This window comes from Microplitis mediator, chromosome 1, assembly GCF_029852145.1.
Source record: "Microplitis mediator isolate UGA2020A chromosome 1, iyMicMedi2.1, whole genome shotgun sequence".
NCBI classification, from domain to species: Eukaryota; Metazoa; Arthropoda; class Insecta; order Hymenoptera; family Braconidae; genus Microplitis; species Microplitis mediator.
The window spans coordinates 13,502,065-13,554,964 of NC_079969.1; the positions used below are offsets into that span (position 1 = coordinate 13,502,065).

Genomic DNA, 52,900 nt, shown 5'->3' on the forward strand with positions numbered 1-52,900 from the left:
GCGAAGTCTTAATAGCTGTTTAGTGACATGGTGAAAAAAAACATTCGGCATCACAACCTTGGCTACTCAATGGGTAACAACAGGGAATTGTAATTACCCCATATTCAGTAAGAGCTTGAAAAATAGTTACGTTTATTTTCATTACGTCACAATGGCCGGGATAGTAGACATCTTTATTGGGTTTTGACAAATAATTTTTCACCAGTCGATAAACGGCCATTTAGGGTTTGCATTTTAGGCATGGTAAAACGTGAATAGCGCGCATGAGTTGAATAATAATTATTTCAGTGCACCACGTGGCGGGAGGGATATATTGATTTTTATCCCCACTATATCGACCTACTCTCCCTTCGGTCGATATTTTTATATAATATATTCGCGCACATGTGCTACTAACTGAAATGAAAATATTGATTAAATACATAAAATTCAAAATAACTATCAAAGCATGAATACAATAAACAATAATTTCAATAGTTCATAAATAAATCATAATTAAATTAACATTCGTTAAAATTTGTTATCATTACTATAGCTCGGTTATTGTTAATTTTTATGGCTGCATCGCCTAAGACTACTTCAGGAAAAGGCTGGACCTAAGGTAAATAACCCTCCTCCAGCAAACTATCCTTGACTGGAATCGAATGATAGACGCTTGTCCTTGTTGGTACCAAAAACCATTGGCCCTTAATGCTGCTTGCAAAAGGTACGGTGTGAGTGGGTATATCGGACAACGCAAGCGTATGCTTAGTATAAGATAATGCCGCTTCTTCTATTTTTAGAATATCGTTGCCGATGATACCAATGCCAGCAACAGGAAAGTCGCCCTGCACTACATGCAATTCGAATTCCTTAGGCAAGGACTCCGATTCGAAAATTCTTAACCTAACTACTCCTAATGTTTGAATAATCTTATTGCTTATTCCAACTAATTCTAGTATCCTATCAGTATCTACTGGTGAATGTGGTTTTAGTAATTTTTACGGGAAAGCCGTGAGAAAAATTAATAAAATTTTTCGTTGCCCGTTTGAATTACTGCAAAGTCCCTGTTCAAGCGCCAGTTGACACAAATCGCCTTTCTCTTTTTCCATTCTAACCAGCAGCTGCCAGAATCCGCGGGTTGAACCCTGGCTTAGACTGGCCTCTACGAAACTATTATTTTTTCTGAGACAGAGCAATGGGCTAGGATTCTTGCAAAGCAAGAACCCGCACTTATTCCAACACGGCAACGTATGAGAAAATTTATCAACTCACCCCACGGCTTATAAAATTATAGATTATTCTTATCAATAGTCGAATTACTATATGTACCCTCGCAGATTTGAATCACGGTGGAAACACGGTGGGTTTGTTCCATTCTACCACTGTGATTACGCGGTGTATCCACCGTGATTCCACGGTGGCTTGACCACTGTGTATACACAGTGTTCCGACTGTGATTACGCGGTGGATACACCGTGGAACCGCGGTGGTGAAATAGCACAGAGCCACCGTAGAATCACGGTGGATGCACCGCGTAATCACAGTGGAAACACCGTGTATACACAGTGGTCAAGCCACCGTGGAATCACGGTGGATACACCGCGTAATCGGAGTGGATACACTGTGTATACCCGGTGGTTAAATGGAACAAACCCACCGTGTAACCACGGTGGATCCACGGTGTTTACACTACCACGGTGTTTCCACCGTGATTCAAATCTGCGAGGGATAACTTAATTAATATTTATTTTATCAGACTATTCAATAATCTTACCAGTAAAAAAGGAAATAAACAGGATGAACAGTGATAGATGGAATAAAAGGAATCAATCAGAGAATAATGCAAGTTTATTGCCAATTATAATAATAAAAATTACTTACAAGAAAATGCAAGCGCTGGATATAATTTAGAGAGATGCATGGCACAGTATAATTTTATATTGCGAGTATATCGCCAGTAACGTGCAGTAATATTTAGTTGCACTAACATTATTTATAGTAATCAGTAAACTTGGACTGTAAAGTATATCGCAAGAGAATTGCTAGTAATACAATTATAACGCAAGTTAATTTCCCGATTTACAAAGTAATTGTCCGTATTAACAAAGTCGCAAATAAATTGCTATTATATGACAGTAGAACTAAATTATACGTCTTCTTGTTAATTGATCCAGGATTGAAGTGATTGGCCGATAATTTTGGGCGTAGGGCTAATCTCGGGACTCTGTCCACCCTTGCAGACATGCATCGACGTGATAATTCGTCATGTAACCACGGCACTATGACTTGTGTAGTTTCAGACGGCAACGAGATGGGGGAAATTGGGAACCACAAGGCTGAGGATGAAGATGACAATTCACATTGTCTCAATATATATATTAGGGTGGTCCTTATTTTGGACATTTTCGAATTTTTATGCTCCCAGAGGCTAAACTTGTCGCACTCAAATTTACTTGCCGTATGCAGATTATTGTAAAACCCACAAAAATGTCGCGGTAACAGTTAAATCAGCAAAAAGCTAATTGGAGAACAAAACAGCGAGCACTAAAATAGTACTCATATCGCATGAATAATAACAAATAGTATGTTTAATTCGTGCGGTGTTGCCGATTACCCAATCGAGCAAATGAGAGCACTCACTTCCTTCGTGCGCTCAACTTTGCTCTCGTGGGCAATCGACAACTTACCGCACTAGTTGTACAATATACTATTTTAAATTTATTACGATCACCTCACAAACTGTTTCAATTACGACAGAAAAAAATTCTCTTAAAGTTTGAGCTCTCAATTCCAACAGGACTACGTGCCACAAATTCTGTTTTTGTGATTTTTTAAGTTTATGATATTTATTTATAAAAGAGATCTACACTATTAATAATTTATTATAGTTAAAAAATTGTAAATAAATAATTATTTCGATACTATAATACACAAAACTATCAACATTTTGTTTATTATTTATTGCTTAATAAAAATAATAAACTTAAAGCTGTCCAACTTATGCAAGCAAATATTGAAAGAAATTTAATTTATTGATAACATCTTTTAAATGTTGAACTAAGGCGTAATATGATAAGTGGCATAGATATACCGATCTCAGATATCAATTGAATGCATTACATATTTTTGAAAAAGACACTAAGTCAAATAAAATTTTAACAAAAAAAATTTTGCGGTAACTCTTCCCGTTAGAATTAAGAGCTTAAACTTTAAGAGAATTTTTTCTGTTGTAATTGAAAATGTTTTGAGAGGTGATCGTAATAAATTCGAAAAATCCTTTTGATACACTTTACTGCACATTAACGCACTCTTGTCTTATTTAGCAAAGTGCACTTTAATTTCTTTTAAATATATACTTGTTTATAAGAAAAACTCGTCCAAATCTCCTGATTACTGTATTAGTGGAACGAAGATATGCCGTTCACCCACTTGGGTGCAAAAATGAAAAAAAGTAAGAACTCCTGATAAGGATGCAGTGGTGTGATATATTATTTTTAAAAAAATTTAGATGGAAATAATAAAATTATTGTTTTTTATTTTTCATCATACTGTACCACCAAAATTATAGCAGCTGAAAATCTGTAAAAATTCTGAGAAGCAGCTGCTAATAGAAGGATAAAATCAACAGAGTTTCAAATTTTACGAACAATTACTTTAGCCGGAATAAAAAATTAATTTTTCAATGCCAAAAACCCCGTGTTATTTAAATGGGAAACTTACATCGCTGTGCGGCACGGGTTAAAATTGAGAGAGAGACCTCAAACTTTGATGATATTTTTTTAACTTCCCGCTAAAAAATCGACGATTTTCGAAAAATTGGGAAGTTATTGTTTTCACCCCGATTTGCGAAAATCGAAATTTCATCAGATGTCGACGTTTTAAGGTCCCAGGAAGCTATTCTGACTATTTTCAGAATGATGTCCGAGTGTCTGTCTGTATGTATGTGTGTGTGTGTGTGTGTGTGTGTGTGTGTGTGTCCATCAACTTTTCTGAAAATTTCAGATCATTTGATCAAGTAGACTTGGAAATATTGGCGAATTACGAAAAAAAAAATTTTTTTTTTAGTTTTGTATTGATTTCTTAGAAACGACTTATACGATCAACTTCAAAATCTGATAAGCTCTAGAACTTGATAAAACGCGTCGATTGCCGCCTTAGCCATCTCAATCGTAGTATTAATTCGAGAGTTATCGCGGGCGAAAGAAATGGTAAAAAACGGTTTTTTGCGAATATTTTCGAAACAACTGAACCAAACAATTTAAAAATTTTATCAGCTCTAGAACTCATTGGAATACGCCGATTGCCGCCTCAACGATCAAAATCAGTCAATTCGTTCCTGAGATATCGTGGGAGAAAGAAATGCTAAAATCAGTTTTTTTCGAAAACAATGGCACACAAAAGTATTTTCGAGCTCGAATAGCTCGAAAATGTACCCACAACAATGTTTTCGAGCTTGGGAAGCTCGAAAACAGCGGGAAGTTTTGGGGCTGGCCCGCAGGGTCAACCGATAGACAGATTTTTTTATTTATTTGGAACCACATAAGCCTCTGGGAGCGTAAAAATTCGAAAATGTCCAAAATAAGGACCACCCTAATATATATATATATATATATATATATATATATATATATATATATATATATATATATATATATATATATATATATCGGTGACCTTGAGAAATATAAAGTTTGTTTAAATACTGAAATAAGCTGGAGAGAATAGTTCGCGATTAACTGCAAATCTGCATTGAACCGACATCTAGCGATGTTTAATTGCGAGTTCGTTTTGCCGCGTCTGCACGAGCGAATTTGATCTCCGGCTACCGCCTTAACTCGGTACGCATTCCAATCGCCTCTCGGTGTGTTCAGTGCGAAACGAGCAGTCAAAGGAGAACAACCACAAAGAACCAAATTTCTAAAAATGTACACCCCGGAAGAGCACTACGACGGATTTTCGACGTGGTTGCAGTTGGTCATCCACCGTGGTGGTTCGAGGGTAAGTGTGACTTTGCTTATTAGTAATTTATATGTATATATTGTAACATGAGGAAAATTCGACATCGACCCGTGGTTTAAAAATTATTTGAAATAATAAATAATTACCCGGTGAGCAACTTTTGGTGACATCTATGACGAAAAATTCCGACTTTGACCGAGCAAACGATCCAACGCATGGATTGTCACGAGAGATCCGGGATAGACGCCGAACTGAACGGCCACGTTTTTTTGTATTTGAACAATTCGACTCCGACCAATTTCGATCCCGACAATTGAACAACGCGATTTACGACTAAAACGACCAATCCGAGTTTTGATCAACGACTAGTTAAATTAATTGATCACGACAATTAATTTCGACCGACAATAACCGACTCCGTGAACAAGTGAACAAGCCGAAGCCTCGGCCCGAAACCTGAACAACGTGTTCTAGTGAATTTAGTAGTGAACAAGTGAACCGCGTTCGTGTAATAATTATTAATTAATAATTAATTACGCGTAAAAATTATATGATCGTGCAATTTAACGTGTTACCGAAATAAAATATTATTTTATATTTTATTTTATTTCAATCGAGCAATTCTGAGAATCACGGATTATCTGTGTCTCATTCGCAACAGCAGTCTTGTCACCTCGACGTGTAAGAATACTCTGACGTCATTCGTCAAGTATTTCGTTAATACTTTCGCTGTATGTGTGTCTCCAGACAATAAACGTATTTTATTTTATTTCGATAACCGAATGTGTTTTCCCGAGCAATGAACTAATTGTGTTTTCGACCAACTACGATTTTTTTTGATAATTTTGTTTATATCGAGTCAAGCCGACAACGGCATTTATATTTTTTTGTAACCGATAACTTTCTTTGTGATACCGATCAAATTATTATTTTGTTTATTTAATATACGATTGATTATTTTGTTTAATTCCGATCAATTATTTATCGTAATCTTAAGTGCCTGACCTTTCCCCGATCCGCCACCCTGAGTCGACATTTTTGATAATTGTTTATTTGGTGATTATAAAGTCACCTGGCGCCCAACTTAATTATTTTTGAACAAGGTAGCCAAAAACAGTAAGTGTATTCGGACTTCACTCCGGTAGATCCCCGGTGGTGAAAAACCCGTTACAATATATATATATATATATATATATATATATATATATATATATATATATATATATATATATATATATATATATATATATATATATATATATATATATATTGTAACGGGTTTTTCACCACCGGGGATCTACCGGAGTGAAGTCCGAATACACTTACGATTTTTGGCAACCTTGTTCAAAATTATTAGTTGGGCGCCTGGTGATTTTATAATCACCGAAAAAAACAATTATCAAAATATAACTCGGCTCAGTGTGGCGGATCGAGGAAAGGTCAGGCACCTAAGATTACGATAAATAATTAATCAGAATTAACACAAAATAATTAGTCGTATATTAAACAGAAAGTAATTGATCGGTATCACAAAAATCATCGGTTACAACAAAATATAAATGCCGTTGTCGGCTTGACTCGATATAAACGAAATTAAAATTGCTCGTAGAATAATATTTGATCAAAACACGACGTCAGTTCGGTTGTCGAAATAAAATAAACTTATTTTATTTTTCACACAAAATACTTGACGAATGACGTCAGAGTATTGTTAACGTAAGACTCGACTGTGGTACGAATGAGACACGGATAATCCGTAATTCTCAGGAGGAGGAAAAAAAAAAATTTTCCAAAAAACGAGACCAAACAAGAATTTTTTCCAATTTTTTTTTTTATGTTTTATTCGGGGGGTTATTTTTTTTTTCGTTTTTCGGAAAAAAAATTTTTTTTTTTCTTTACCTTACATTTACTGAATAACTAACGCAAAAATGAAAGAAAATCCGAAAAAAATTGATTTTTTCATTTTGGTAATGATTACACAAATTAAGGAACAAAACTTGTTCCTTTAATTGTTTTGTAAAACTTTGAGCAATCGGACCGGACAAACGGTTCAATGCATCAATCTGAAAATTTCCAGGGTTTTTGGGGGTACATTAAGCTGTAAAATTGCCTGGCAACATTATTTTTTTTATCAATATTTGCAGAGTAGCGATGAGTCGACTAAAAAACCAGAAAATGGCCATTTTTTAAAGGTTTTTCAAATGGATATCAAGGATGAAAAAAAATTTTTTTTTTTTTAAATAAAAAATGGAGCTTGTAGGGGATTTATTCAAGTTTATTAAACTGCCCTTTGAATTACTGTGTGACCATTTCTTGCTGAGATATCAATAATCAAAGACAAAAGGATCCTTTTTCATTTGAAGGCTGATATCTCAGCAGCAAATTGTCGTACAGAGAAACAAAAAAAGCAAATTGTAGCTGAATAAATTTCCTAAACAAGCCATAAATTCGTTTTTTTTAATAAATTTTTCCCGGCCCCGTAGACCTAAAAAACGAAACCAAAAAATTTAGAAAAATTTTGTCTCGATCTTTTTCTTCTGATTCCGCAAAAACCGTGGCTCAAAAAAATATTTTGCTGAAAGATCTTCAAACTAGAGATTTCAAGCTTCAATCTGCTTTTTTTATTTTTCCGATACGATCATTTTTCACGAAAATACAGCCTTCCAAAAATCACTAAAAAATTTATAAAATTTTCTTGTTCCTTTAATTTTTTGGATAAGTGTATATATAACGAAATAATAATAATTTCAATAATCCTTTGTTGGTAGACGACCTTGACCCTGGGGGTGATGGTAGGGAGTTTGGTCGGGTACATAAACCCGACCAACGCCCTCGAAGTCATCGATTGTGTGTGGTCGCTGGCTGCAGGACATCTTCCACCGGAGCTCGTAGAAGCCCGATGGTTTTACGAGGGCGCCCTGCAGACCTCTGGGCCCTTTGAGGTGGTATTGGCCCCAAATCACGGGCAGATCGAGATTCTCTCGGTCTGCCTTATGGAGACGGCAGAAGGCCTCTTGTGGTAAGTTTTTTTTTCCCTTTTTTTTTTTTGATTACAGAAAACCCTCGAGTTTTTTTTTTTCTAATCTTTTCCCCCCTTTTTTTTCAGATATTGGATGCGAGCCTTGATGGAGGTGGAGTGATTCGTCCCTGGACCCCCTACAAGTTTTATTAATATAAATTTTTTTCTTTTGAAAAGAAACTTAGTTAAATATAAATTTTTTTTTTTTTTAAAGAAAAATAATAATTTTAATAAACAATTTGGCTAAAAAAAATTTGGTTTCAGACTAATATATTTTTTTTTTCTTTTTCACCCCCCTTTTTTTTTTATTAATCTATTTAACTAAGTAAGTTATATATAAGTTAGTTTAATTACTCTAGGTTTTCAGTTTTTCTTAATTAGAGGTAAGTGAATTTTAGTTTAATTTCCCCCTTTAGATTTAGACGTAATTTAAAATTTTTTTTTTTTTTTGGCCGCATGGGATGGAGAGAGCGCGCGATAGGTTTAATCGGGACGTGAGAGGGAGAGAGAGAGACCGTTGCGCGACCGTGAACGACAGCTGTCGCTAATCAGTCTCTTCTTTGCCCGCGTTCGCAACTCTCGCGACGGTGTGACATCAATGAGATGCTAAATATCAACCGCTGAATTGATCTTAGATTTACCGGCAAGTGTCTCCATCTTACAGTCACTGAAAGGACTGTTCTCTAAACCAGCTTATTTCGTGTATAAATCAATGGTATGACTTATCATAAATAAATGGAATAATTGATGGCTTTTGATGATAATGTTGAAGAATTCACCTTGAAAATTTAAGAATGAAGGTCACTTATATGAGTAGCATGCATGTGGAATGATTTTTAGAGATTATTCTCAATATACCCATTGATGTTTCAGTGGGATATTTATGGGAGTTTTTGAGAATTCTTTTCGTTATTTTTCGTATATCGCTTTGTTTTATTCAAGGTCTGTTTTTAATTTGCTGATTTAGCAAGGCCACGGTTATTATTATGTTTTTTTTTCTTTATATAGTGAGAAAAGATGATTTTTAAACATAGTGTTTTACATCGAGTTATTCTTAAAGCTAGTGGACGTTCGTTACAGCTGAGGAGTAAGTCGGTATTAGAACCCATTTTCAATTTAAAAATAAGGAATTTGATAACTCCTTGTTTGAAAAATTTTTATTTATACACTGCAATTCATAATTTCAGGATTTATCATTGAAAATGTGTTTTACTCGCCAACCTGTTGAGATTGCTGATCCAGAAATGGGTCTTTTACCGGTTTTACTGAATGAAATTTTGATTGAGGTGCTAGCTCGTTGGTATCTAGATTCGGATCCAATCTCTTTGTCGTTTCTCATCAGTATGAGGTTGATTGGATCCATTCGATAGCACCACCCTTGCCCCCGATAGAAGCGGGTGGTCGCGCTCTTACCTTACTAGAGGTATTTTTATATACTCATATATATAATATAAAGAGGAATTCTTTAAAAATGTTATTTTTGATCATTTTAGTATGTCGTGACCAATTTACATTGGTATTTTACGGACGATGCTCTCATCGGTAACAGCTATTTAATGGGAGTTTTGAGACATATGCGTCACATTCGAGGATGCAGAAATAATTTGCGTTTGTTAAATTCTACTTTGAAAGATTCTACTATCGCCTGGCTTTTCAAAAGGCGTTAATGTTTTGGATTTTGACCGAATAAATTGCGAATGAATTAAAAAATGTATAGCGTTTTATTTCTATAGTCTTTAAGAATCATTCTCATTATTTTATTCTTAAGTTCAGTTTGTGTGACTTCAACAACCGTTCTCACAGCTAGCGCGTCTTGTTACCGCTGACGGTGCGTTTGTGCGTTAAGTCAGGCATTCAGTCATCTGATTTGAAACTGGTACAATGTGCAAGTCTTTCGGTCAGAAGTATAACCTTGGGGATCCCATTTATTATTTTATAAGATCCTATTCCGAATTTATTTATATTCGGAGGATTTTGCAATTTGGGCCCCCAACATTCATACTTGTGAGTGTTATAATACCTGTGGTGTGCGTAATAATTTGCTACACGTAAGTGTTGAAGTGAAAAGTCTAGTTGGTCGTGATTTTAGTGTTATTTAAAATGTCGGTTTGTTTGTCTAGTATTATTTGAGTCGGGGTTCTCTGCCGGACTGCCCATCCCGTCTAAAGCGCGAGCTTTTTTTGGCATGGAGTAAGCATCTTTGGAGGAAAAAGGACGAGGACTTGGATGATTGGATGGAGAATTGGAAATCTATTTCCTGGCTATTTAGGGAGGATGGAGAAGATGAGCCGGAAGAAGAGGAATTCGAGATGGAGGAAGAAAATGGGGCAATTCGGTTATCTACAGCGTTCGCTGGGTAACCAAAGTGATGTTACTACTTGCAAGTCAAGTTAGCTGTCTGTTTCTCTTTTTTTATTAAAGAGAAAATGAGCCTAAAGATCGTGTGTTCCTTCTTTTATCCCGAATATTCGCCCATTCTTATTAAACAAAAGTATACAACTTGGATAAAGTTACTATGCAAGTGTATAAGTAGCGAAAACTGGTTTCCCTTCCATTTTTAACTTTTGGGGTTTTATCTTTGTTACTACGGCGCAATTTTTCAATTCGCCAGGTAAGTATTTTCAATTTATTACGGAACATATGACTAGTCTGAGGTGAGTAACATTCTGGAGTTGGTTTTTGAAAGAAAAATTTCCATCTATTTACTGCTTCCATTTTCTTTGTTATAGGTGATGAAAAGGAGTTTTTTTTTTTAAGGAGTTTCCATGGGGTTTAAATGTTTTTTTAAAATGAGAATTTGGCAGAGAAATGACGTCCTGTAAGAAAATTTTGTCAAGGCCGTGATAATATTTGTCATCGGCTGTCATCTGCGTTCGGATTCGCGCATGCGTTGAGAAAGGTAAACGTTTAAATAATTTTCTATAGTTTGAAAAGTAATTTCGCGGTTTTTAACAGGGATTTACCAATTATCCTGCTTCCTCGAATGTTTAGGTGATTTTAAATTTCTTCAATGGTTTAAATGTAAAAATCTATTATTAAATTTTCCTTCTTTTTCCAAAATTTATCATATAACTTAAGTCTAGTAATATCTTTATTAGTTAATTTTTCTGTTTATCTTTTAAAAATAAAGTGGTGGTAAAATAGGAATCCTCTTCGAAGATACTATGGATATGGTTAAATGAATACCAAAATTTGTAAATGTTTTCCAAAATGGCCCCTTAAATTACTTCGGGGTCAGTTTCTAAATAATTAGAAGAGGATTGCTATTTTATCACGCGAATTTAGTGCGATTATACATTATTCTTATCTCGTTTAGGTTGATTATATTGGCGCGTTGTAATCGGAGAGACGGAGACCTCTTGAAGTACGAGTTATAGTTGTTTTGCTGTTTGCAGAGGAGGAGACACGACTTGATGTCGACGGATGCTCTTGGAGTTCAATGACCTCTGGTTGGTCCTTAGATTGGACTGCCTTTGGTTTGAGATCAGAGGTACGTTTGGTTTCTATTATTGTCTTATGTAGTACCTCGCCTGGCTGCTTATTTTTCTTATAGGTGAAGCAGCGCCTCTTGCCTGACCAGATACAACATTTGAGGAAAACTGGAACGACGAGAATGACACACAAGATGACGAGGATGGACATATTTCCCGCCGTCATCGTTCGTTGTATCTCGTCCTCCTGATGATGCAGCGCTATTTCAGACATCCGGTTTTCTGTTTCTTCCAATCCTCCTCCCCAGGGTTGGAATTTATCGATTGTGTTTAACGGGTCGATGCTTTTTTTGAAAAGAAACCCTGAGACTTTGGACTCAGCTGTTAAATTTGTTGACAGTGTTTCTAAGGTTAAATTTAACTTCGGCAGCGTGATATTCAGCTGGGTGATTTCTTTATCTCTACTTTTGATTAAGTATTTTCCGTTTTTCGTTTCGCATCTGCCCCGAATATGGATCATCCCTGTTCCATTGATGTAGTAATCTTTTTCGACTGGGTCCAAACATTTGAGACTTAATTTTTCCTCTTTGCAGGTCGAATAAGCCCAAGAGTTTGGTTGATTAAGCTTTATCCACGTAGTTTTGCAGTCGGGGATAATGCGGATGTTGCAAGTTCTCGAAATGTCTTCTGTCGATTTCAAGAGCAGCTTCATTTCGCAGTCGACTTCTTCAGGATCTTCTGTAGATTGGAATGGGATATCGGGACGACACGATAGATCTTCTCCGATGGTTCTGCATTTATTTATATATTCAGAGTCTGCCAGGAAAAATCTTCGCAGGCCTGGATCTGTAACCAAGAACTTTTTGGATGGTAAAATGGTCAAAGTTTGAATTTTTCCGTTCACGTTTTCTGGTTTTGGCAACAGTCTCATTTCATACGATAGTAGCGGAATCTTGTGGAACAGAGGCAAGGTTACTATAATGAGTAAATAACCTTTTGCCCTCGCTACCTTTACTGTCGATACTGCTGACAAGGTTGAGATGTCCATCCTGTCAATCGGCTGAGGTGGATTTAAATCAGGATGTTTCCGCATGATGTCGACCGTTGCTTTGTAGAGTTGTTTTGGCGATATCACTTGAGGAGAGAGTCTGCCGGCTTTCGCGTCTTCGATGATGGTTGCGTTTATGAATGCGTGAGTGACGTCCGCAAGCTTGTTCGGATTGGACTGCATCTGAGCCTCACTCTGAAGGATGGTATTAATCTCACTCTTGACGATGTGAGTGGCGTTCTGTACCAGGTGCACCATTTCGGCATTATCTTGATACAACTTGTTAATTTCCTTATTAATGTGTTCTTTGTCTTCATAATCCATGGTCCCAAACAATTCTCGAGAAATTGTGCCTATGGAACCGAACCATGGGGCTCTCTGGTTACGGTCAAGTGGCGGCGTTTTGAAATTTGTTTCGTCGAGGAGTTGGTCTAAGCGATGTCTGGCCTGGTATATTCCGACCTGTACCTCATTTATCATGTCGATTTTCAGATAGTGCATGCAGGACCCGACGTCGATGATCTTGGCACAACCAAGCATGGTTGAATGTATATGTTCCAACTCAAAGGGGTACAGGTCTACCAACCCCTTGACGTTAATGGAAGAAATGATGCACTAATTTTCTTCAACCAAGTGGATCTTCTTAAATGTGTCATGCAATAACCCTGGGTTGTCCGCCAATGGTTGGATGGTCATGACGTCCTTGGATCGGCTGCTTTCTATGATGATGATCAAGAATATCAACAATGGCTTCATGGTGATAAATTATTTCCTTGGATCTGAAACAGAGAACTTTATAATGGTTTAGCCTTTTGATCGAAAGCAGGTTTAGCCTTATTAGGGTTGACCAATTTTCGGTTCCCTTTGTCATTCAGGTAAATAAGACTGCCAAATTCGTTAATTTCGACAATTTCATAAGGCCCGGTGTAATAAACATCGAATTTATTCTTCCTTGGCTCTTTTAAAACATAAATGAAATCACCAACTTTAAAAGTTCTGGCATGTATGTGCCGATCATAACGAATTTTGGAATCCTGTTTCGCCTTATTAAGACAATCAGCCGCGATTTCTCTAACTTCTGACAGTCTTCTCATAAGGTCAGCGAGATAATCAGAATAAGTTTCGATCCTGGAATAATCAGGGAATTGGGTTGGCAACCGAGCTCTTCGACCACACATCAACTCAAATGGAGTGAATTTGGTAGAAGTATGCACATTGGTATTGTAACTCAACGAAGCAAGACCGACACATCGATCCCAGTTCGGATACTTATCTGAAATTACTCGCAAAAAGTCTATTCATGGTTGATGGCTCCGTCCTAAGGACCCATTCGACCGGAGGTAGTAACCCGAAGTCGTTAGTCTTTGTATTTTTAAAGCTTTTGCAAGCTGTTGAATTATTTTCGAAGTGAATGACGTACCTTTGTCTGAGAGGATAACTCTCATACACCCGTAATAACACATGTATCGATCGACAAGTGCTTCAGCCACTGTTGTCGATCGGATATCGGGTATTGCGATCGCGGTTACGGCTTTCGAAAAATTATCCTGAATCGTCAGGATATGGACATTTACACTTCTGGTCATAGAAACTAGTCTAACGGTATCGATGGAAATTTTCTCGAAGGGCTCGAAGGGAGTGTCAGTTATTATCATTGGTTGTTTAGTTTTTATTCGCGTGAGTTTGTTCTTCTGGCAAATTTCGCATTTCTGGATAAATCTGCAGATCTTTTCCTTCATCCCGGGCCAGTAGAATCTCTCGCGGATTCGCCAATAAGTTTTCACGACACCTTCGTGGCCTGCTATAGGGCTACAGTGGTTTTCTTCGATGATTTTATCGCGTAATTCTTCGGCAGGAACTTCTATATTTCCTTCGCAAAGAGTTACCTCGATTGGACAATCGCCAAACTCTTGTATGAGACAAGGCTTTATGTACAAATCATCGAAGTCATCCCCCTGTTTCGCTATGCGGAACGTATAAATCTCATGTTTGAACATGGATGCTCGTAGATTTCGTAGTCCTTCAATTAAATTTGTTAAGTCAATTTTTTCGAAATGATTCTTCTTAACGAAGACAGTGAAGATGAAGCATTGACCCAATTTAGTGACAAGTACGTCACCCAATTTTGGTCTAGCCGCCTTCAGATCTTCTCGATTGATGAAAGTGAGATCTCTCAACAGCCTTGAAACTGGTTTCATTATTTCACAATCCAGAGACAGGGAATGCACCATGTGATCTCTCAAATACGTGATTCCATCTCGAGTGTCTTTGAATTTAATTCGATTTTCAGGCAGTTTCGGAGGTCTGTCAGATTCAGAGCCAGATGAAGACGAAACTTTAGGTGGTGAGTAGTTTTGACCGCTCAAGTTGTCGGCCATATCCGAAGAGGGAGGATCAAAGATGCACCATGGAGCTTGACTCGGAAATCTGGCTGGCAAATCATCATTCATCGCCGGCTCATCCCCCAGTTGTTCGTCAACAACTTCCGGTTGAGTTACGTGACGAGGATCATATTCGTTTACCTGCGCATTTCCGTCGTCTTGCTCTCGGTGTACCTCTACTTGAATCACCGTAGCTTCGTCCAATTGGCTTGCATTAGATTGGTCTGACTGAGAGGATCTCTCTATCCTCATTGTGCGATTGTTCGAAGAATTTTCGTTTAGTGATCTGGGTTGCTGGCTCTTGTTCAGCAACGTTTTTTCATTGTTATTAATTTCTAGGGAAGCTTCCCTTGATCGCTTGGGAGTTTCTGAGCATGCTATACTGAATGATGCAGCTGGATCATCTTCAGTATTCAACGTTTGACGAGTAGAAGGTCTTGCTATGATGGTGGAATTTCTATTATCTACTTCTGCCCCGCCATTCCAATAGAAGGTTTTTGAGTGGTCACCATATTCCAGCCCTTTGTGCTCTTTCTGTGCAGCTCTCAACACAGTGTGTTTCCACATGGGAGTAGATGGACTTGAACCACCACTTAAATATTTTTCGCGAAGTTTGGTAGCTCGCGACAACGGTGGAGTTGCTGGTGTTACGTTCCCGTAATATTTTATTGATTAAATTAAATTAATTATTTGTGATAAATTAATTTTATGCAATGTAACGGAAATCGGTTACGATAAGAGAGTCGCCGTGGCTCGCGGGTAGTCAAAACAGATGACGATGCATGAGACCCGGGCCACGACGATTCTCTCACAGGGAACCTGAGATGCAGCGTCAACACTTTGTCAACTCTGTTGGCTTTATTATATTTTTATAATGACTAAATAGCTAGTCCTTCGAGAGAGCTCACAGAGCTCGATCCTCTGCTCTCTATATAGTTAATAAACGTAATTAATTCGAAATTAATTCAACCTTATTTTGGGGTGCCAATTGGCACCCCAATATTTTCACCTACACTATGACCTATCCATTCACTATCCAAAATAAATAATTACAATAAAATAATCGACGACCAAGGCCCACCGGGGATCTGTCGATACTCCAATGAGGCCAAACCTGAATTAAATTTAATAATTAAAAATTATTTTTATTTTTAATTAGTTTGGGGTAATTCTCAAAACGTAACAGTGGTGCTGTGACTAGGATCAGTGACCATTGTTTATAGACGATACAAATAATTATTAAATAATTAAAAATTAATATTGGGAATTATTCAAAACGTAACACTGGATTTGTCTCCACTTGGACTTCTGGTTCAGAGCAGCTGGCTTCGCTCGAATCTTCGTCTTCTACTGTACTTTCGTTTTCACGACGAAATTCGTCTTCTTCTTCTTCGTCAATTTCTGCAGACTCATCACTATCGTTATTCTCGTCATGTTCGTGCGGTAGGTAGCTTTTTTCAAGGTACTCTCTGACCTCTGGCCACTCGAGGGCTGGCTACCGGCAGAAGGTTGTAATAATCGTCTGGGCGAACGGTTTGATCTGCTTCAGTGTCAGGAGCCTTAACTGTTCGTTGTTCCAACGCTCTGTTAAAGCGTTCGAATGATTTCCTCAGATCTTCCCGCATTTGTTGTCGGTCTATCGCCTCGGGTGAATTTTCATCCCCCTGATCGCTGGAACTTTTATCTTGTTCGTTCATTCGGTATTCTTCGTTCATGAGTCAGACTGCTTCTTCCTCCTCCTCATCTGTTTCTTCGTAATTTGTTTCAGGCTCTGGTTCTGGACCTATTAATGCTTGAGGTCCTGACGATGATCCTGTTTGATTTTCTTCGAATACGTCGTCTTCGATAGACTCTGAAACGTCAGGTTCAGCGGTGCTTATTTCACAATAATTCACCTTTTTCCGATTTGGGTTCAGTTCTGTAGCTCGTCTCATACGAAGACGAGATGCAATTGTATCACGAAGTTGTGGAGCGCTGTTGACACGGGGTTTATTTTTACCTCCCGGTTTTCGACCTCGTTTTACTGCTGCTACTGCTTCGTCATCTGGACAAGAATTTTTCTTGAGCGGTAACATTATTGCTTCTTTGGTGGTTATCTCATTCGGGTTTGTCTCTTCCGGAGATCTTCCTTCAGGATTATACGATAATCCTTCAGCGTATTCCTCGGAGATTTTATGTCGAACAACAGCAGAGAATTTATATTCACTTAATTTAGATCTCAATTTAATTTGGCGTTCGGTAACGGTTTGGCTATCCTTCAACCAGGACATACAAGGACTACTTGTATACAAGGTGAAGGACTTACCGTAAAGGTAAGGCCAAAATTATTGCACTGCGTACAAAACTGCCAAACATTCTTTTTCATTGTGTGTATATCTGGTTTCAGTTTCTTGCAAAACTCTAGATGTACATGACACAATTTTCTCGGCATTCGCCTCTGGGTTCTCGGGAGTTTGGTCTTCGTTATCGAGTTCTTGGCTCAAAATACCCGAGATGCCAACATCGGACGAACTAGTTGCTAGTATAAATGGTCGATTAAAGTCTGGGTAAGCGAGGAATGAGTTTTCGCACAACGCATTCTTTATGTCATCGAAGGCCTTTTGAAAATCAGCTGACCAGACGAACGGTTTAGTTTTTCTGGTAAGGTCAGTGATTGGTTTCGCTCTTTCGGCGAAATTTTCGACGAAACGCCTATAACAGTTCGCCAATCCCATAAATTTGCGCGCCTCCGTACGATTACGGGGGTGAGACGCATTTTTGAGGGATGAAATTTTCTTTGGGTCGGGTTTCACGCCATCTTTAGTGATAATGTGACCCAAATATTCCACCTCGGGGCAGAGAAATTTACATTTCTCGGGCTGAAGAGTTAGCCCAGCCTCTCGAAGGCGGTTGAAAAGTCTTTGCACTCGCACTTCGTGCTCTTCAAGCGAAGATGCGTAACTTACAAAATCATCCAGGTAAATAAACAATTCGGTGCCTTTTAAACCACTCAAAGTGGAGTCCATCATGCGTTGGAAAATTGCCGGAGCGCACTCGAGCCCAAAAGGCATACAGCAATACTCTCAATGGCCGTCAGGGGTGGAAAACGCAGTTTTCTCAGCATTCCTGGGATCCATTGGTACTTGATGGAAACCACTTGCAAGATCAAACACGCTGAAGTATTTTGCTCCACCGAGTTGGTCTAGAATGTCAATTATGTGTGGTAGGGGATATGCATCCCCGATGGTTATCTTATTCAAATTTCGAAAGTCGATAACCATTCTCCACTTTTTGTTACCTTGTGCGTCAGATTTCTTAGGAACGATCCACAAGGGCGAATTATACGGAGATTTTGATTTACGTATAATTCCTTGTTTAAGTAAATTATCGACTTGTTTCTTAATTTCCTCGCGATGTTCTTGAGGGAAACGGTATTGTTTGATCCGGACTGGCGTATCACTCGTGGTTTCGATTTTACAAGTGAACTTTTTGGAGCGACCCAAACGATCGCCAGGAAGGTGGAAGATGTCGTGATTTTTCTGTATGAGTTTAAATATTTGTTTCCTCTTGAAACAGTGGGTTGCCGTTCAAAACTGTACAAGATGTTGGAACAGCCTTTTCGTGGGTTACCCTAGTTACTCAGACCCATGAGACTCTTATTTTATGTTCTTTTTTTGATAAATACCCGAACTGGCCTTACAAATCTAAACTAACACTAGTACTTAGCCTAGACTGTAGTTCGGAGCGATGGTGATGTCCCTGATGACCTCGGACTGGCTGGGCCTGATGAGTATGTGATTATAACGCCTTAACAATAAAGGTGGGCAGGATAACAGGTGAATTCACTCGAACACTGGTATCAATTATTAATTAAGATTTTATTAAAGGAAAAACTTAATTAATGCCACTTCACACACAATGATCGGTATTATTAATTAATAACCGTAATTAATAACGGGAGCTTTCGCAATTCAACTAAATGTGAATTGGTTCAATCTGAGATAAAGTTAAACTAAGTGTTAACTTTATTGCTGATTAACTAACTGTAATACAGCACTGCTGGATTGACTGGTAAATACTGAGGAGAATATTACAAGGATTCTAAACGTTCAAACCGATAAAGCCGTCTTCAATTGAATTGCGCTCCGTTATATAGACGTGCCGACGCACCGTCCCACGTGAGATTACCTGAGATCACATGATGGCGGAGGCGCACGAAGCAACTTCGTATCACTCTCCATCCGAGTGAGATGAGTGGTTTGTATTTTAACAAAGATTAAGTGGATACGTTCTCGCTGAGAAAGAGACTTTGTTTCAGATGAAGACTCGGCAGTATCAGAGTATTCGTCAGATGGATCTAAGTGATCGAATTCAAATTCTTCAAGCATTTGGGGTTCTATCTCGATTTTCGCTGGGTCAGATGTTGTGTTGATCACCATACACATCGCCTGGCCATCATCCACAGAAACAACGGCTTCACCCATTAAGAGTCCCTCTTTAAGAGGAATCTTACGGAGGTAGCCTTGTTTGATTTTTGGATTCAAGACAGGCACAGAGACAGACATTCGCATACGGGGTGGAATGACATACGAACGGGATGGCTTTACCCCTAGGCTGAAGTGTTGAGGTCGGGAAGGTCGCGAGAATAAATTCAGAGATTGGTGATGATATGAGATTTCTGCTTGCTCTTTTCTCAAGAAGTTGTTTCCCAATATGCCAACGCCGTTGAAGGGTAAATTACCTTCACAAACATGAAATCGAATTTTAGATCCCAAAACTTTCAGTTCGACAGTGCTGACCGTTTCCATGGGATGCCCATTCAAACCTCGGAGTAGCATGGTGTCACCACGATCTACTCTAATTTCGGGTTCAAGGGCAGAAAAATTTATCAGACATACACCCCCCCCCTCCCCTGTATCCACGAGGAAACATTGTAGTTCTTCATGAAGAGAATTACATGAATCGAATATTTTTGGACCTGTCTCCAGGGACAAGATGTACCCTCCGTCAAGGACGTCTTCCATTGTGAAAGGGATAGGATGGGTAGGTCGATTTTTGAGGACCAGCGTCATTCTTTGATGAAAAATTCGTTTCCAAGGATACCCGGGTAACCGTTAGGTGATCTAGGTACAACCTGGAAACAAACATCTACTTCAAAGACCTTGAGCGTCACAGTTCCGATGATTGGCATACTGCTGGTCGCTGTGCCGCCCATTTTACCTCCGTTTTCGGGGTAAAAGATGGTATCATCCCCCAGAGCGTCGATACAAAGGAGGTTCAGGTCAGAATCTGTATCTAATAAAACTTCACAACCACCCTGGAAGAGGTCTGGAGATTTCATCCAGACTCTCGGACCTTTACCGATTACTAGTGCGAGGGCTTCGGGCGTTGAAGGATTTTGAATTCCTTCGCAGTCTGAGGCCTCTGCTGGACACTCATGGATCGGTGAGGCTCGCGGAGCATACTCGCAGTCGCCTCGGCCTGTCGAGCGTCCATCAAGTTTAAATGATCGTCGTTGTTTTTCTTTGGGGCAGATTTAGTCGAGTCGCGGTGAGGGCAGAACGGACAGTCGCAACATGGAGCTTCTAATTTCAGATGTTCCATTATTTTCAGTGTCTATGTCAGCAGGGTCAAACGTCACAGTCTTTTGTCTGGCTGGAAACTGCTCTTCTGTACGTGAACGTGAAGGGCTTTTCTTGTACGTTCGTGGAGTCGAATCATCGTCACGGTTCTGACTACGTCCCCCTTTACTTGAGGTGTAAGCGTAAGTTAAGTAATCTGCGGACTCTGCACTGGCGTCAGAGTCTACACTGTCTTCGTCGTCGGTGTCATATTTACTCCGTCTGTGGTTATTTTTAGAGTAAGTAAATGTTCGTCCTCTAGTCTCCCTGCGGTCGTCGTAATCGTCATAATCTCGACGAGGTCTCTGATAATCGTCTCTCGAGTAGCGTCTGTTATAGTCTCGGTCATAGTCTCGACGGTCTTTATGAGGATGACGCGAAAATTCGTTAGAATCGCGTTTCCGAGCAGGTCGCAAACATTCGCGAGTTCGCTCTTCTTTAATCGCTTTGTAAAGCTCTTCCAGCGTTCTGGGATCTTTTAGACGCGCAAGACATTTTGGAAGGTCAGGCAAAGCGGAATAAAGAAGGTCGAACGCAACCTTTTCTTGCTGCGACATGATGGCATCTCGATTTTCTGCTGGTAGTGCAGCTTCCAGGCCTTTGATCATTCTGCGTAACCTGAAATAAAAGTCTTCGATGGTTTCCCCGTCCTTCGGGGACGCTGCGGCTAGACGTTTGTGCCAGATAAGAGCAGGATCGCTATGACGAAACCTCTCGCCCAGAGCGTCAAGAAGTTCTTTAACGCTGTGAATCGGAGTATATTCAATGATACTCTTAGCACGACCCGAAATTCTCTTTGCGATTTTTGCAACGAACATGTTATGGTAGTCTGGGAGGATGCATGGTAACCAGCTTTGTACGATTGCGTCAAATTCTCTAAAATCTTGCTCGCAAGTTGGGCCTTCACCGTTAAATTTAGGTAGCTCTCGATAGAGATCCTTGGCTATATCGTACTGGGTTGGTGGGGTGTTTGCATCGTGCAAAGTAGCATCCAGCCGGATGATGGGTCTCTCGTTATCGGGCATTTCTGCTTGTAAGCCGTGAGCTGGGGGAGGCGTTAGATTACTTCGCCTCCGGTGTTGTCTATTACGAGTAATGGTGGTGACCACACCCTAAGGTGATGGTGAAGCGACAATTTTTATGAGTCGCTGAACTCGGAATGTAAATTGCTGACTTAGTCAGAAAGAGAGAGAAAGAGTTACTTTCTGCAGCTCAAAGCTGAGACGATAAAGTCGATGTTTGACTTTTCGCTGACTCTGCGGTTTGATCGCGAAGTCGCGGACTGTGAACTCAGGTGTTTCGCAACTCGATTGAGGGGCAGAAAACGCTGAGTTCGCAATACGTGGAGTTGCTAACCGTTAAGGTGTGGCAAGTCCACGAAGACAGGGTGTGGCACTTTCGAAAATGCCACGAAAATATAATTTTGAAATTTTTAGAATTTTGGAAATAGAAAAATTACCACAAACCTACCTTTAATCTTAAAATTGGTAGAAAAATGATACCTGTGGCTCAAAAAGAAGGATTTTTAATTTCGGAAATCCCACCGCTGCCACCAGTGTTCTTTATGTTATGTCCGCCGCTTAATTTTTAATTATTTATCCGGGATTTCTCCCTTTGGTAGCGATAGTAATTTTGGACAAGCGGGTTGGAGGGTGCGGACAACAATAAAGAATATGAGGAAGAAATTAACTTCCTATAATTTATTATTTATAGTGGATCTTTTCGAGAATTAAGAACCCAAACGTCTTCGAAGAGACTGGTGCTCTTGTTTAAGCCAAAAGTATTTTAAGTATGATAGAATAATAGTTCTTTCACCGACCTTTCGATGTCAATTCTTCTAGTGCGGCAGCTATTATCCCTCCAGAACTAAACAGCTCACTCGACCTTCCTGTAGGGTTGGTAGAATGGGTGCGGCTGGGTTGGTAGTATGATATCTTATGTACTACTTTCGAATGAAAACCGCAAGGTTGGAGTGATGAACTTGATCTTTTATTAAGTATTTCAAATTACAACGTTTTTACTGAACGTCACTTGTTCACTCTAGTTTTTCACAACTTTATATTTAATTTATAATATAGGATTATTTATCCTTAACAGATATTTTTATAAGATTTTAATTTATATTTAATGCGTCCTTTTACACACCTGAAAAGTGGTTTTATGCGCAAATTAACTCGGCACGAGATGGAATCGCAAATTCACGTGATTTGCGTCACTGGTTCGATCGTACCGGATGGTTTTTTAAAATCCGACAAATATTGTACTAGACGCACGATTATACGGTTACGTCAGATCGAATTTTAGATTAATATTTAAGGATTTTTAATATAAAATTTAAATCCCTTACTGACTTTTCGACGCCTAAGGCGGATTCCTGCAGTAAGGTTAATAGAATTTAGCAATCTTTGACTATTTCTTATTGACTTTTCGACGCAGATGCGGATTCCTGCAATAAGAATTAGTTTAGATTATTTAAAAAGTGCCCTATTGACTTTTCAACGCAGATGCGGATTCCTGCAATAGGGTTTAAGTTAAAAATTATTCAAAATCCTCTTATTGACTTTTCAACGCCTAGGGCGGATTTTTGCAATAAGAGTACACGAAATTTCGACGTTCGAATATTCGCGGACCGTAAGTTTTAAGAACCAACTAGCCCTGAGCTATGGGTGCTCAGGCTTTTTATGAACTTTGGTTGGTGATTTGATGGGGAATTTATAATTATTGTCATTGGTGGAAAGTGACGACAGTTTATTGTTTATTCGTTAAACTTATTGCAGGTGTCTTCCCACTATTCTTTGCCGCATGGAAAAAAAGGTGAAAAAGCTGACGCTGCGTTTTCGCGCGCTTTGCAAAGAGGAGCTCAGAAATAATTATTTTAAATAATTATTAAAATAAAAAAAAATTATTTGGACATAACACGTTGGAGAAAAAATGGTGAAAAACGTTTTTTTTTCGAAAACAACAGCATACAAACGTATTTTCGAGCTCGAAGAGCTCGAAATTGTATTCACAATAATGTTTTCGAGGTTCTTGAGCTCGAAAACAGCGGGAAGTTTTGGGGATGGCCCGCAGGGTCAACTGACAGGCCGATTTTTGTTTAGAGTAGTTAACTGAAGTTTTTTATTTTTTATAGTAGTATTATTTAGATAAATTATTAATTTTTGACTAGAGTACTCTCAGATTTGAATCACGGTGGAAACACCGTGGATCCACCGTGGTTACATGGTGGGTTTGTTCCATTTCACCACCGTGTATACACAGTGGTCAAGCCACCGTGGAATCACGGTGGATACATCGCGTAATCACAGTGGTAAAATGGAACAAACCCAACGTGTTTCCACCGTGATTTAAATCTGCGAGGGGTACTTAACCTTAATTCTAATTCTAATAGTAACGAATTTTGCTTAAGCCTTAGAAAATTATATTTGTTCAAAAAACTACTAATTGATAATTATCGGAGTAATTTATTAAAACAACTTAAGTATCCCTGCTTAAAAAAGTGAATTGAAAAGGATTAAAAAAACATACATATTTATTACTACTTAAAACTCTCCGATACTCTTAATTCTCCGGAGAATTAAGATCGAACATAAAACGAATCCTTTTTAATTCTCCTTCATCTAGCGAAAAAATTATAATCATTTTAGGATTAAAAAAAAAAAAAGGATTAAATATTTTTAATCCTAACTCATCCTTTTTAATTCTAAAATAATATTGCAATTTCACGTTAAGAATTCAAGAAAATAAAAGAGGATTCGAAAAAGTTTAATTCTAACTAATTCTTTTTAATTCTAAAATAACTTCGAATTTCTGTTCTCGCGGAAGTTTCAAGAGAATAAAAAAAAATTCGAAAAAGTTTGATTCTCACTAATTCTTTTTAATTCGAAAATAATATTAAATTTCTGTTCTCACGGAGGATCCAAGAGAATAATAAAGGATTCGAAAAAGTTGAATCCTAACTTATCCTTTTTAATTCTAAACTAACTTTGAATTTCTGTTCCCGCGGAAGTTTCAAGAGAATAAAAAAGAATTCGAAAAAGTTTGATTCTAACTAATTCGTTTCAATTCGAAAATAATATTAAATTTCTGTTCTCACGGAGGATCCAAGAGAATAATAGAGGATTCGAAAAAGTTGAATTCTAACTTATCCTTTTCAATTCTAAAATAATATTTAATTTCTGTTCTCGCGGAGGATTCAATAGAATGAAAGAGGATTCGAAAAAGTTTGATTCTAACTAATTCTTTTTAATTCTAAAATAACTTTGAATTTCTGTTCTCGAGGAGGATTCAAGAAAATAAAAAAGGATTCAAAAAGTTTATTTCTAACTAATTCTTTTTAATTCTAAAATAATATTAAATTTCTGTTCTTGCGGAGGATTCGAGAGAATTAAAGAGGATTCGAAAAAGTTTAATCCTAACTTATCCTTTTTAATTCTAAAATAATATTCAATTTCTGTTCTTGCGGAGGATTCGAGAAAATAAAAGAGGATTCGAAAAATTTTAATTCTAACTAATTATTTTTAATTCTAAAATAGTATTGCAATTTTTGTTTTCACGGTGGATTCGGAAGAATAAAAACGGGTTCGAAAAGTTTAATTCTAACTAATTCTTTTTAATTCTAAAATAATATTAAATTCCAGTTCTCGCGGAGGATTCAATAGAATAAAAGAGGATTCGAAAAAGTTTGATTCTAACTAATTCTTTTTAATTCTAAAATAACTTTGAATTTCTGTTCTCGCGGAGGATTCAAGAAAATAAAAAAGGATTCAAAAAGTTTATTTCTAACTAATTCTTTTTAATTCTAAAATAATATTAAATTTCTGTTCTCGCGGAGGATTCGAGAGAATAAAAGAGGATTCGAAAAAGTTTAATCCTAACTTATCCTTTTTAATTCTAAAATAATATTCAATTTCTGTTCTTGCGGAGGATTCGAGAGAATAAAAGAGGATTCGAAAAAGTTTAATTCTAACTAATTCTTTTTAATTCTAAAATAGTATTGCAATTTTTGTTTTCACGGTGGATTCAAAAGAATAAAAACGGGTTCAAAAAGTTTAATTCTAACTAATTCTTTTTAATTCTAAAATAATATTAAATTCCAGTTCTCGCAGAGGATTCAAGAGATTCAAAGAGGATTCGAGAAAGTTTAACTCTAACTAATTCTTTTTAATCCTAAAATAATATTCAATCTCTGTTCTTGCGGAGGATTCATTAGGATAAAAGAGGATTGGAAAAAGTTTAATTCTAACTAATTCTTTTAAATCCCTAGCGAATTCGGTTACACCGAAAAAATATCTAAAACATACCTGGTATTTGAACAATTTAAACCAAAGTTTTACTGAGATAAAAAAATTAATTTCTTAGATATCGATATGTTTAATGTGTTTAAGTATATTAGTTGAATAATTTATTTATATGTTTTTTGAATAAATAATTCAAAAAAAAAGAAAAAAAAAGCGATAATTGACTGGGTTCCAAACTTGTGACTTCTCACTTGAGAGTCTCGTGAAGTCCTCCTAGCGCTGTCACAGGTCTTCATGAAACAAACAATTTAATTTTTATTTATGGTTTAATATTTTTATGCATTATATTTACGTTAACTATCTATACTATTATTGCAATAGAATCAAATAAACAAGAAATTGATGATGAATGTATGTCCATCAAACAGAAACAGAAACATTTCCTATAACAGTGGAATTTTTTTTTATTTTAGTAAAATAAAAAAAAAGTAAATAAGTATTTACTACTAAAAAGCATTATAATACTAAACACTCAATTGAAATAGTATTTTTATAATTTTCTATGTATTCAATAAATTTATTTACTTCAAACTTCAAAGAAACATTTTTCTTTTTAACCAGGTAAAGACTTATATAGAAAGATATTGTCCTCAACCTCTCTGATCTCGGTATAATTTGAGTATAAATTGTGCTCGAAATAGATATTTTTTCAGTATCATTGTTATGTCCGACTCCGGAACCTTTTTCAAAATTCAAGTTGAACAATCCTGAGGAATAGCTATTCCATTTCTTACAAGAGAAACCAGGATAGATTCAATTAAGCGGTACGAAAAATCGTACCAGTTTTCTTTTTCTCATGTCTCTCATTCCCTTATTCTTTCCGGCTCCCCACTTAATTTTTCAATGATCTTCCTATGCGTGGTGACACCCACAATTAACATAGACTTAAATTAAGTTCCGTCAACGGGACATCTCATACTTTGTAAGACGCTGCAAATTCCCCCTCCCCAGACTCGGACCCCATGGCTGCATCTTAAAATTTTTCAAGAACAAAATCACTCTACCGAGCACCGGCTTGCTTTTCGGTTTGTAGCTGTTACCCCTCAGCAAAGAGTCAGTAATTAGATACAGCAGTATCCTCAATCTCAAATATTTAAAATAAAAAAAAAATAAAACCGATCATCATCGCTTTTATATCACAGTCAAAGAATGAATATATATATACATCTATATATTTAAAAATCATATAAGGAAAAAAATAAAGAAATTGTCATTGCTAAAAAATTATAGCGTAAACGCAAATTAATACATCAGTAAAAGTGAATAAAAATTCGCATCGCGAAAGAAAATTAAAGTTGATAAAAGTCAACAGTGTTATTAGTAGTGAGTGAATAGCTCCGAGTTCAATTATAATTTTGAGTGTAATTATATCGAGTTTACTACTATTATAAAAATAAATAATAAAGCAATACATGTGTGGAATAAAAAAAAAATATCATCCTTTAAAAGAGTATCAACTCTATTTTCTATAAGGAATATTAAAGGAGTATTATTCTAAAAAAACATAAAATTAAAACATAGAAAACCAAAAATCTCAGTGTAAATTAAAAGTGTAGTAAATGTTCAAAAATAAAGATACGATCCTTTAAAGAGTATCATCTCTATTTTCTATCAAGAAACATAAAGGCATTTTATCTTTACTAAAGATTAAAATTTACAAGTAAAATAAAAAGAAAAACCAAAGTAAAAACAAATTCTTGTGTTTGATTAATTAAAATAAATTAGTTAGTATTAACATCCTACCCTCACACGAAGACCGGACTGTACGAGAGAGACAGCAGCCAATTCCAGGGTCAACAGCTGGAGATCACATTTAAGGGTCCAGAGATTTACCGCAAAGGAATATCCTAGTAAAAGTTATCAAAGAAGAAACTACGCAAAGGTAAGAAATTCATAAGTGGCTATTTTATCTTTCTCGTCTTAATAACCAAATTTCAATCAGCTTCAAAATTTGAGCTAAAAAGGAAGCTATAATTTTACAATTGTATTTATCAATGAACAAACAGTATATTCATATTAGACTGGGCCAAAAAAATCGACTATTTTTTTTTTTTTTTACGATACTGTGTAAATATTATTTGGGATGACAAAAAAAAATTATTGTCAAAATTTGAGCCCTTAATTTTGATATTAAGAGGTGTATCATCGCAATTTTTTATTTTTTTTTAATGAGCGGGTTTTTGTCTCATAACTCTCAAACCATCGAGATAAACGAAATCGACTTAGGTATATTTTTTGAAGGAAATTTGATGCTCTACAAAAAAGATCTGATTGAAATTTTTCGTCAGATAAACCGTTTCCTTATAATCATGCTTTGAACATTGGTATGATTTTAAAATTTGATTGTTCAACTTTGGAATTTTGTAATTCATGTAAAAATAAGTTTCCGGAAAAAGACAATGAATATTCTTGAAGGAAATTGAATGCTCTACAAAAAAATTCTCTTAACATTTTTCGCTCAATTCACTCCTTCAAAAGTTATTCAAGATTATTGAAGTCGTTTTACATAACTTCAACCTTGAATAACTTATGAAGGAGTGAATTTAGCGAAAATTGTTAAGAGATTTTTTTTTGTAGAGCGTTTAAATTCCTTCAAGAATATTCATTGTCTTTTGCTGGAAACTTATTTTTACATGATATACAAAATTCCAAAGTTGAACAATCAAATTTAAAAATCATACCAATGTTCAAAGCATGATTATAAGGAAACGGTTTATCTGACGAAAAATTTTAATCAGATCTTTTTTGTAGAGCGTCAAATTTCCTTTAAAAAACATACCGAAGTCGATTTCGTTCATCTCGATGGTTTGAGAGTTATTAGACAAAAACCAGCTCATTAAAAAAAAATCGAAAATTGCGATGATACACCTCTTAATATCAATATTATGGGCTCAAATTTTCACAATAATTTTTTTTTGTCATACCAAATAATATTTCCAAAGTATCGTTAAAAAAAGAAAAATAGTCGATTTTTTTGGCCCAGTCTAATTCATATATTTAGGAAGATACCTCTGTTTAAATATAAACTAGAATCAAAAGAAAGTCCACATCGAAACGTATCCCTAAACAAATAATTACGGCTTAAACTAAACATTTGAGCCGAAAATTGCATTGGTTAGTCCAAACGCCTAATCCACGCAAACCAAATATTAAATAATTAATAGTCGGACATAACAATGAATTTTCTGGTGGCAGCGGTGGGATTCGGTCGTTAGAGTATTTTCTTTTATTTTAGAATCATTTAAACAATATAACATATAAAAAAAAAAAAAAAATTTACAAAACTTATAAAAAAAAAAATTTTATTGAAAATGTTCAAGATGAAAAATCTAAGTAAGTAAGTAATTAAGTAAATTTTATTGCTCTTTAGGGAATGTACAAACCCAATAGCAAGGAGGCATGCGTGTTTTACAATGCGTTCATCTGATAATAATAATAACGATAACATTAATTGTCTGAAATCATATAGCATAACAATAAATTAATCTGGTTTCATAAATAAATTATTCAAACAAGCAGAAGGCTCTTAAACGGCAATAATTTACAATAAAATAGAAAATTGTTTTGATTTGTTTAATATTTTCACAGTTAAGTATTTCTTGCACTGATAGTGGTTGGCTGAAATGTGGTTCTAGATAATGTTTTCGCAGAGGTTTAAAGATTGGGCAGCTCGTCAGAAGATGTTCGATAGAATCAGGTTCTTGTAATTCAAAATCGATGGAACATGATCCAAAATCTTTAACACCTCAGAAAGAGTCCTGCAAGGAGAACTACTCAGCCCTCTCCTATTTCTGATATTCCTAGCTGACTTAGAAGACTACCTTCGTGAGAACGGATGCACTGGTATAAATGTAGACGGCCTAACAGACGTACTCATCCTTTTATATGCAGATGATTTGGTAGTATGTGCTAACTCAGCCACATAACTGCAAAAAACCCTAGATATTCTCCATAAGTACTGCGTGCTGAACAAATTAACAGTTAACACTGACAAGACTAAAATTTTTATTTGCAGAAAAGCTGGAAAACCAAAACAGTACCAGTTCGGATACGGTCAGCAGAAGGTAGAAATCGTGAAGGAATATATTTATCTAGGCGTTACTTTTTCGAATCAAGGGGCTGGTCGTGCATCAGCAATCGCAGCTATGCAAAAAGCGCAAATTTCATCAGGCATTACACATGCTATTTTGGCTAAATCTAAAACAGACTCCATGGAAACTGTATCAAAACTATTCAATGCCATGTCAGCAGCCACTCTGATGTACGCAGCGCCTATCTGGGCTATCCGCTATATTGATCTAATCGAAAAAATCCAGACCGACTTTTATAAAAGAATTTTTGGGCTCAGTCGCACAACAGCGGAAAGTCTAATCAGACTTGAGCTAGGAAAATCACCACTGGCCTTAGAAGTCATTAAAATTACTTGGCAATGGATAATCAATATTCTAACCATGGAAGACCAAAGACTACCTAAAATATGCTTAAAAAGACTACTAATTCTACATAGATCCCAACAACAAGAAGAAAAACCTGTAAAAGTTAACTGGTTTACCAGTTTTTTAGAAATAATTAAGCAAGTTGATCCAGGCATTGCTTCTAATCTTGAGCTTCTTGATATTGAATATTGGAAGGCAAAGCAACCAGACTTTTTAAACAAGTACAAACATTTTCTGCTACAGCAAGACTTAAATTTAACTCGTAATACACCATACCTCCAATCGACCTTATCCAGACCATCTAATGGGGAAATGTGTAGTTTCTCGAGGAAGAAACTAAAATTTACGATGATGAAAACCCTGCTCCAACTCAGATAAGAAAATAAATATTACTGTCATCTAATCATTGATGGGCTTCAACATCGATTCAATTTCGATGAGAGTTGTCCAATCTGCAATTTCAAGATGAAAAATCTAATCCTTTAAAGAGTACTAACTCTATATCCTTTAAGGAACAAAAAGGAATTTGATTTTTAATTTCGAAACATTTATTTTATATAAAATTATTAAAATAGAGTAACGTAGAAATTTTAGTTTATAGCATCCTTCTTTCCTCTTAAAAATGAATTCAAGTATAGTAATAAGGATACATATATTTATTTGAAACTTTGATATTTGCATTTTTACCGGAAATAATTTTTAGTTACTTGAGTAACAGTTCGATATATATATTTAAAGTAAAGTTAAGAAAAAATATTTTAAATTAAAAATTATCTTTTGTTTTTATAACCGTATAATCATAGGAAAAATATTGTTTTATGGAGTTCCTGTTTCGCTACAGATTATCAAATCTATTTCCTGAAAAGTGAGAAATCAATTATATTTCATCATAGGAACATAGTGAGACAAAAATTTCCATAAAAGAAACATTATATAAAAAAAAAAATTTTTCAGAGTTTCAAGACAACTGTTATTTTTAAAATATCTATAAATTTTATTATTTTGTCATTCTGTGCATGTTATTGAGGCTGATCATAAAATTTAATTTTACTAACATTATAGTTAATTATATATCGAGGTCCACATCTTCCCTCAAAACCCCATACGGCATCTTAACGGATAAAAAACCATAAAAACGGAATCTGATTTTGCAGCAAGATTGCTATCTAAAGTTGGGTAAACATCCAATATCGAAAAAAAAGAGAATGAAAATTTTTAGTTCTATTTCCCCAACGAACGAACAAAAAAAAACGGCATTACGTTTAAAATTTTGAAAAATTAGTTAATTCATAAATATTTTCAAGCTGAAATAAATAAAGATAAATGCAAATATATTCATTTAAGTAATCAGATCATTATTCGAGTTGCTACGGAAATCTTGTCGCAGGAAGTATCGGATTTCGCCGACTAAAATCTTTAATAAAATATTTATGAATCTTGAGGAGAAAATTTATCAAAACAAAACCAGCGATAAAAAAAAATAATAAAAAGAGTATTAAATAACTATAAACTATTTATATATATATATATATATATATATATATATATATATATATATATATCATCTTACTCGCGTCAGTTATTTAATAAATAAAATAATCTATCTCAGATTTATGACAACTCAACAGTTGGAATCGTGAGAACATTTTGGTTATTGTAGATAAGAATCGAAATCTGATATTGAAAATATAATCTAACTAATATCAAAGAACAAAAGAGTATATACAGAAATAATTATTTTTATAATCAGATTAAGTTTTATTTTCGACAAACTCTCTGAGCAAAGCAAATTTGAGTTATAAAACTTTCACTTTTACTATTTATTTATTTTTGTTCTTAGAAATATTTATTTAAAATATAAAGAAAAAAAAATAAGATATTGTATTTTAAGTACTTCTGAAACGTGGGAAACACATTTAAAACACATTCGTTCATCTAGAATATGAAAGTCATTAAAAGCTTAGTTTTATGACCTCGAGTACTTGAGCGGTACAAAGGATCCTTTTATATATATATATATATTATTTCCAAAATTTTATAACTTTCGTTCAAGAAAAAAAAACAACACGTGTCTTGCTGGAGACAATACCAAGTATTGGACCCCACAATAAACAGCTTAAACATACAGGAAAAATCTGTATTTGAACATTTTTTAAATTTTATTTTATTTTCTAATATTAAAAAAAAAAAAAAAAACACTTTAAAACTCTAAACCATAAAGGAATTAAAATAAATCCTAGTTGCAGATGTAAAGCCATATAAAAGGGAAAAAATTTTTTTTGTTTTAATTTCTATTAGAATTTCTACTTTTTAAAGATTAAAACTATAAAAATTTATTTAACACAAAGTAGAATAAATATTGATCTGAAATTTGCTCTTCGAGAAATATTGTTATTTTTAAATAAATTACTTTTTAAATCTAAAAAGAAAAATATAAAATACATATACATATACTTTTATTTCGGGGATAGACCATAGTCTAGTTATCCAGTGTCTTGAGCCTCACGACTCCAAAGCTGTCTCTTGACCCATCTAAGTACCTAAGGTCATAAAACTCAGGTCAACCTAGTTTACCGTTCATTTGAGATAAAATACATATTCCAAGTTTACAATACATATTATTTTAAAAAAAAAGATAATAAAATATATAATAAATTTAGAAGAATATACTGGTTTAATTTTTGTACTATAAATATATTTATCTGTTTTCGTTAAGATTCATAAACTTTTCGGTAAAAAATTTTACTAGCATCTAATTAAGTATTTGCGGGAATTTTTCTAGTTCTAACATTTAAGTAACTAACGTATTTTATAAAATTAGTTTAGCTTAGGGAAATTTTCGCGTATGTACGATTACGTATATGTGTAATCATATCTATCTATTAGAATACTACTTGTGAGTTATTAACTCATTTTTCTTAAGTGAGAACAAACGTGGTCATTTTAGTCTTTTTATTATTATTATTCTAAAGTTAGGTAGCGATTAGAGATAAATAATTTAGGTATAAGTTTAAGCCGGAATAAAAATGGCGGAACAAGAACTCGCTCGTCAAAGACAGGAATTAGAGCGCGATAGATTAGAATTGGAAAATCAGAGACAGGAGTTCGCTCGTCAAAAGCGTGCACTCGAACGTCAAAGACAAGAGGTCGAAGCCGCCGCGGCGAATAACACACTTAATGGAAATGTAACTGTTAATATAGACCCTATTGATTGATTTTACACTCCCGCGAGAGATTTTGCCGCTACGATCCCCATATTTTCGGGAGAGGGCGAAACAACATACGAACAATTCGACCGGATGATAGCACAACAACTCCATCTTTTACCCCAAAATAATCAGGAGCTATATGTAGCTCATCTCCTAAGTAGAATAAAAGGGCGTGCAAGACGATATGTGGAAGGGAAACAGTTAAATACCGTGAAGGGCGTTTTAGAAATTCTCCGAAAGGAGTTTAGGCCGTTAAACCCGATCCGCTACTTAAGTAGGAAGCTCGCTAGGTGCCAACGGGAACGCGATGAACCCGTGGAGGACTTTTATTATTGTTTAAACGATATCTTAAATAGTTTAGATGCGGTTAAAGATAAGGAAGCTAACGGGCGTGCAGCCTATGCCTCTGCTTGTGCAGATGCTTCCATAAATATTTTATGAAAACTTACCAACGCAATTTAAAATCGCGTTCGTTCGACAAATTAAAGACGGAAACACGACTTTAAATTTCTTATTTGAGGAGGTTAAAAAAATGATCAAGCTTACGAGTGACTATACGAACAATGCAGCCCGAGGACGTAAATTCGACAACAAGTACGCCCGCGCGGACGCGTGGGAAAATTCAAAATGGTCCCGGGAATATGATGACCACAGATATCAATCAAAAACTCGCAGAGATTATAATCTCACTCCTACACCCAATTATGGGCCCAACCCTAATAAGGAAGCCGACTCTCTTGCTTACTCTCCCAAATTAAATCGAAAATTTACTCCGTTAGTAAATGAGCCAAGCGAACCGCTAAAAACAAACTTCGGTAATTTAGAAGAACCTACGGCAAAACCTGAGGGATATCGAATCGCAAGACGCGTTCAATTTTTAGAAAAAGCACCAGCTCAAACGCCAGATAACAAAAACCCTGAAATAGATTTTTATCGGAAACAATATGAAGAATTACTTCAACAAATTGAATTGTCAAAAGACCGTAATTTAAACTCCAACGGTGCTCGACGCATGGAGGGGATGTCGAGCAACCAAACTACCCCACCCCCTCAGAGACGCAACGTACAGAGCCCAACTAACGCCGGGGGCCTGCAAAAGAAATTCAATGCAAAACCCTTTCCAGAACAATAGGAAACGGCCCGGTAGTCATTTTAAATAACACAAATTATTGCAGTAAACCATTAGCAGTTTCGCTAGATACGGGATCTTCCCACAACTTCATCAATCTATTTACGTTAAAAGAAGACGTTGAAGTCTACGAGATATCGAAAACGGTTAATGGAATTACTTCCGAGTCCGTCCCTATTATCAGTATAACAACGTTTAAACTCTGGGACCTTGACATTGACTTTTATGTAACAACAATACCTATTAATCAATATGATGCAGTTACCGGTAATGATTTCTTTGATAATAATAAGGCAATCATATCATTTTTCAATAACACTATGGTTCTAGGAAATAGGCCTATACGTCCTATTCCTATTGTACACAGTACACAAAACCATAGGGTTATGTTGAACCTTGATTCTGGGCCTATCATCAAGACATCATGTAGCGATCTGCATGAAAACCATAAAAAATTTTTGATTGAGACAGGCGGAGACGTTAGCCTGATAAAACTAAAAGTTTTAAAGCCATATTTACCAGTAGATACTAGTAGAACATTAGAATTAAGCGGAATAGGTAATAAGATTATTAAAACTTTAGGAGTAGTCTGGTATAGAATTTTCGAGTCGGAAACTCTGTTTGAAGAATTTGAATTTCACATCGTGAGAGACGATTTTCCAATCGCTAGTATGGGTATAATCGGTAACGACATTTTACAATCCGAAAAAGCAGAATTATCATACAGTAAACACTCACTGACGCTAATAAATATACCTGCACGGACGATTCCTTTCGTAAACGGTGATAGGGATCAGTGGTTTTCGGTACCTAGAACTAGTATCTGTTATTCGATCGCTGCAGAAGCAAATTCCCTAGATGAGGGGTATCTACCCCAAGCCCAGCCTTTTCCTGGAATCATCTTAGAGGATACTGCGGTTAAAATAAAGAATGATAAAGTTATTGTAATGGTAACTAATTTTAATGAATGCAGGGCCGAATTCGAATTACAACTGGTCCCTGTCGAAGAATACGAGATGAACCCCCACTACATTCCGGGGAAAAGCGACAGCGAATCTCAGGACGAGTCATTTGAATCACATTTCGGCGCACAAGACCGCGTAAACGAAATTTTAAAAAGAATTCCACTAAACGATTTATCACTAGAACAAAAACAACATATTTTCGGGCTAGTTCGGGAGTTTCACGATAGATTCTTTCTTCCGGGTGATGCGCTAGGCTTATCTAAAACAACATTTTGCCGTATCCCGTTAACTGACGACAAACCGGTAAAGATTAAACAATGCCGGTTACCCAAAGAACATCAAGACGAGGCTAAACGCCAAGTTAAAGAATTAATTGAAACTAACGTTATACAAAGATCCAGATCTTCATACAACGTACCGGTATGGATCGTTCCTAAGAAAGCGGACTCTCAAGGACGCAAACGGTGGCGAATGGTTATAGATTTTCGAGCTCTTAACAAAAAAACGGTAGGCGATTCATACCCCCTACCCAACATCAATGACACGCCGCTCAGATTAAGCGGAGCAACAATGTTTAGTGTTATGGGTTTCGCTCGCGGTTTCCATCAAGTTCCCATGGCCCCAAAATGTCGCGAAAAAACAGCTTTCTCTACCCCAGAGGGACATTATGAGTTGGTCAGAATGCCTTTCGGTCTTAGCGTAGCGCCTCCCACCTTTCAAAGAATGGTAGATGACGAAACGGAAGATATGAGAAACGCCGGGGAGCTGGAAAACCTAATGGACGACTTTTTATTCCCTGCTAAAAATCTCACTGAACACAACAAACGACTAAGAAAATTTTTGCAAAAGCTTCGAGAAGCAAATTTAACCCTACAACTTGAAAAATGCAAGTTTTTCTGTAAGAGGTTACATTTCTTGGGCACATAATCAGTCCCCAAGGGTTTAAACCAGATCCATCCAAGGTTGCAGCGCTGAAAATTGCTTTCCAGCCTACGAACCATACCCAAATGAGAAAATTTTTAGGTCTTGCTAATTACCTGCGCAGATTCATCGCGAATTTCGCGGAAAGAACGAAACCACTGACCGAATTAACGAAGAAAAACAAAATTTTTCAATGGTCCGATGAAGCACAAACAGCTTTCGATGACATAAAAGACGCGATTTGCGAACAGACGCTGTTAATTCATCCTGATCCTGGAAAAGCGTTTACTTTGATCGTTGACGTGTCTCAAATAGGACTCGGTTGCATTTTAGGCCAAGAATTCGAAGTAGAATCAGATCTTAATGACGCGGAAACAACTACGCAAATTTTGCCTATCGCGTACGGGTCACGTACACGCGTCGACGCGGAAACAAGATACACTAAACAGGAACGCAAATGTCTGGCTTTAGTGTTTGCCATCAAACAATTCAAACCTTACTTATACTCTCGCGAATTTGTCGTACAAACGAATGAGAATGTATTTCCTGGCGGAGAGATGGTGTACATTTAACGGATAGACAAGTAAAATGGAAATCTCTGCTGAACGGATATAGGTTTAAAGTTGTCCTGAAAAGGAAAGTAGGTGACTAACTAGCCGATGCATTATCAAATAACCCTCCGGTCCATTTGATCGAACCCTCATCTATGACCCAAGCTAGCATGTGCCCGATAGATAACCTCCAGAATATACCAGCTAAAAAGGGGCCGGGTAGACCGAGGAAAACAGATAGACCTAATTCTGCGGGGAAAGAAAAACCTGTCTTTTTAATGCCTAGAGACACTATAGCATCTAGATTGCGACAAAGAGTAGGTGAGTCAAGGTCAACTGACCACCTCTATAAAAGACCTAACTATAAAGAGCTAGAAACTTCTGAGTCGGCAGACGAAACCCAAAGACATATCCTCCGTGGTAGAAATAGAGCCCAACTTTACTGAAACTGACGATACTGAACAAAACAGTCCTCGATCACCAGAGAACGGTAACGTAGAAGTAGCGATTGGTAATTCTAGTAGCAATACAATAGAATCCAACAACTTGCAAGATAGTTTTAATAAATTTGATGAAATCGTACGGGAAAGAGAGGAACAAGAACGAGCCGCCGCGTTGTTGCGGGAAGAAGAAGAGCGGAAGTTAAATGAATCGCGGAAAATCTCGTGAAGGAAATCCGACGATCGTTTCACCGTTTTGATCAGACCCTACAGGGTACGGATAACGATACCTTGGAACAGGAAGAATACGACGGAGAATTTGATTCGGACGCGGATAACGAAGAGGTCGCGGAAGAATCCGAAATCGATTCCATCGATAAAGCAATGAACGAAAGCTATCAGCAAGTAACTATGCCCGCGTTCGGCGAAGTAACACCTTCTATTAATCGACAGTTCATGTCATCCTTCGAAGGGATGTATTGGGACTCGGGCGCTTATAAACTATTAAAAACTCCAGTTGGGGAAAAAATTTGTTTCTCGCCGCGGTCTCCATTGTTACGAAGTTGCTTTGTGCGCCTCCGCCATCACTTGATCCCAGGTAATATCACGTGGGACGGTGCGTCGGCCCCTCTATATAACGGAGCGCAATCAATCAAATTTTTAGTTTTTCCGACTGTAGTTTTTCGACAGTAGCTGTTTAGAATCTTTGTAATATTCTATTCAGTTTATACCAGTCAGTCCAGCAGTGCTGTATTACAGTTAGTTAAGCAGCAGTAAAGTTAACACTTAGTTTAAATTTACCTCAGATTGATCGGAATCACATTTAGTTGATTTTTGCGGAAGCTCCCGTTTATTAAATACGGTTATTAATTAATTAAGCCGGATAGTGTGTGTGAAGTGGCATTAATTAAGCCTTTCCTTTAATAAACTCTTAATTAATATTATATACCAGTGTTGAGTGAATTCACCTGTTATCCTGCCCACCTTTATCGTTAAGGTATAATAAGCGCATACTCATCCAGTTCACGATCCATAAGGGGTATCCAGAAGGGTCCAGCCAAGTCCAAGGTCATCAGGGACATCAACATCTCCACGAACTGATATTTAGGCTAAGTACTAGTGTTAGCTTAGATATGTAAGGCCAGTTCGGGTATTTATCATAAAATAATACAAAATTAGTCTCATTAGGTCTGAGTTACCAGGGTAACCCACGAAAAGGCTGTTAAAACATCTCGTACAGTTTCGAACGGCAACCCACCGTTTCAATGGCGCCCAACGGGTTTTAGTTAGTAGAAACTAATTAAGCCGATTGTTTAATCTGTTAATTGAGCCTGCATTACTTTGCCGTAAGCAATAACGCCAAGGGGTTAAGTTAATTTGATTGAGCCATAAATTACAACATCTAATTACATAAATTCAATTAATCACTGCATAATAGACCTTACAGACATAAAACAAAAAAAAAATTTCGAGTATAGTCTGCGAAATAAGAATTTAATAAGATCTGAAAAAATAGCAAGCGGGTTCAATTATATAAAATTGTTCCAGAACATTCCTAAAGCCTTGACTTTTTAGGCGTTTTATCAGAAAGAAAACCCACACCGCGAGTTTTTATATTTTTTGCTGTAAAAATATAACATTTTTTTTCATTTTTAGTTTATTTTTGATTTTTTTTTGAAAAAATTACATTTTTGTTTAAAAAGAAAACTACCCGGGAGTATGTTTTCTAAAGAATTTCTTTTTGCCCGGGAAAGTAAACCAAAGAGAGAAAAAAATTCCAAAGGAATTATTGTAATACCAGTGATAACCATAGTTTATAAGAAAAAAATATTAAGTGTTTTTACAAGTGATTACAGTGGAAATTATTGTAAAATTAATTATAAGTATTTTATAAAAATAGATATTAAGAGTATTAGAATTAAGTATTTAATATAAAGTATAAATATTTTTGTGAAAAATATTTATCAAAAGATAAAAACACCGGATATAACAAAAAAAAATTTAAGTAAAAGTCTAAATAAAACCAGTATAAACCAGAAAAATTCTGAATATAAAATTTTGTTAAGATAGAACTTCAGTAAAGATTAAAATCTTAAAGCAAACAGGAAATAGGTTCTGTCAAGTAAATAAAACTAACTGAGTGACAAAAGCAGAAAAATAAAAGACTTAGAGTTTGTATAAGCATTAAATTAAAATTTAGTCAAGTAAACAGAAACTCTTACAATACAGAGACTAAAATTTTGCTTAGTAACAAACCAAAGATAAAGACTTAAATTTATTCATATAAAATAATAATAATAATCTGCTTAGTAACAGAAAAACAAATACGACAAATATACCCGAACAGCCAGGGATGACTTATTGTCGTGACTAAGCATTATTAAACATAAAGACAATAAGACCAAAACAAAATAGGCGATAAGTCCCAAAGGCGGCAAATATTTAAGTTTGAATTTATTCGTTACAGAGTTCTACCTAGGAATTCATCAACCTTACGGTCGGTAATAAAGAAATTCAAAGGTCATATATAAAAACTAACGCCATCTCCCGGAAACCATTGTTAACAAGTATCTGTCTTTTTCTGAATAAAGACGCAACTATAAAGTTGTTGACGAGCTTAATTTATTACGCATCACGTATTCAGCAGTAAATAAATACCAGTAAATAAACTTTATTACACAAAATAGTTTTGTTGCTGAATAAAAATAAAACACGTCAGAAGAAATAAAATATATATTTTAACATTGAAAAATTAAACCGCTTCAGGATATAAATTGTCATATATTCAAGATAAAATTTTATATAAAAATTTAACCACGTGCAAGCAGGTATTGATTTAAATATTTAAAACATAAAGTTAGTATTAAATCTGGTAAAAGGTTAAATTATAATAATATATTTTAGTTTAAATTAATTTTTACATAAAATAAATTTAAAATATTTTTTTGATATTATTTTTTATAAAAATTTTTATTTGATCCGTGATACGTGACGTGAATACTAATAGAAACATACTGAAAATTAACAGGTGTCAACAAGCGACAAGGACAGTAAATTTTGGTCACCGGAGGAATCAATCAATTATTTTTTTTTTATTTTCATTTTTTTCTTTTTCTGCATTTTTATTTTTAATTTATTAGATTTATATTCGGTTTACTCTTTAAGATAAATCATCAAAATGGTCAAGACGAGAAAAACCAAGAGCTTGGAGGGAGTAGTAAAATCTCTGAACGACACAGTTCAGAAATTGAAAGAGACTCGATAAAAGTGAAATTCAAGAACTAGACCAGAAACATATTAAAATGGACGGACATTCAACCAAAAGGGATAGCATCAGCAACCAGCAATCTCAGTCGACAAACCAGGGGATACTGAAACAGATCCCAGTAATAACCGAAAATAGAGCGTTAAAGAAGCCACTCACAATAGTAAGAACAGAGCAATGGCAAGATGCAGAAAATTACAATTTTAGACAAGAAATGGAAAGTGAAAATATATTACTACACGATCATCCCCAACACAGTGATACATCAATAAAGGATGAAAATATAACGTTTTTGATAAAAGAAGAAAAAGTGTGGAGACTAGATAAATTAAAAGCGCAAGTATTCTTGGAAAACATCGAGAAAATGGAAGAGCTTCAAGCAAAAAAATCAGAATGGGTCAAAACGACAGCAAATTGGATCCGATGGGCGAAATCAAGAATACAATACGAGAAAGATGCAGCATCTCGTATTGAATTAATCGAGTCGATACCACAAATTACCGATAAGAAATTGATAAGAGATCTAGAACAAGAACTCGGATTGAGAAAGAATGATAATGGTCATTGGCAAAACTCAATTGTAAATTATATAGCAAAAGACGTACAGCTATGGGACGATACAGTGGAGCTGGATGGAATACAAAATTCTACACAAATATTCCACAAGCAAAAACAAAATATGAGGTCACGCGAACAAGAATACGTGAGAACAGATAATTATGGTACTCACGTGGGACATCAACCAGCGCAACAACAGCAAAATAAAACGTATCAACCAGCACAACAACAGTACAGATCAAAGTACCAGCAACGCCAACAATACAACAGACCAGAATACCAGAGCCAATACCAAACGTATAGGCCAGACTATTTAAGTGAATACCATGGACAAACAAGCTGTCCCATTACAATTTCTCAAAGTTACAGAGAAAATTCAATGAAGAGAACAGCGGATAAAATACATCTGATGGAAACCTCAATAAGGGTGAAAGGACTGCGATTCACGAGATCATCACAACCTAAGCAGTGGATCAAGAAATTGACAGACGTATGCAGAGAGCAGAAATTCGATTTTGAAGACAGGTTGGAATTATTAAAAATTGCCATTAATGAAGAAGAACGGATAAGCCAGAACTGCGACTTATGGTCAAATTGGGAAGAAGTCGAATGGTCATTCAAAGTAACGTTCTGTAAAACAATGAAAGATACGGATGTGTTGCAAGAATTATTCAACACATACCAGAGGAAAAACGAAGACACCCAGGAATTCATTAGAAACATGAGAACAAAATTCAAGGAATTAGACAGACCTCTAGGCCTTATAAGAGAGCTAGATATACTGATACCGAAGTTAACAGCAGAGATGCTGACTGAGTTGAATGCTATGCCAGTTATTTCATCTTATACTCAACTAGCTGAAGCAATAGCAACAGCAGAAAGAAGACTAGCAGACAAAAGGAAGGCTAGAGATGTAAATAGGTCGACTGTGAGGAGATTATAAAACACCAGGGACTCAGTATCACAAACTGACACTGACTCACAATCAGGAGACGAAAAAAGAATACAACGACTCGTCAGAAAAAAGAGACACCTGAGAAAACCAGCAATAAAAAATTCTCCAGATCAAGAAACACAGAGCGACAAAACAAAGAAGCGATCAAACGATACAAAAATTAATGTCGTATTCGACAAAAGAAATAACAACAAATACAGAGACAGATCAAACTCGAACGATCGAAACAAAAGATCAGGATCAAATACATCCAGATCATCTACAAAGACGGTCGCAGGCACTTATATTTGCCTTAACTGCGGAGAAAGAGGAGGACACAGATCCCAAGACTGCAGAAATGAGCGAGTAAACATCTGTGTAAATTGTTTGAAAGTAGGTGAGACTGTTAAGACATGCTGCTGTATAAAAAACTAGTAGTGTGGGTGCAACAGGTGAAGGGGGTTGTACTCGCCCGACAGCAATCACCCCACGCCACACTTTGGAGGGGACGGGAGGCATGCAGTCAACACCCGAGCGGGAGAGAAATAGACACAGATAACGGCGAGCTATCGAGTGAGTCGGACGTATCTATTCAGAGCGATTACGGTGATTGTAACCAGTTAGTGAGTGCCAGCATGGGGAACTGTTTAGCAAAGTGTTGCGGAGGTGATTACTTGGTGCCAAGTCCAATCAGAGAGAGGGGAGGACTAACCAGTGGTCAAGAATTACAGAAACTTACGCTTAATGTACTAGCAGGGGCAACACTGGGCTGTAAGATGAAGATAAATGTGAGTAAACATTTTATTTGTCAATTAAAAATAAATAACATCAGTTGCACGGCATTATTCGACTCGGGCGCGAGTAGAAATTTTATCACGTTAAAGGTTGCAGATCTAATACCGGAAAACGTAATTAAAACAAAATATGATTCAATTAAAAATTCATTTTTATTAGCAGACAACTCAGCTATAAAAAGCATCAAGAAAATATTCGTCAATATTGAAATAGACGGTGTCGAAATAAATGCATGGTTCGAAGTATTTCATAAGATGCCAGACGACATCATCTTTGGTATGAAATTTATGATGGACCACGGCATCAATCTATGTGCTGATAAAATGATGTGGATGTGGAAACACGACAACCAACCCAAGGTTTGTCAAGAAATTAAACCAGGTAACCACATATGCACAATATATATAAAACCAGACGAACAAGAAGAACTAACCAGATTTTTAGACGCTGAATTTAAATTAATGAACCAAGCAGATCTAGGTACATTAAAAGGAGTTGAATGTGAAATTGAATTAAATGACTATTTACCGACACGTGTCAAACCCTATCGAAGATCACCCAAGGTCACTGAGGCTCTACATAAAATTATAGAACAACTGTTAGATCAGAAAATTATCCAGCCGAGCACCAGTGAATGGAGTTTCCAACCAGTCATGGTTAAGAAGAAATTGTTACCAGGGCAAGACGCGGATGACATCAAAACATGGAGGATGTGCATCGATTACAGACCACTTAATAAAATCACGAAGATGGTAAACTATCCGATGAGAAGAATTGATACATCATTGGAAGTAATCAGAGAAGGTGCGTACCGAAGTGTAATAGATTGTAAAAATGCGTATTATCAAATTCAGATTAAACCAGAACATCGCAAGTATACTGCGTTTGCTGTAGAAGGAATGGGATCATTCGAATTCGTCAGGATGCCGTTTGGACTGTCCACAGCGCCAGGAACATTTCAGCGAAATATGGATTTGATAATACAGACAATGGAAAAAGTTTTACGCCAGCTTGATTTACCAGCGTACTGGATCAATTATATCCATCCGTATATGGATGACTGGGTCATCGCAACGCCAACTTTCGACATACATCTACAGACTCTGGGGATATTATTTCAAGTCTTCAGGGAGGAAGGACTGCATATTAAACGTGAAAAACTCTATTTCTGCGTTGCCGAGATGAAATATTCGGGGTTCATTGTAGGAGGAAATGAACTATACCTAGATCCAGACAAGCTGAGCGCAATTAGAGACTACTCAGAACCAATTAACAAGAAACAACTCAGAAGGTTCTTGGGAATGGTAAATTGGTATAGAAGACACATAAAGATGGTAGCTAAGATTCAAAATCCACTCACTTCCATCACCAGTGAGAAATCAATTAGGACTTGGGGTCCTGAACAGCAAGAAGCGTTCAAACAAATGAAAGACTTACTATTAAATGCACCAGCTTTAACTGTACCAGATTACAACTTACCATTTATTCTATACATAGATGCCTGTGATACCGGGATTGGAGCGGTATTAACACAGAAAGCTCAAGACCGGGAGTACCACATCACTGCTATCAGTAGATCGCTAAATAAACATGAACGCAATTGTACAACCACTGAGAAAGAGTGCGTAGCAGTTATTTGGTTTTATCAAAAACTGAGGGGTTACTACGAGGAATATCCAATAACGGTTGTCACCGATCATGCAAGCTTGAAATGGCTACAAAACATCAAGAATCCGAGAGGACGACTAGCGAGATGGGTAGCAGAGTACTCACTATGGCCTATAACTATAGTTCATCGACCAGATATAAACAACGAGGCGGCTGATGCTCTCTCACGAGCATACGAGGGTGTTGAACCCGAGACAGAGAAGCTCAGTCGAATCACCGATATACAACACCAGTGGTACACGAGGAAAGTCAAAGAGGTCAAGGCTACACCAGACCGGTTTCCTCAATGGAAATATATAGATAACGACCTATATTATTATCGACCACGGCACCTGACACAGATATTTGAAGATGCGTCAGAGCATTGGAAACTCGTCATTAAACCAGAAATGCGCATGTCTATAATCCAGAATGCGCATGACGAACTAGTATCTGGACATGGAGGCATAACCAAAACATATCACCACGTGTCAAGCCATTATTACTGGCCGAATATGTACCACGACGTTCTAAATAACGTAAATAATTGCGAAGTCTGCAAAATTCACAAACCGGACACTAATCCACCGCAAGTAGCACCAGGACATAGACCGATAACTGAACTACGGGAGAGTGTATCAGTTGATACTGTGGGACCATTGTCCAGATCTCAATATCAGAAAACTCATCTCATTGTCTTGTGTGACATGTACTCAAGATATCTGGAAGTTCAACCAATCTCAGAACCGACAGGTAATAAAATAGTGCTCTTTTTACGAGCCGTATTCAACCGATGGGGATACCCAAGAGTTGTCGTCACAGATAACGGCACAGAATTTGTGAATAAAATTGTTGCAGAATATTTGCAAACCAACGAGATTGTCCACGAACTAACTCCGACATATCATCCGCAGACCAATCCTGTGGAAAGTGTAAACCGAAATTTAAAATCATTAATTCGTACTTTTCTTTCAGATAAACATTCCAAATGGGACCAAAATTTACCAGAACTTGTATACGCTTATAGTACATCTGTTCACAGTTCGCTGACCGTCAGCCCAGCATATATAAATTTTGGCAGCGACCCGAGATATTTAGATCTACATTGGGGTGGAAAAGTACTAACCGAGTTAAATAAGACCGATAATCACAGTACCGTATTATCATTAATTGATGAGCTTCGACATTATATCGAATCATTTATGATAAAAGCTCAGAATCGTCAGGATGAATTATTACCTGACCCAAATATTAATATTGTCATCGGGGCTGAGGTATATATCAGAAATAAATAGTTAAGTAAAAAGGTTGATGGATTCGCAGTTAAGCTTGCACCTCCACGCAAAGGTTCATATTTTGTACATAGCTTTTACTCTAACAGTTTAGTCAATATTTGCGATAAAAATAATGTATTGATCGGAACGTTTAGTATTAATGACCTTAAAATTCCGCGTCGGTCAAACCGGAATAAACCAGGGTCGGATAATGAGTCGTTAGTTCGACAAAATAATAAAATTGAATAATTATTGTAAAGTGCAAACAAATTAACTCTAACACTAGTACGTTGCACAGGCTAATCAGTTCTATTCTTCCAGTATGAATTCGTTGGGGAGCCTGATCCAGACTTCATCCACCTCTCGACCAGGAGAAGAAGCAGACCGGCAACTGTTACGAAACCAGCGGTTTCACGGTAGGATTGGTGACAGAAACTCCTACTGGCTCAATCCAGCATTTGCCACTGCAGCTGGATATCTTAATTTCGAGATTCCTATATCTATGAATGTCACATTACTGTCCGGATTTCATCGACGGAACAGCAACGTATTGGTATACGAAGAAAAAGATTCAGTACTGGTAGTTCCAGAAAAACCAGTACAATTACCAATAAATTTACCGAAGATGCCAATTCCATCTATCACGGTACCATGTCAACTTGGTGTTGGTCAAGCATCACAAATGCTTGAAATATATTTGAGACGAATCATCTCCAAACCAGAATGGCAAGCAGCAGTAGACAAAATTGCTGTTAAAACATCTCGTACAGTTTTGAACGGCAACGCACCGTTTCACCATTCACGTTAGATTTAAACGTAACTCCCGAGAGCCCAGCAGGACGAACTCGCGAAAACTCAGATTCAACTCCACCAAAATAAACCATACCCAAAAGAGCTGAACAACCGGAAACAGATAAAACTAAAAACACAGAGGCAACGATCTCTTTAAAATCAAACCCTAGTTATCCACTACCTGAAGCCATTATAGCACAGAAGGTAAATAAAGCTTTTGAAACAGAACCAGAGCTATCGGATATAGGTAGGAAACCTGTTGGTCCGGAATCAACTAAGAATAAGATAGTCGGTACCAAATCAGTAGGGGAACCTCTCTTAAAAATATCTCATAGTCGGGATGGTCTCACCTATGTTGAGGATAATATAGCACATTTCCTTTCTGCCGATTGTAAATTCACGCAACCAGTACCGAAGTTACTGCAAGCATTAAACTACATCTCAGAATCGAAATTCAAAATAAATAAACCCATAGTAGGACAAGTGTTCGTAACACAGTACGGGAAAAGTCGTGTTTTTACGGTGTTCTTCAAACATCGTCATTTCGATAAAACTACCCCGGAAATGATCTTGGACGCATTGTATAGATTAAGAGGCGCTTTAGAACGATATAAAATATTAAGTCTAAGAATAGCTGAGAATGGTGATGAGATAGGAGAAGGAATAGAATCTTATTTGAATAAAATCTTCAGATTCTGTCCCATCAATCTCACACTTACTAGAGGTAAAATAATATGCCCGACAGAAGATCGAAAAATCCCTATAATTATTGAACACCATTCTAGTTTAGTTGGAGGGCACAAGGGTGTAGTGAAAACATTCTGGAGGATTCGCGAACGGTATTATTGGCCCGGAATGAAAGAGGATATTCATAAGTTTTTCCAAAATTGCGATGTCTGCCAGCGCGAAAAACTGTTGCGAATAAAAACCCGGCAACCCATGATCATAACGGACATGCCTTTCGAGCCGTTCGATAAGATTTCAATCGATACTGTTGGACCCCTCGAACTCACCCCAGATGGTAAAAGGTCATCTTATCCGACAACGGTACTTCATTCACAAGTAAACTTTTGAATAAACTAGCGCGAGTTTTAAGAATAAAGCGAGTAACAACGTCTGCATATAACCCGCAATCAAACGGAGCTTTAGAGAGATCACATCATGCCTTAGTTGAATATATTAAAGTATTCATTGAATCATTCTCAGATTGGGACAAATATTTAGCTATGGCAATGTTTAATTACAACACGACCGTGCATTCGGCAACTAACTTCACTCCGTTCGAATTAATATTCGGGAAAAATGCGCGCTCATCTTCGTCATTCCCAGATTATTCACAAATTGAAACTTATCCCGAGTCAATAGGAAAATTATTGAGCCGATTGAACGAGGCCCGAGCTATAGCTCGAATTAATCTCATTGACGCAAAAGTTCATTCAAAAACCAGATATGATAAAACCTTACACGAGCTAGATTTCTCACCCGGTAAATTCGTGTACATAATAAAAGAACCTAGAAAAAGTAAACTCGATAGCCATTACCACGGTCCCTATGAGATAGTTAAAGTCTTAGAAGACGGAACCGTCGTTTTGGAAACAAATGAGGGGCATGAGTTCGCGAAACACCCATCTAAATTGAAATTAGCTTTTTCAGTTCGGGATTTAAATAAAAAAAAACTCAAAAATCTCAGTTGTATAGTTAGCTCATTAGTAATAACCTAGCAAGTAATAGGAGCATCGACTCCATTTCCTTTAAGGAAAATACTGCTACGGTTAATGTTAATTGTTAGATATAGCGTATAAACCTCCCTAGGATAAATTTACTAGTAGTATTTTAGTAAGTAAGAGGGGCAGCGACCCCATTTCCGTAATGGAACCTTTCTATAATTTTTAATCTTAGTTTATAGATAAGATATCAACCCTAGCCGAAATTATGTCTAAACGCACCAATCCTTGGACCATGAAGGATGCAAAAGTGCATCTGGAGAAGTACCGTCACCTTGCAAAGGAGGAAGCAGAGATTAAAGGTATTAAAGGTTCTTGCTATTGGAAGATCCCAGGGGCCGCTGGAGACAGAGTTGAGTACGCTTCTCAAAGAACTGCCCAAGCTGACAGCACTGCACGTTAATGACAACAACTTCTTCACTGGGTCATCACTAAAAGAATCTGGAGGTAGCCTTTAACAGCTCAAACTAAAAGGCTGTTACCTGCTGAATCACGAACATCTGATCAAGTTCTTCACGGACAATCAAACGCTCAACACCCTGACTATTCGGGACTGCGACCGATCTCAGCAGCGATATCTGGAGAATATAGATATGCTTCCCTTTATCAACTCAATCGGGAGCACTAAGATCAAGGCGTTAAACTTCCGCTGGGGAAATTACCAGGATGATGGATGGTACCATGACTCAAATCTCATCACCAGAAACCCGGAGCTGAAAACCCTCGAGGTATCACTGGGTACCAATAGAAATGATCTCGTAAGAAACCTTGTGTCGATGGCAACCAACTAGAAACACCTCACCGTATATGAAACTCGACTTGATCAGGTCTCAATACCAGTGCACGAAAATATACAGCTCTCAACTCTGAGCGTGGTGAAGCCCCACAAACGGCCCGGTGTTACGAACCCGGCATCCTTCATCCCTTACGCATGTATATATATGTGGGTACACATATATATATATGGATAAAAATAAATATACACTATTAGGATAATATATATATATATTAAAATCAGATAAATTTAAACCGAATGAGCATTTAAATAATTGAAAAATAATTTATATACTTTAAATGGAATGAAATATATATTTTAAAATAAATAATGTTTAAATATATATTCCAAATTATTTTAAATATATATATATTACTGATCAATATACGATTTATACATTGAAACGTTAAATAATAAATATATATGTATACATATTCATATAAAGTTCGAAGTAATTAAAGTAATAGCAAATAAATAAATATTCATAAGAATAATTAAGTACACCATCTTGTACGAAAGAGAGCATACGAGTAGATAGAAACATTACATATGAGTGGGCGCGAATACCGTGCTGTAACCTGAGTACCGGGCGGAGCAAAACAATAGAGTGAAGTCCAGATTTACTTAATGAAAACGCTCGCAGCAAGAGTAAACGACCAACTTACTCCTGCTGCTATCCTAATACCAAAAATCAAGAAAAAATCGTTCAGAGGGCTGTAATACCCCCAAATTTAATAGTAAATTTATCGGAACATCAAATTCAATAATAATTTCAGTTTTACAAATTTTGACCTATGTATTTTGGAAAATATCTATAATTTTATTATTTATTAATGCAATAAATTAAACTGCCGATGGCAGTACTTTTTATTTTATTTAAATAAATAAAAATTGCTGATATGGTATATCAGATTTATTTAAATAAATAAAGATTCAGAGAAAACCTGGATCATCGATAAAATTTTTGATGAATAAACAATAACTACCCTAGTAGCAATGGAATTGGGCAAGATTCTTTGGCAAGATACTTGAAGAAGCACTTTGTAAAGACTTGTACAATTCTCGACCAAGACACTTGATCAAGAATCTTTATCCAGACTGGCTGCAGACTTGGGCCAGTCTGTGACCAGAATTTGACCAGATTCTTGACCCAGAGTTTTGACATAGACTTGCGCGAGAAACGCAAAAGACGACGAGCGCGCACCTATTTCCCTCCTTTCCACTTGAATGTAAAAAGTATAGTATTGCAGTGGTTCTTATGTATAGTTGAGTCAACAGGTTTAAAAATGTTATTTTTTTTAATTACGCATTGAGTTTGTAGTAATGCCTGGAAAAATTGATTTTCAGAATTTTCTAGCACTTAAAAAATTTCGGAAGTTTTTGAATAGACTAAGATGAATAATTAAAATTATAAAAAATGGGAATAGAATTCCGAAAGTTGTGACAAATAGAAAATTGCTTCTTCTTTAATAATCGTTTTTTAATTTTACGCTTCCTCTATTAATTTTTGAGTTATTGCTAATAACCAGAGTCTCTCGTTTTTTCTATTTGATTTTGACTTATAAAATTGCTATTTTTATTTGTAAAAAAAAATGTCTTGTCAAATTTAATGACGAATTCAATAAGCTGTCGCTCGCATTTTAAAAAAAACTAGATTCATTTTCTACAGAGAACTCATTTCCCGACTACAGTATTATAAATGAAACTAATGTAGAATGAGAACCTCTATATAGAATAGTCCCAAAGTTTAGCAATAGACAGCTCCAGATTTCTGGTGAAATTCTTTACAAATTCTGACTACAGTCTGGCTCAAGTCTTGACCAATAATCTTGGTCAAGAATCTGGACCAATTCTTGTACAATTCTTGATCGAAAATCTTTTTAAAGTATCTTGATCCAGGCTGGTACAAGGCTTTGACAAAATTGCTACTAAGGTATGGGAGAGTGTTTCTGCGTCTTTTCTCATAGCCCCTACCATGGTAGACCATCTTAAATTACAAAGTAAAATAAAAGTTACTGCATCCGCTAAAGAGAGTCAGTCAGAAAAATTCATGAGTCCACGATGTAAATCGGTTACCGTCGGGTGTAATCCCGTTCTCGTCGGGTGTGACCCCGTTTTGATTTTTTTATTAGTTGAAGTTTTCAAGTATAGTACTCGGATGTGATCCCGCTTTGCGTCCAATCAATTTTTGTCATTCATTCAACTTCAAGGATATTTCAATTTTATCATCCATTCAGTTTTAAGGATATTCAAATTTATTATTTTCGGGTGTGATCTCGCTTTGCGTCCAATCAAGGATTACATATATTTAATTTCAAGGATATTTCAAATTTTATCATTCATACAATTCTCAAGGACATTTCGATTTTCGCCACTACAAGTTTCAATTCAAGAATATCAATAAATTTAAATTCATCCCCTGCGTTAAAATAAAAGGGTGCAGTGATTTTTATCTGTTTTTGAAGTGGAATTTATGGGCAATTAATATAACAAACTGAAAATTTATCCGTAAAAATCTAATAAATTTCTGTAAATTAAAACATAATTGTGAAATTTGCGTTTGAACGTATGTTCTCTTTCATCCAAGTTTCCGACGGATAACAAAAGGAAATTTTTATCAAGTGATGAGTATTCCAAATAATATTTTTTTGTTACTGTGAGACATTATTTAAATATTCTATTTGAATCACTTTATTTAATGAAAGTGATTTTCGAATAGTTTTCATTCAAGTTTAAACATAAAACATACTTAAATAATTTATTTTTATGACTTTATTTAATGAAAGTGATTTTCAAATAAATTTTATTACGAATTTTGTTAAATTTAAATAACTAGTTTTAATTTGTGAACTTTAACTACAATGGTGAATTTGACTTTAATTTGTGAATTATGAACCTATAATAATTCGAATATTGATTTCAATATTAATTTAATTTGTGTTTCAACAATAATTTGAATATTGATTCAAATAAATTTTCAATTGTGAATTTATTAGTACTTTACGAAATATTGTGAATTCAAATAACAATTTCTAATGCGTGAATTATAAAACAATAAAAATTCAAATAATAATCTAAATAATAATTTAACCTGTGAAACACTAATGTTTTCAATGATAATCTAAATAAATAATTTTAATTTGGGAATTTAAAAATAACTCTATATTATGAACCAATATCATACTATACAAGATTAATAGTGATACGAATTTAAAGAAACTGTCAAAATATTAAAACAAATACGAGTTTAAATAATAATTTTGAATTGAAAATAACTGAAATATAAATTTAAATAGCAATTTCTTATGGATTTAAATAAGTTTAAATTTGTTAATTTTCATTTGGTGTTTAATAATTAAATCTGTGATTAAATAAACTTTAAAACCACGAAATAAAATCTATTATTATAAAATTTCACATCCATGTTTCCCCGTGAATCCCCCGAAACAAGTTATTCCAAGAAATCTATAGATTTCTAAAAATCAAAATATAAACACAATAAATTACATAAAATTTTCACGGGGACATAACACCGGCAGCTTTTATAGAACGCTTCGCACCAAAATAAACAAACTTGTGGTGACTGGTTCACATTTTTCATACTACACCATTATCGAGATCCTCGACGCAAACGAAAGTATCGAGATTATTGACCTGAGGGGAATCCGGTACTTCACGCACCAACCAGCATTGTTAAACTTGCTAACGAGAGAAGGCGAGTTCCATCAACGAGTCGTCACCATCCTAACGCCATCAAGCGAGACC

At 36.1% G+C, this 52,900-nt stretch overlaps 1 protein-coding gene and 1 long non-coding RNA gene across 2 annotated transcripts; one reads left to right on the forward strand and one right to left on the reverse strand.

Annotated features, from left to right (window-relative positions):
• Nucleotides 1-4,733: 4,733 nt before the first annotated feature.
• On the forward strand, nucleotides 4,734-8,099 carry LOC130675951 (uncharacterized). Its single transcript, XR_008991360.1, has 3 exons — nucleotides 4,734-4,980; nucleotides 7,710-7,960; nucleotides 8,048-8,099. It is a non-coding gene; the product is annotated as an uncharacterized LOC130675951 (long non-coding RNA).
• A 12,236-nt stretch (nucleotides 8,100-20,335) lies between these two features.
• Nucleotides 20,336-21,445, reverse strand: LOC130672603 (uncharacterized). Its single transcript, XM_057477236.1, has one exon. It carries the CDS (start codon nucleotides 21,443-21,445, stop codon nucleotides 20,336-20,338), a length of 1,110 nt encoding a protein of 369 aa, XP_057333219.1.
• Nucleotides 21,446-52,900: the final 31,455 nt, after the last annotated feature.

Bases quoted from the DNA above. Each gene is read 5' to 3' on its own strand.
- LOC130672603 (XM_057477236.1), bottom strand. From the start codon at position 21,445: ATGCCCGATAACGAGAGACCCATCATCCGGCTGGATGCTACTTTGCAC.